This window comes from Magnolia sinica, chromosome 3 (genome assembly GCF_029962835.1).
Source record: "Magnolia sinica isolate HGM2019 chromosome 3, MsV1, whole genome shotgun sequence".
Classification (NCBI taxonomy): Eukaryota; Viridiplantae; Streptophyta; class Magnoliopsida; order Magnoliales; family Magnoliaceae; genus Magnolia; species Magnolia sinica.
The window spans coordinates 95,453,521-95,525,609 of NC_080575.1; the positions used below are offsets into that span (position 1 = coordinate 95,453,521).

Here is a 72,089-nt window from a genome sequence, read left to right on the forward strand (position 1 = left end):
TGTAGGTAAAAGTTAGTTTTACCAATGAAATATTTTATTGGTATAAGATATATTTACTGATGAAATATATTGTTTTCTCCTACCAAAAGAACATGTTTTGTTAATGATTTTTTTCCTCGGTAATTGTTTTACCATTGCCGATGAAGTAATATTTTGGCGGTAAAAGCCTTTAGCAACGATGTTATCGTGACGATCTTTCCGACGGCATATTTCGTCGGTGATAATTATTACTGATGAAAAATGATGAAATAACGATGAATTATATCATCAGTAAAAGTGTAATTTCCTGTAGTATTAGTATAAATACAATCCTGATTTATGTGAACATTCACACTCTGGCCTAAATCCTACCGTCGAGATGGTAGAGCAACTACGAGATTCGAGATCTACCGTCCAACTAAGATGTAGCGGAATGTAATTGCAGGAGTACTGATTGTCAGATCCAGAGCTATAGATCTACCTCAAAGTTGGATGGGTGGCCTATCTTAAGTTGATACCCTAATAATTTATTTTAAATGTGATGTGATTGTGTGTGTGTGTGTGTGTACACACACACTATAATACAATGTAATTTTATAATTATTCGTAATAATATGTTACTTGAATTATTCAAATTATGTATAATATTTAAACTATATATAAAATAAATTGTATGCCAACACATTATCATATAATTGATGTACATTGACTAATATTTACATTTTTTACTATATATTATTGTATTGTATTATATTATATTATATTTTATATATATATATATATATATATATATATATATATATATATATATATATATATATATATATAATGTACATTTATGCGGTGTGGTACATTGTCTTTGACTTGTCCTATTTTGTTTTTCTTTACGATATAAATAGTAATGGTTGTAACTAAATACTTATCTATAACTATTAATGTATTATGCTAAACAAACATGTAAATGTATTTTTATTGTATAATCTAAAATATTAATTACTAATATTTATTATAATGAATAGATAATAATATTGTATTAATTAGTTATAGTACACTTTGAATGATTTATATATGTGTGTGTGTGTGTGTGTAAAAATATATATAAATATATACATAATATTACAAATTAAATGACTTATTAATTGATAAATAATTATTAATATAAAATATGAAATAATACAATAAATGTATTATAAGTTGTGTATATATTTATAACATATACTATATTATATATTAATGTAATTGGTATTACATGATATATTTCTCTCCTTGCGCTGTTTGAAACAGCTGTTTTCATGCGTGGATCAGTGGCTCACCATCAGCGGACACTTAGCTGATCCAAACCGTTCATAAATTCCAGGACATTGGTCCTACCAATCCTCGTTAGTTTCAACCACTGGATCCCACACACACGATCACAAACGCCAGCGGAAGAAGGCTGTTTGTGCTTCTTCTCTTTCCAAAAATGGAAAACCTGGTTTTCTCTCCACGCTGGCGATCCGCGTGAGGAGAAATCGTCGAATCCTAGCCCTCTACATCGATTCATCTCAGCCACCCACTGTTGTTCATGCGGATTAGGGCAGTCAGTGCAAACCGACGCCGGTTTTGTTGCGCCAACAGTCTCTCCTTGCCACGGAATGAATCCAGGCCATTTAACTTCGATCTAATGGATCTGGAAGAGTTCAGGGCACGCTTAAACTAAGGAAGGATCGAGCAACAGTCGGTTTATCCGTTGCTCTTGACCTTTCAATGAAAACTCGTCCGTTTCTTTCAAAGCTCGAACCCACCGCAAAAACACTATTGGAGCTTCATTTTTTCTCTTCCACAAGCATCATGTGGAAGAACTAGACCCTCTAGAAACATCGTTTCGAAGGATTGTGGCCCGCATCCAAATCTGCCATGGACGTCGATCGTCTTCCCCGCCGCTTTAAACCCAGTTAGCTCAGTTCGGGCACGCCGTTCCTCTCGTTTTCAATGTCAGGTGATGTCCCTGGTGTGAAGAAAGAAAAGAGAGAGATGAGAAGTAGGAGAGAAAAGAGGAAGAAAGAAGAAGGGAATGAGGAGGTGCGGCTGTTGCACCGCACCCACTTAAACTCGACCAAGCCTGAGTAAGGCCAGGTTGCCAGCCTCTGCTGGGTGCTTCCAGTAGCAAGAGGGGAGAAGAATGATAAGAGAAAGGAAGAGGAGAAGAAGAATAAGAGAGAGAGAGAGAGAGAAGATCGTGAGAGAGGTGCGGCTGCACCAAGTTGCTGCCCGACCCAGTTGGGTCGCTGCTGGTCGGGTCCAGATGTTGTCTGGACCAGCAGAGGAAGAGGAAGAAAGGGAGGAAGAAAGGAAGAGAAAGGAAGAAGGAAGGAAGAAGAAAAAGGGAAGAAAAGTGAGAGAGAGGCAGCTTGGGGCTGTTGTTCAGCTGGAATCGAGTCGACTCGGTTTAAACTAGGTCTCACTGAGTGGAACCAGGCATGGGCGTGGTCCAGTTGGGTTCCCACCAAGAGAAAGAAGGAGTGAAAGGAAGAAGAAAAGAATGAAAGGGAGAAGGAAAGAATGAAAGAGGGTAAAGAAAAGAAGGGGAGTTTGGGAAGGCACTGTCCAGTCAACTCGGGTGAGTTGTCGGGCCGGCTCACCAAATGGAGCTAAGTTGAACAACAAAGTTAGTAGGGTCGAATCGACTCGAATCACTCGAATTAAGGTAATTCGATCTCCACAATGTTGAAATAGAACTTTATTTACATTTTTGAACTAATTAGAATTATACCTATTAAATTGAAAATTTTAGATTCTCTAACCGTCACTTAAAACTATTTGATCGGATTTTGTTTAGATTTGATCTACTCCTAATTAGAGTACTTATGGTCGTATAGGGTTAGCGTTCTCTCACCAGTTCATGGTTGAACTCGACACTGAGTTGGGTCAAATTAGGTGACTTATTTCCTGTGATTAGTAGGTAAAATCATTTCTTTTAGAGTGATGTTCAGTCTCAAATCACATTGGTTCAAGCGAAGTAAGATATTCAAAATCCTCAATTAGGACTTTGTTCAATTGAGTTGAAGCTAGGCCAAATCGCCCCTAGGGCAAGTTGAATCATAAATTAAGGTGATTTAGTCTTCAAGCTTCTAATAAGATTTCAGATTAGGGTTTAAGTTGGGTTTAATTAAGTCAAATTTTGACTAAAATGTAGGGATTTGGAGCTTTTCTCATTCTTGTTCATATTGGAGTCTATACTCGATTGAAGCTGCACTCTAAGGTGAGGACTCACCCTTTGAGTTTCACACTTAAGTTCATTAATCTAGACATATATGATGCCTTTATTCCTCCCAATGAAATATTCATCTTGTTATATAAATATACTGATGTAGAGCGGGTCGCGGACAGTTACATGGCCAAGATGGATCAGAAAAGGCCCAGTCGACGACAGAAGTGATCCAGACCATCGAGCCTTAAATCGGGCGTATCTTGCAATCCGAAATGAGTTATCTGATGTAAACTATATGATTTTGGGGTAGAACGAGCTACTGAAGCCAACCAACCCACTACGTCGGGTTGCGCAGCCCAGAATTGCGAAAAACCCCTGGATCGACGGTCGTTTCCTTGTTTTAATTACGTTTTTACTATAAATAGTAAGTTTTAGTTTGATTATAACTCTTCATCCGTTGGGCTTTAGGAGTTGCGCCCAACGTGAAAAGAGCTTAGAATAATTAGGAGAACAGTTTGGTGAAGCCAAATAGGACACTTAGTATTTTTGGCCGAAAACCTTGCCCACTAGTAGACATCATGACCGTCTATAAATAGTAAGTTTACTATTTATAGTAAGTCACGGATTTTAGGAGTTTGAGTTGTAGTTTGATTCTAATTTCTTTCCCATTGCTTGGTTCCCCTATTTAAAGGGTTGTGAACTCGTTTTTATTTATTAATTAATCAATTTCGAATTTCTTAGAATTTATTTCTATTTTCTGCTTTCTTTCCTCGTGGATTCGAGAAGTCTCTATGAGGAGTCCAGAGAAGCTCCGTGGATTCGGAGTAGTTATCCTCATCACGTTCATTCCTGTGTCATATACTAATTTGCTGCGCACATGATTCCTATGTTAGTTAATGAACATGTCATTCTAATTTTAGTAATCATAAATGATTGATGATAATATGCTTTCTTTAGTTGTGCACATGTTAGTTAATTGTATGAGCGTCATTTGCGATCATTGATGGATTGAATGGAACTTATTGTGATCTTACTACCTTGCGGTCCATATTTGAGTTATGTGGCTTGGATTGCACATCTGCCTTATATGGCTTGGACCACACGTTGCCTTACATGGCTTGTCTTACATGTTTGCCCTACATGGCTTGGATCGCATATTTGCCCTTGTAGCTTTGATGGGTTACTAGTGCCCTTCATAGTTTATTGGTTATATTTGCACATCTTATTGATTTTCGGGTCATTATGATTTCTGGGTGGAGCTGAAATTCTCTTATCGATTTTCTAGCCATCTTGCGGAGTTCATACGATTTTCGAATGAAGCTGAGGTTCGTATATTGGCACTCTCTTCATCTTACGGTGTTCAGTTATATGGTGATTTTCGGGTGGAGCGGAAGTTCGCTCATCGATTTTCTAGCCATCTTGCGGAGTTCACGTACAATGCGATTTTTGGGTGAAGTAGAGGCTTAAAGGTTGATTTTCTATTCACCTTATGGATCTCGCTGGTACCATGATTTTTAAGTAGAGCTGAAGTTCGTTTATCGATTTTCTAGCCATCTTGCGGAGTTCATGTACAATGCGATTTCGAGTGCAACAGAAAGTCATATGATTGATTATTTGACTATATAGATGTATTCTTTTATCTTGTGATTGCTATTACATTTTACTTATGATGAGATTCTATTGATTGGTTAATTTTTAAGTATATAAGTATGATTATGAAATGTCCTGTTTAATATGTCTAATTCCATGACTTGCAATCTATATTAGCTTATGTATGATGAGTGCGCAATCTTAGAAGGTGCTCCTCATTGTGATAGTCATTGACGCTATTAAACTGTAACAATTGATGCAGGTGTAGAGCGAGTCGATGTTGTTCACTGAGGTTGCTAGAACAGATCGGGTAGCTGAAGAGCTAGACGAGGTACCTGCGGCCCATATTGAGCTCCACCATTAGATGATAGGTTTCTGATTTTTGTTATCAATGAACTTTGTATTTGAGATTGTATAAGTCCTGTGTGGGCGTTACATTTAAAATTTGGTGAAGATCAGGATGTTTTCATTCAATGCATGGTTTATTCTAGCTTCGTAACTGTTAACTCTGATTAATGATAAGTGGTTCAAATTTACAATGAATTTTATACGCTAACACTCGAGTTTTTGGAGAACAAGTCATATACTCGGGTTCAAAAAACCGGGTCATTACATGTTCTTATTGAACTTTATTGATTTCTAGTTTGATATTAAAGGAACATTTTCAGTTTTCTATGATATATTGTGACTCAAATTACAATAGATGCTGTGATAGCTTTAACTATCTTCTTTTCCTGTTTTAATACTGTGAAATTGGTGAATCTCATTGTTCACCATCGTCTCCTGAGTATGGTAGGGTGATTCCTGTTTTGAGATAGTGAAATTGGTAAATCCCATTGTTCATCATCATCTCCTGAGTATGATAGGGTGATAGAATCCCTTCCAATCTTCACAATTAATTAAGGATATATATATATATGGGAAAAGGTACTATACGCTCGACCTTATGGTCGCACTCCGTAAGGTCGACTGGTGGCAGCACGTTGAACGTCGGATTTGAGTTTTTAAAACCAACGGTTGAGATGTAAGCGCGGATTGAAGGAAGAAAACCGGTGAAACCGATTATGGTAAGGTCGAGCACGTACACGGTTGCTTAAAAGGTTGTTTTACCCTATCCGTCCGGCCCTCTTTCTCTCCCTAAACTTCTGCAAGCAGCCCTCTCTCCCTCAATCCGTCAGCAGACGCCCCGTGTAGCCTCTCTCTCTCTCTCAATGCAACCCTGGCCGTGCAGCCCTCTCTCTCCCTCCTTCAATCCCTACCACCACAAGTAGGGACACCCTGCCCGCCGTCACTCCTCTCCCTCAATCGGTACCACCAGCCGCGACTGCCTCCACCCCTCTCTCCCTCATTGCCTACCACCACGCTGTGCAGCCTCTAATTGAGCGTTACAGGTTACTAGCTCTGTTTTTTGCTCTTTTTTTTTTCAGATTGAGATGCTTTTTTTTCTTTTTTTTTTCAGATTGAGATGCTCTGGATCAGGTTCTGGGTATGGGCATGGATCAGACTCTGGCTGATCTGGATCCAGGTTCTGGGTTTGGGCAGTGATTTGGGAAGATATCAAGCAGCAAGCCCAAAAGCCCCTGTTCAAATACTAGAATGATCAGCTAATAAAAAGGTGGGTCTCATATGGACATTTAATACTTATCATCTCTCACATGGGTTCTATACCGTAAATGCCCAATTGAAAACTCAATTCCAGTCCACAAAATAGGTGGGCCATTGTTTATGTGAACAGCCAATACAAATGAGAATTGGCATCCTTCAAGCACATGTACCACTATCTGTGGTACATAACTTTTTCAGCCATATAATAGGTAAGGGTGGAGTTAAAAAAGTAAAATTGTTTTGATGCATCTTATGACTAGAAAACAAATGTACTATAGTGGAGGCGAGCACAAATCATGTCCAACAGGGTGTTGGATGCACTTAAGCACCAATGAAAAAGCACTGTATATTTCTGTGGTTTGGACACCAGGCCAATATGGTTGCTATATGTCTGTTTTTTACTTTTTTGGTTTATTTATTTATTTATTTATTGTATCTGTATTTGTTTTTGTTTTCATTTTTGTTGTTCTTTTAGAAACAAAAACAAATACAAATGGGTTTGCAAGTGGGGCAATGTATGTTTGGGGGTAGCTTTTGTGTTTTAGTGCCGGATGACGGCTCATCATGCAGAATTTTCTTGATAAACTCTATGTTTATTGAATCCATTTAGCCATGGCCCACAGCGTTATGCTCTTTCTGATCAAGCAGTTGGGGAACTGATAGAAATGAATGGTGTAAGATCTAGAAGTCCAAATAGGTTGCCAAAACCAACCATAAATTAGTATTCAGTCATATATACTTCTGGCTGAGGTTCAGCTGCAGAAAAAGAATAGAGGGGTAACTTGTTTTTCTGTCAAGTGAAACAGAGTCAACTTGGTTACAGGCGCTTTGGTTCCATGTTCAAAAAAGAAAAAGTAAAAAAAAACAAAAGTCAACTTGGTTACAGGCGCTTTGGTTCCATGTTCAAAAAAGAAAAAGTAAAAAAAAAAACAAAAGTCAACTTGGTTACAGGAGCTTTGGTTCCATTTTCAAAACAATATAAGTAACAAACAAAAAAAAGTCCATATACATATGTCAGTCCCTTGAACTGTAAGGGAACTACAACACCTAAAAGCTGCTTTTATAGGGAATTTGATAACACCACCAGAAGCTACTTCTTGCAGCTTCTCTTACAGAGTAGAAGGTATTCTAAAGTATAGAATGGCTTCTACTTTGAAAAAAGAAGCTACCACCAAATGCACTTTTCTATCAGGAAGACACTTGCTACCAGCAACCTTAGTATGACTTTCATTTCTTATTTCAAAATTTTCAATACTTACATGATATGCAATTATTTAAAATATTCCTTAGTATTTCTAGAAGTTTTGATTTATATTTATTAACTATTGAGTCGAGTCATGTTGAGTCTTTGAGTCAACTTGACCCAGATGAATATGGAGTCAAGTTTTTGGGTGATTCTATCAACAATGGCTGACTTTGTTTTCCATTTCTCTATGATGATCCAGAATCCGAGCAAGGAATATTTGAACAGGTTTTGAATGGGGACCTTGACTTTTCATCCGATCCATGGCCTAGTATCTCTGAGAGTGCAAAAGATTTAGCATGGAGAATGCTTATTAGAGACCTAAAAAAGCGGCTGACCGCCCATCAAGTTCTGTGTGAGTATTTTTTTTTTTATATAGCTATATCATGTTTTATAATTTAGAGATCTTGAAAGTGGTGAAATATTTATGGTTTTGTTTATTAGTGCAGAAATACTTCTCAATTCTCGTTCTGTTATCTTCCAATGATGGACATGCTTCTCACTGTCCATAATCTAGAAAATTCAGTGCTCTTCAGAAATTTCCTTTAGTTGGCACACTATTTAAGGATAATGAAACCTTATAACTTATAAGCCGTGGTCATTATGCCTTAACAATGCAAACAGAAAATCATCATTACAATCTTGCAGCTACACTCGCAAACAGATAGGCGACGCGTGCTTCCATTTGACTGCCTTGAAATATTTCTCTATGGAAATTCATGTGGCCTCTCGTCCTTTTACAGAAATTATGGATAGTTATGTCATTTTGGGTAGATTGGAAATCATATCCTTCCTAGTAAACTGGATGGTCCTTTTCTTTTTTCTGCCTGTGCTTAATGTATAGTTGGTTTTCTTGCAGGCCATCCATGGGTTCAGGTTGATGGTATAGCTCCTGATAAGCCTCTTGATTCTGCAGTTCTAAGTCGCATGAAGCAATTCTCTGCTATGAACAAGATCAAGAAAATGGCCCTCAGAGTGACTCAAGTTGCTTGCTGAAATTTGTACTTTATCTACAACTAGTTGAAGGCGAACTTAACCTCAACCCATTTTTAGAAGCATTTTGCCCTTGAAAAGCGAATTAAGCAGCATAAGAAGAAATGAGTCCCATTTTTATTTTCTTTGATCAATCTGAATTTTATTAGAAAAGGAGTTGGTGATCTCCACTATCATAGCCTTGTTTCAGCTTTCATCTTTTTAGATCCTGCTTTTATAGATCTAAAAGGAAATATATTACAATAAATGTTATCTTGTTATTGTATGGATATGTCACTGTTATGTTTCCATAGTGAACATGTCTGACCGCATATTTATACAGATCTCTAGGGTCCTCTGTCTCTCTGGTGTTGGGTATGGTCTATCAGGTCATGTACTAGCAATGGTAAAAGCAATACTATTGTTTAAATTTTTAACGTTGACAATAGCTACGGATTTTAGCCATAGTTACTGATATTATAGCCGTAGCTCTAGTCCTAGTTTTAGCTGCAAATGTAACTATATCTTAGAAAACTATGGCTACGGTATTAATTGCTACGGATTATAACCGTAGTTATAGGTGAAAGTGAACTCATTCTAGGCCGGCCACCCAGAAGCATCTGTTTTATCATCCACACCATCCATCTTCTTGTTCTATCACACAACGAAGTGTGATCCAATGCTGAAATAGTGGAAATTCAAGCGGTCCATCATAGCTGCTCAGTTGCCAGGCAATATTGACAATGATATCAAGAACTACTGGAACACCAAGCTAAAGAAGAGATTGATTGGGACTCTTCCCTCTCAAAGAAAACCATAGCAGCAACCACCCTTCCCATCTCCTTATGAAAGAAAACCACAGCAGCAACCACCCTTCCATCTCCTTATGAAAGAAAACCACAGCAGCAAAAATTTATACATGCACATTAAGCATGCCCTACCTTACAGATTTATATATATTTATTGTACAACTTTATAATAAAAATTATATATATTTACAACAATAAGTTTACAATGGTCTGAATACATGAAAAACAAATAAATAAATCCTCTATGCTCCACTCCTTGTTTAAGCATGCATGATGCATGGCGCAAACCACAGAGCATGTCATGATGCATGACCAAGCAACAGAACTGGGATCTTTGGTGTGTTGAAAGAGGCAAAGCATTTTGCAAGTTTGGGGTTTCTTTGTTTGAATTACTTTGAGAGAGTCCACTCCCTATCTGCTCCAGAAAACCTGATGGAAGTGAACAAAATAAAATCTCATTATTTTGGTACCAAATAAATCTAGGCATCAAACTAAAATGCACAAATCACATTTTGCAGTATGAAACTTTAAATTGCAACAGTCAAGCATACCTGCAAAATCCATGAAATAGTTTAAAAGTGCCAAGTCTAACAGATTCTTGGAAAATTCGGTGACTCTCTTGTAGGCAAAGCAAAGTAGAAAACATAAATTAAAAACCCAACCAACCCATTTGGAAAGATCTCAGTTCCCTCTGAAGTGGTGTTTTCATCCCATCAAGAAGAACACAGAACCAGAAAGAAAAAGAAAAAAAATCCCAAATATGGGAAGGGCTCCTTGCCTTAAGTGGGTTGCTATGCTGTTTCTCATGATTTATCAACTAAACAGTACTGCTTTTAATCACAGCGGGTGGCCTTCGAAATGTTCTAGTAATTGGTGCTGATGCGCTTTCTTGATATGTAGATTGGAAAGATAGAGGTACTTGTATCCTCTTTGGTGATGCTGCTGGTGTAGTATTAGTACAGGTACCTGGCTCTTTAACACTAAAGATGCATTTGTATGCACGTGCAGTATTAGCACCGGTACCTGGCTCTTTAACATTTCTTCCATCAGATATTATTTACTTTGATTTTGTTTTTCATATCCTTATCTCATCCATGAAACTAGCTTCCAAAACTGGTAATAATAATAATAATAAAACTAAACTAAACTAAACAAGGTCTGAAACTTGAGTCAGGCCTGCTGCTACCATAAACATCCCTGAAATGACAGCTTTGTAATTGTTTCAGTTAGGATTAGGATCCCAAATCTGCCAATCTTCACCATCTGGGGGAATTTAAACTGGTGTAGTTTCGATTCATACATTTGATTTCTTCTTGAGTAGGTGTACCCAGAACCTGCAGACACAAGCAAAATGAACTTGTAATATTTCCTGAAGATAACAACATTCTCATCCAATAGAATTAGTTTTTTTCTTTTTTTTCTAGTGCATGGACTCATGGCTTTTATTTTAAAATGTGAGCAATTTGTCTATATGTGTGGACCTGATCAATACATAAACCTGCAATGTGTCATGTGGATGGGATGATAAACCTATCAATTCTCAGGAAATGAAAATAAAAAATAAAAAAAATCTCAACCTTATAACTAATTATTGCAATTCAGTTCATCTGTGCATTCAAACTTAACCTTATAAATTTCTCAATTCATTTCATAAGCGAGAAGGAAGTTATTAGAAAAAAGAAAATGTTATTCAAAATTTCAACAACCTTAAAATACCAATCAACAACAGTTGAATGTTTCACTGTCCTTGAAACATGCACACAAATATTTTTCTTAATTAGATGTGGCACGTACACAGTAGGGCACACCTGATTAACTGCCCAGAATCCAGGTGTCACACAAAACTGCAGCAAGAATAGGATTCAGAATCCTACTCATGGAAGCAGCAATCACCATTCTTTTCTTACAATCATGGTTGAAGATACAGTAGATAAGAAGGTGAATTCTCACAATCGTTGCAGAAGCAATGGCTGCAGTCCATTGTTGAAACCGCATATGGGGAAACATCCTCAATACAGATATTGCAAGTAATTGAAGATGATGACTGCGATGAGGAAAGCCCTTGCTGCTCCACAACCATTACGCCTGCCTCAGAAAATAACCTATCTCTTCCCTTCTTTATGAGTACTGTTAACAATCTCTCAACATCCCAACGGTGATGGATGAGTAGAGTCCGTGCATGTTGTTCACTCAATGTTAGCAAGTCAATTACCCTACGCAAGTCTTCTCTCTGCAAGAATTCATATCAGTATCAAACATGGGAAACTACACCAAGAGTCTGGAGATGAATTCACAGGGGGAAAACATGGAGTGGATTTATAACCTGCGCAGCCAAAAGCAATTCTTTTGTGATAACCTGCAAAATTCCAAGAAGATAACTAGAACATGTTAAAGTTCCTCAGAGACCACAAACTTAATTAGATGCAATTTATCATCTTATCAGTAAATACTATTAGCATTCGTCCAAGTCATTGTGGCCAAAATGGGAGATAAGTTTGTCAAAATCAGATCAATTATTCCACGGATCTTGTAGATATGAGCTTGCTAGGTGGGACCCAGTTTGGAGTGATCACATGAGTGTGAGAATGGGTTGGTGCTCTTGTATGTTTGACAATTTCATGTGGGAAGATATTCACAGCTATGTGGAGACCTGTTTGGGAAGGAATCTTTGAAGGGAAGGATAATGATCTTCCCTACTTTACTACTTCCCTGAATAGTATCCATCTCGACTAACTGTCTAGAGGAGAAAAGGCAAGGAAATTGTGAGGAGGACATACAGCAGGCCATCTCCATCAAGGGAAGGATTCAAGCAGTCCATTGCAATATGGTATTCATGGTCACCATCACAGGTACATACATGTTGATCATAGAGACACTGCTTCAATGAAAAAGTTGAGATGAGATTAGCTTCCGATTTTCTGCCTGTAAAGGCTAATGCCAAACGTTACAGATCTGGCTATCTGGAGGTGGAACAAAAGCATGGCTATGCATGGGTTCTGGGAGTAGTAACTGAAATTTTAATATATAACCATTCATCATGGGCCACACATCAGTTGAATGGGATGAAACATAGAAAGGTGGCTCACCAGCATGGTTGCGACAGAAATACCTACCATACCACTGACAGTTTTCCTTTTTTCCCCATTGAATGTGGACGGTTGTTTAAACTCTCTATTCACAGGCCCCAATAAAAGCAGTTAAGATCACCCGACAAAGGAAATTGCTGAACCATGTCCTATCCATCACAGGCTTCACCAGATGAACAGTCTGGATCAGCAAAAGGTGGGCCTATCTATAAAGTTACTGTGGGAGAAAGCACACAATTCATTCTGTTGAGCATCTTGTAATACTTCATAATATCCCATTCGTCAAACAGGTCGAAGAACATCCATGCAATTCAAAGGGCATATTTTCAATCGAACTATCTTCAATCAATAAAATCAAAATCCCCAAAAATGAATAAGATTCCATCACGTAACTAATTTTTCGCCTAAAATATGGAGCATATTTCAATCCTACTCATTCCAATTTGCAAATTTCACACCCAATCCAAGAAACAATCTTCTAAACAGAAATAATTTGCACGCATTACAACAGAAATCAATATTCCACTTCCGTCGATTCTCTCAATTTCCATAGGATTGGATCCGCCGCGTAGCAGCTGATAGTAAAAACAGAAAAGGCCTAAAAATCCATTTTTTGAGCAATCATCATCCACGATCTAAAGAATCAACCGACCAAACTAAAACTAACGATTGTGATTCAAAGCTAGGAAGAATCCAGATTTCAAATGTAAATCAATCTTCTCGAGAAGAATCCGATGCGGTTACAGACCTGACAAGAGGGCACGTTTGGAGAAGGCCAATCGCAATCGTCTTCATCGTCATTTTCGATTCCTTGGAGGGAGTCTCGATCGGATTAGTAATCCTGCTCATCGTCGCTGCTCATCGAATCCGCCATCGGAGAAAGAGGGAAGAGAGAGAGAGAGGCTACACGGGGCATTTGGTGACGGATTGAGGGAGAGAGGGCCGCTTGCAGCAGTTTAGGGAGAGAGAGAGAGCCAGACGGACAGGGTAAAACAACCTTTTAAGCGGCCGTGTACGTGCTCGACCTTACCATAACCGGTTTCACTAGTTTTCTTCCTTCAATCCGCGCTTACATCTCAACCGTTGGTTTCACAAACTCAAATCCGACGTTCAACGTGCTGACACCAGTCGACCTTACGGAGTGCTACCGTAAGATTGAGCGTATAGTACCTTTTCCCTATATATATATATATATTCATGCTACCTAGCTATATCATATGATATGATTGACGGGGACCCTTGTTTTTTAGACCTCGTGAATGTTCCGTACATCTTGTTCCGGGTGCATTAAAAAAGCTACCGGTGGTGTCCTACCATTCCGCCGAAAGAAAAATCCCACAGGCCTCACATGTCAAGGTCAGTGTACGCAGAAATATAAATAAATAAAAAGATAAAAGAAAACTCAGTGCAAACACATGGAAACAAGGAACCTGAGCACACTTAAAAAAACATAAAATGGTAAAACTGAGCTGGGTGCTATGTTGGTTACAGGATCTCTGTCCTAGCGGGGACTGTTAGTTTGAAATTCAGGGCTCATTTCTTTTTACCCTTCGGACGGTCCTTCATGTGTGAGTTGCATCTTTTATTTTCACTTTTTCTTTTTCTTTTTTTTAATTATTATTTTATATTTTATTTTATTTTAAGGCTACAATATTTAGCACGTTTCATTCATGTCGAGACCCACTAATGGATTGGTTGGTACCGGCTTGTGATGGGCAGTAGTTTTCACCGGCCAGATATTTATTATCTTCTCATGATTCAGAACGGACAAAAATGTAGCACCGGCCAGATTTTGTCAACTTCTCATGATCCATGCAGGACAAAAATCTGTGGAGCCCACCATGATCTAAGCCCGACAAATATTTGGGGCCGACCATGATGTGTACGGTCATCTACTCAGTCCGTCGTTTCTAACCAAGTGACCCAGAAATAAAAGAATCCAAACCTGAAGTGGGTCACACCATAGGAAACAAACAGTGGGGATTAAACACCCAAGGTCACGGAAGTTTAGGATCAAGCTAATATCTATGTTTGCCCTTTATCTGTGGACAAATGGCCTTAGGAACGGAAGCGGATTGCCTAGTAACTCACCACGCAATGCGTACGAGTATACTCTGTGAGGTTTACCAGGATTTATGTATTTTGTCCTCTTTGCCTATTCATTTTAACAGGTAATTTTAAGGCTTGAGACAAAAAATAAAGCACATACAATGTTCAATGGACCACACCACCAGAAACAGTTGCATTGACCCTTGAAAAATTCTTAGGGGCCATAGGAGTTTTGGATGAGCTCATATTTGGTTTTTTTCCTCCATCCATGTCAGTATGATCCTATGAACAGTTTGGATGTCAAATAAACATCACTGTGGGGCCTAGCAAAGTTTGGTGGAAATCATTTTCCTCACTGATTCATGTGGTATGTTCCACTTTATCTTTGGATATGCTTCAATTTTGAGTTGACCCCCTTAAATTAGATGGAAAACAAATGAACCGCATGGATGTTATACATACGTCATGATGGCCCCATGGAACTTGGTACTGCAGGAAACCCAGGGTGTTGCTGGCGATCCGCGTCCTGCACCTCATGAGGTGCTGCACATTTGTGGAAGCGCTTTGAGTGGTTCCAGTGGACTGTTGCCTATGAAATATTCAAGAATCCTTATGGAAAAATTCATTTTAATTTCGAAAATATATCCAAAAATTCCCCGTCCCCCGACATCAATCAATGAAATATCTCGGTGGAGAGAGCGGATTAGCTACTACACGGCGTGTCCGGAGCACGGGACAAGCAAGGGCTTTGAGGCCCAAGGTGATGTATGGGTTTTATCTATACGGTTCATCTATTTTGAAATATCATTTTAAAGGATAATTCAGAAAAACGGTGTATTAACACTGGAGTGGACCACACCATATGAAGCAGCAGTTATAATATTGTCCACCGTTGAAAGCTTGCTAGGGCCATCCTAATGTTTACTTTCCATCCAACTATTTCATGAGCTCACACAAAAATTGGATGAAAAGCTTACATAAACCTGGATGAAGGGAAAACAAAAATATCAGCTTACCTAAAACTTCTGTATGTCCTCAGGAAGTTTTCAACTGTAGGCATTTAATCACTAACATGTGGTCTACTTGAAGCTTTCATATGCCTCGTTTGGAAAAACTCAACTGAAATGATATGTAAAAATGGATGGACGGCAGGGATAAAATCATATATACGGTGTCCCCTCATAGATCCTGCCTGTGCCGAGGTCGGCACGGTGTAATAACGAGTCCGCGTCCGCTTCGGAGGAGGGAAGTTTTCTTTAAAAATGTAAAGAGAAATTTATCACTGTACGACCCATTTATTGCACATTTACCTTTATAGGCCCACTTCTTTTTACCTCACCAGAATAAGCCTCAGCTGTATGGACAGCTTTGTTAGGTCGACAATGCCCCTACATTTTCCTCCACGCGGATCAGCTGGTGCTCGAAGACGGGCGTTTCCGCTCTTCGATCTCCAAGCTGTGCTAACAGTTCAAAACTGATCAAAGTTACGTGATCCCTGCAGTTATTTTCTTTTTCCTACACACGTGCGCACACCCCTACACACTCACACTCGTGGAATTTCCCCACCTACATGACCCCGCAGTTATGTATTTATTATATCATTTTGAAACATTATAAAAAAAAAAAAATCATATCCAAACATCAACTGACCACACCACAAAGAGCAGTGAAAAATTGATTTTCACTGTTGAAACTTTTGTAGGGCCCGCCATAACATCTATTTTCCATCTAATTTATTCATAAGGTCACAAAGACATGGTGAATAGATTGGATAGAAAATAGATGTTATGGTGGGCCCTACAGAAGTTTCAAGGATGAAAATCAATTTTTCATTACTCTCTGTGGTGTGGTCCAGTTGATCTTTGGATATGATATATATTTTTTTTCTCATAATGCTTCGAAATATCTCAAAATATGGATGACCGTTGTGGATATAATAAATACATAACTGTGGGGCCATGTAACTTTGATGCCTTTTGAACGTTCGTACAACTCGGAGTTCAAGGAGCATCAGCACTCGTCTTTGAGCACCAGCCGATCCCCTTGAAGGAAAAAGCAGGGGCATTTTCGGCCTAGGAAAGTTATCCGTACATCTGGGGCTCATTCTGGTGAGGTAAAAAGAAGTCTGCTTCAAAAGGCAAATGAGCCATAAATGGATTGTACGGTATAAAATTCTCAAATGTAAAAGACCAGAGCCACTGTTACTCAGGTGCGTATGTGCATGTGCATGACATCCTTGCATGACATTCATCAAATTAGATGGAGGGGGTGGCACACTTGGGTTTTGGATCCACCTCATTTTCAATTGCATGTCTTACAATGACCTTGCAAAAAGGATGAACGGGATAGATTTCTAACAAACATCACAGTGGCGCCCGCGTGGAATCCCAGAGCTGAAACGTTATGCCAAAGCCTTAGGCAGGAAATCCGCGTCCCTTCCATTCATTCGCGATCGGCTTCAGTGAGACCCCGGCCTCACCCAAGGTGGTACGGCACTTACCATAGGCCCATATTGTTTCGTGTATGTTGTATCGACCCTGTCCATATATTTTTACAGATCATTTTAGCAAATTATCCCAAAAAAGAAGAAGATCTAATTATCAGGTGAACCATACTTTATGAAACAGTGGTGATTGAACACCATACCATTAAAAAATTCTTAGTGAGCACACTAATTTTTCCATGGTGTTTATATTCCATCCAATCTATTGATAAGGTCATATAAGCCTGAATGAATGATAAAAAAATAAAGATATATCAACTTGATCCAAAACTTTGTGGCCAATTAATGGTCAGTCACCACTTTTTCCCATAGCATGGTCTACATGACTATTGGATTTGCTTATTTTTTGGGATAATGCCGTGACATGATCTGAAAAAAAAACGAATGAATAAGGTTGAAACAGATAGGATGGAAATGTCTACCGTTGAAACCTTCTGAAACAGATAAAACAGAAACACAGTTGAAATCTTCCCATAGAGTATTATGAGGTTTATATGCCATCCAAATGGTGTTATTACCACTCAAACAAACCGTCGATACAATTATCATCCTAACATAAAATTTTTATGGATCACAAAATTTCCAATGATAGCCATTCAAAGAATATTTTTACACGGATGATAAAAGACAATTCTTGATCATGGTATTGTCCAAAGAAGCACCGTGAGCTTACAGGCTTCCCAAAGAACCAGTACATGGATAACACCTGTCACCTTAATGTACAAGCATGACATTGTCATGTTGATTGTGGAAGTTAACAGTTCTTTCTAAAGGGTAGCTTATCATAATACTTATGCTCATAAAGAATTTACCAAAGCCATGCTTATGGAGTTGGAAGAGCTAGATATTGTTCAATTGTAAGCTCTGGATATGCTGAAAGTGCATAAATTCAAAGTTGTCAAAGCTTACCATAAGAAGATAAAAGGGAAAAAGCTGTGGTGAAGGAGAGTTGATGTGGAAATCATAGTTTTGATTGGTGCATGCAAAGAATACTACAAGTATGGTAAATGGTCCCCCACATGGGAAGTATCACTAAAAATAAATGAGTTCTGCATGGAGGATTATATATGCTACAAGATATGAATGACCAGGAAAGCAGGAATCACATCAACGACGGATACGTAAAGAAATAATATCCAACATTATGCGAATCAATACAAATAAAAGAAGAATCAGCTATGGTTCTTGTCGATCAAAATGAAGGGTAAATCAGAGAGTACAAATCAGCCACTACAAAGTTCTGGGACGAAATGTAGGTTTTATTTATTTATTTATTTATTATGAGTATGTTTTTATAGAATAGAAAGAGAAATAAAATAAATGTCTCTGGCTGATTGAAAGTCCGATTTTATCTTTATTATTATAATAAAAATAGTGGCCAAGACCCAAGCTTCAGCCGCCACCCATAAAGAGAGTTAATTTTTAACTCTCTTTTCACTTCATGCATTAGAGGAGCGCGAAAAAAGACAAATTTAGTCACGGGACGAGAAACTAAAAATGGTTGTCATTATTATTCACGTTCGCATTAAAGGTAGGCAATCATGCCAGGCGAATTCCGAGCATTAATGCATATGTCGGTCAAGTAAGAACCCCATGCTGTCATGTGCCGTACGTTGGAGTGGCTTCCGAAAATAGAATGTGAAACGTCTCATCATATCTCCAATGTGGGCCAATAGGAGGTGGCCACATGTAGACGCTATTCTATAATGACAGAATTGTACTCATATCCCAAGATTTCTTTCATTGCCTTTTCTTCGGCAATACGTTGGCAAGGTTGTCTCTTATAATCCTTTCAAAATGGGTGATCATTCTGGATACATTCAGAACCCTCGCGGGGATTATAAAGATTCTAAATATTTGGAGATCAAAGCAATATCTGAGCATATTAGCAGAATAGAATTAACCAATATTGGAGTGGTTGAAAATCATAAGAATGGGAGAGCACGATCGGGTGAATCCAATCCCACCAGCTCCTTGAATATTTAAGGGCACAATAGGAGAAGGGTGGAGATGGCTCTGATCGAGCCAAATCTCGCTGCAATAGTATCCTTGAGATCTCTAATAAGGGAGCATCTACGTGAATGCGGGGATCTAAAAATAGATTCAAATTTATGGAAACTCCCTACAAAAATACTACAAGCAGTAAATGTAAAGGATCCTGGACCATCAAGGAAACCCAATAAGAGTTTTGTCACCTCGACAACCTATAAAATGACAATATGATGAAAAGCATAAGGCCCACACTAAACACAATTTATATATATATATATATATATATATATATATATATATATATATATATATATATATATATATATATATATATATATATTATTTTTATTTTTTTACATTTATCTTAGCATATCATAGTTTAGCCTTAATCTCAATATAGATCGCCATTGCCTAACACTATCGCTACAATATCATAAAGTAGATTTAACATTCACAACTTTAAATTGTTGGATCTCTATCAATCGATTTTTTGCTTGGGCGATCATCATTCTAGTCACATCTTGCTGATCAATTGCTTGTATTGTCTAATTATATAAATGAATTAGGTATTTATCTTTTTTCATTTTCTCAAGTTATTTTTTTACTTTTTTTTTTTTTAAATTGTAATAAGCCACATCTACATATTAATAAAAATCAATATTGTTTAAACCTTTTTAGTAAATATGTTCATCTTTATTCTTTTAAGAAAAATATTAGCTCTAATTATTGGTGAAAGGAAGTTATTAGCTGAAGTAAAAAATAATCCATCAAGGACTAATTTGTGCCCTTTTATAAATTGCCTTATTGGTCAATATCGGTCCATCTCAATGTGGAGGCACTAGGTTGAGTCAAATATTGAGTCAAGTATAACTTTACCATATTCATACTTCCTAATCATACATGCAAGCTAAATACTGGTTGGCCTTTCGCACTACAAGAAAGTAGGCCTTTAGCCTCAATTTTTTAGCCTCGGTTTAAAAAAAGGAGGCTAAATATGGTTTTTAGCCTCGGTTGTAAAGGAACTGACGTAAAAAATTCACTTTTTGCCTTGGTTGATGAGAAACTGAGGCCAAAACTCTTCCCTATTACCTCGGTTGGTGAGAAACTGAGGGTAAAAGTCTGCCCTTTTGCCTAGGTTGGTGAGCAACTCAGGCCAAAAGTCTGCCCTTTTGCCTCGGTTGTTGAGAACTGAGGCCAAAAGTCTATCCTTTTGCCTCGGTTAGTGAGCAACGGAGGCCAAAAGTCTACCCTTTTGCCTCGGTTGGTGAGCAACTGAGGCTAAAAGTCTGCCCCTTTGCCTCGGTTGTTGAGAACTGAGGCTAAAAGTTGCCTTTTTGCCTCGATTGTTGAGAAACTGAGACTAAAAGTCTGCCTTTTTGCATCGGTTGGTGAGAAACTGAGGCCAAAAGTCTACTCTTTTGCCTCGGTTGGTGAGCAACTGAGGCCAAAAGTCCGCCCTTTTGCCTCGGTTAGTGAAAACTGAGGCCAAAAGCCTATCTTTTTGCCTCAGTTATTGAAAACTGAGGCCAAAAGTCTACCCTTTTTTCTCGGTTGGTGAGCAACTGAGGCCAAAAGTCTACCCTTTTGCCTCGGTTATTGAAAGCCGAGGCCAAAAGTCTACCATTTTGCCTCGGTGAGAAACTAAGGCCAAAAGTTTATCCTTTTGTCTCAATTGGTGAGCAACCGAGGCTAAAAGTCTGTCCTTTTGCCTCGGTTGGTGAACAACTGAGGCCAAATGTCTACCCTTTTGCCTCGGTTGGTGAGTAACTGAGGCCAAAAGTCTGTCATTTTGCCTCGGTTGGTTAGTAACCAAGGCTAAAAGTCTGTCCATCATTTTCGAAAACTCATTTATGGAAGTGGGCCGAAAAATTATTTCTTGAAGACGTCTATCACTGAAGCCTTCTTGAAGCTACCGAAGTCATCACGGTGGGCCACGGTAAGATTTCAAAGGTAAATGGTCCCATTATCACTGATCTATGCATTATGGCCCATTGGAGCGTTGAATCAGCCTACTATTTTGGGTCTCATCCTAAAATAATATGTCATAAGAGATGGATGGAGCGGATGCCATGTCATGGTGGGCCCTACAGAGCTCTTTGCGTCATGGGCCGACCAGGCCTTTTTGCCTCGGTTATTGAAAACTAGGGCCAATATCATAAAGTAGCAAGGGTAATTTCGACTTTCTAAAGTTATAGTGGCGTTTTCGTTATTTCCAGTAAAGCCTTAAAAGCAAGCCACCCTTCTTCTCACTTAGAGGCTTTTCGGGCAAAAGGTCCCTCAGTGAGTCCAAGCAAGTCTCCCAAAACCCTCATTTCTCTCGATTTCTACTCGAAAATCGCCATTTCTTTCTTCAGTTCCAACCATTTCGTCGATTGATGACGAAAGGAGCTTCAGAATTCTCGTTTCTCAGACGTGCAGGTCGGTATTGCTCTTGTTCCCGCATTTTCTCGTTAAATCTCGTCGAAGATCGGATGTTCTAGCTCTCAATTTCGTTTTTCTTAATTTGTTTGGAATTTCTTTGCTATTTTTCTATTTTTTCTTGATTGAGAACCCTAGATCGTCTGGTTTAGAGAAGAATGCAGAGATTATTTATTTATTTATTTATTTTTTTGTGGAATTCTGTCGGATTCCCATAAAGAAGACTTATGCGATTTCCTTGTTTGCGGATTTTGATTCTTTTCGCATGTTTTCGAGCGCTAGAAGACCTTATCATTCAGATCCAGATCCAAATCCTTTCTCTCTCTCTCTCTCTCTCTCTCTCTCTCTCTCTCTCTCGATTGGAAGAAGGAGAGCTGCTAGAAGACCTCCTTATCATTCAGATCCAGATCCAAATCAGTTCAAGGTAAGCTCAATTCTTTTCATTTTGCTCCTTCCGCTCCTTTTCTCTCGATCTCAAATTTGATCAGATTAGGAGAATAGAGAAAGATCTGTTATGTATTATGTTTTTTAGGAGCATGCACTTCCTGCATCCCACTTCCCTCTGCTAGCAGAAACTAATCCTCATTGGAGATGGATGTGATTCATCTTCAATTTAGATAATTTTACATTTGGGAGCAGTTGTGGATAACTAGCTATAGCATGACAGGAGTGATCTATTTTTAATTAACCTTGTAGATCTTAGATTTATCTGTCTTCCCAACTATTTTTTTCCCCGGTTTTCTTCCTAGAGCTGTGCCAAATTTCTAGTTGTTGTGCTGCTCTGCAAATTGAAATCTTCCATTTCCTTACTGGTTTGACTCTATTTTTCGGTGATATGTTTTATTTTTGTATTATTTTTGTCTGTTTCTATATCTATCTATCTATACATACATACACACCTACCCAACTCATGCCATGCATAAATATACACGATACAGACACATTTTGGTGATGTGATTTATTTTTGTATTATTTGTCTAATCTTCAGAAAATTAGGACTGTCGAGCTCGATGGGAAGACAATCAAGCTGCAGATTGTGAGTAATTTGGGAATATCCATTTGAATTTCTGCTATTTGTATGATTTTATTTCACTCTTGAATGTTTAAGTTATTGGGTTTTCTTGATGCCAATATATTTTCTTTGATAAATCTAACTGAATTCCAATGGATGTTGTCCTTTTCGTCTTTCTTTTTTTTGTAAAAAATTTTAGTAGGTAAGTTGGGATTGAACTCTGGCTCCAAGAGTTGATCTTTATATTCATGTCTACGAGCATATCTTATCACTTCTTACTCATTGGTTGTTTGCTCTTAGCATTTTCGGTACTTTGTCCAAGATAGGATGCCGGTTCAAATTGCAGGTAAGGCTTCGTTTGGATGGAGTTTCTTAGAAAATTATCTGGGGGAACACATGGGGCCCACAGTGCCACATGAGAATCCCTTTGTTATGTAAATTATGGGAAATTCTAAGTACTTGGAAGCCTGCATGCTTAAGAAAATTTTCATGGGAATCTCCATCTATGTGAAACCTAATGCAAGTCTGCTGTCCATGCCAATAATTTGATTTTGTGTGATGGATTAGTTGATTGGCTGCCGATTTTTAATAAACATAACAGGCCTGTTTTGTTGGGTCACACGGTGTACATCTTTTCCCCTTCTTTTTGTATCGGACATATATTAGGAAAAATAAAATAAAAATTAGATGGCAAGCTGGCACATATACATGTAACTGCTGTAAGATATCCAATTGGTAATTGTTTTTGTGGTTTTAGAACTATATTTAGTTCATGTCACTTGATCGGAGGTGAATGAGGTTCGTATCAGCAGAAAGGAACCGAATATTAAGGATCCCACTGCTGGTTGAGCATCGCCCTAAGCACATTTGGCCATTCAAAGAACAAGATTTCCATTTCTTCCATACAACACCGACAATAGGTTGTGGTAGAAGTTACTTGGCAAGGAAAAGCATCCCCCTTAAGACTTTTGTCTACCCATCATTGTGCTTTCGTACCGGAAAAGATTGGCAAGAAGAGAACTACTGAATTATCCATTTGCAATGAAAGCCACCATATTGTGCTTCCTACCGCAGGGCTTCCTCATTACCTCTTTATTTATTCTCTTTTATTTGCTTAGTGGGACACTACAAGACAAGAGCGGTTCAGGACCATAACCAGCAGTAACTACAGAGGGGCACATGGAATCACAGTAAGCATATATTCTTCATCTAATGACTTTTCAAATTTGATTCATGCTGGTACTCTCAGTTCTTCACCAAATTAGTTTTAAGTTACTTGCTATGAATGGCTTTACTAATTATAAGCACAATGTTTTAGCTTTCGTTTTTTTTGAAGTTATTATAATTTTTGTTGTAGGCCAATGATAATAATGTTGATGATGATTTATATTGCTATGAAAATACCCATATCCAGATCCATAGGTCAAGTGGCAGACTGAGTGAAAATACCTCGTTTTCAACATTGAGGTCTTGGCTTCGATTCCTTGGTGGGGGTGGCTAATAGTGAAGTTTGAACTGACAATGTTGTGTGTACTAACAAGCTAACTGAAAAAAAAGAAAAAAAAAGTGCCTTGTAGTTGACTATCTCTTCAACATAGCTCACCTGCCACATGTACAATTTCAAAGCGTCCAAGTATCAACCATCATACTTGGCTAGAGTATTAAATAACTCCTATTTTAAACCGTTTCCCTACCCTCTTCCATTCAGTCCATATGCTATGCCTTCACCAAATGGCAACACCGAGGCTTCTGTTAGTTACATGCTTAAACCAACCTTTATTTATTTATTTGTGTTTTTTTTTTTTGGTTAGGCATGCTATGTGTGTGGTATGATAGATATGTGAAATGCTGTTTGTATAAATGGATCATGACACATTTTTCCGTAGGGCATGGAAATGGATGGTAAGTCATCTGAAGGTAAGGAAAAGGGACCCATGAAGAGATCAAACGGAAGTTTAGGCAGCTTGAATATGCTTATGGGCAAGGATAATAGTGAGCCGGGTAAAACATCTGGAGTATCTAGGAATGGATTTGTCTCCCAAAGGGATTATTGATACCCAGGAGATTATTTCCATCATCATAATTTATTTAAGATGTTTTGGCACCCATTCAATTGCATACTGACTACAGCTGATAATTGAAACAAAACCTGAAATCTGTAATTGTGACAATGCAAGTGAAGGTTCCAGTGAAGGAAGTGCATATATGGAAGTTTTCAACTTCAGTAAAAGATGAGTGCATATATGACTTTGTGAGTCCAATGCCTTTTTAGAAATGCAATTTTAGTTGGAGCATATGCATAAAGCATCATTGTCACTGTTTTGGATGTAAACACTACCAGCCCAGACATTTCGTATTCATAATTTCCACTCATCATGTGCAAGACACACAACAGAAGGCAAGCGGTGGGAAAGATTCTTTGGAAGGTAGATTTATCAAAAATGTTCCTCCCTGTCATTACATGGACATTTTTCAATATTGAGCAGGGTACCATAATCTATGAATTGCAGCTGAGGAGTCTAAGAATGGGATTTCCGTCCGTGGTCCTCAGAATGGTGTGGCTCGCAGTCCATCACAAACAATGTTGAATCAAACAATGCCTATCATGCCAATGGCAACACTTGTGTAAGTTGCGTTCTTGTATGGTTAAGCCTCGGTACGGAATTATTTACTGGCACTCTCATGCGGAAAACTTCATTCTTGTTATGCTTTTCTATATATGTTACTTGACTATCATAAGATAACTATATGTACAATTCTAGAGTTTGGGATTTTATGTTTGCCAGCAACAACTAGCAGTTTTGTATCATCTCAAGATGTTGGTGGGTATAACTGATTATGTTGCATGTTTCTCATGCCCTTGTAAACATGCTCTTCACTACAGTCCGGGATTCTTTAGGATTAACATATGATGTATCCTTTAAGCTAAGCCAGTTTGATAGGTTGAAAGTCAGGTGGTATGTGGTCTCAGTAATTTCAACTCCTGGCAAGGTAACATTAATCCAGTGTACATCCATGTGCTGACTTAAATTCTTGTATTCTCTAGTCTGTTTCTCTCTAATTCTTTCCTTTATCATACAGGTCTATAAAGCTGTTGTGTTGATGCATGTAAGAATGTTCTGAGAGGTTTACATGATAGCAAGATTGCCCGAAGAGAGCTGGATCGGGTTAGTATTTTCCCTTTGCTCACCTCACCTTATCCCTATTTTCTTGCAATACTACCACAATCTTTTGTTTAAGGCACCAATTGGAGCCTTTTAAAATCAACTAGATTCCTTTTGAAGCATAGGTTTCCTCTAAGCATGCATCGGGTTACTATACACAGATCTTAAAAGTGGAAATGATTATATGCAAGTAGGAGATTATTAAAAAAAACAATCCTCATAGGTTATTAACATCATTAATAGAATTAAGTAGGATTTTTAAAAAATAAAATAAAATAAAATCCTCATAGGTTATTAACATGATTAACAGAACCAAATAAATGGGTTCAAATCATTCATACAGGTTATGAGATTCAATAGCATTCTTGAGTATTTATCATCACCATTATGTTAGCTCAACTTACTTGCTTTTTCTACCTCAGCGCGCACAACGGCTGTCACAGTTGTAGAGATTCTGAAGAAAAAAGGGCTGGCTATTGAGAAGAGTATGCCCAACTGGGGTTGTTGCCTATCATGTTCCCTTGTCAACACTTGCAAATTACAAATAATAATAATCTGTTTTTCCATCATGAGCAGGGATTTTGATGTCTACAGCTGACATGAAGGATGAATCCAAGGGCCGTCTTATTCCAAAAGCGAAGGTTGGCACTGTTAATGCTAGTTTTTAATATTTGTCATGTCAAATTAATCATCCTTACTACCTTCTTCTTCTTCTTCTTTTCTTATTTGAAGTGATCAAATTCAAATACCCATGCTTTTTTAACCAGCATGGTTGATTATTTCTGCAGTTTTATCAAACCACCCCCCTCCGTTTCTTTCAGAAAGACACAAGCATATATAATTCTTCTCTTTGGCTACACTAGTTACTTGATTTCAACAACCAGACTCCTGTTTACTTTTTATTTTTGGGAGGTAGCTGTTTGCATACCATGATGTTTACAGTTGTAATGTTTTTGTTCTTACTTGTTATAGATTGAGGTATTGCTCGGGAAGACTGAGAAATTCGATGATCTGATTATTGCCATTGCTGCCAAAGGGAGGCAGTTGGAGACAATAAAGCATGATGGCAAACCATAGCTCTAGAGTTCCATCATATTCTGATTTTCATTTCTTTTTTCCTCCTGGTGTCCTGTTTAAGTGATAGAGGTTATCGAATTTTCAAGTAGAGCTGCTGCTGTCATTAACTGAAAAGAGCAGAGTTGAGAGAGGCCATTTTCTTTTCTCCTTTTATGGGAGTTGTTGATAATACAGACAATCTGTTGTTTGGTGGTCAGACTACTGTTGTATTGTTTGAGTCTTGTTTCAGCATCTTCCTTTGACTAATGCTGACTGATTGACAGCAAACAGTAAAAGCTTTGGTGATCTTCCATCTTTGTTGTTTCCAAAGGATATGGGGTAGACATTGCCTTAACTGGTATTGTCCATAATCTGAAAGTAGATCCTTCTTCTGAAGCCATTGATTCCAATGTGATATGTGGTTTTTTAGTGTTTTATAGTTTTGATTTTTCTTTAGTGATATACTTTCACTTTATATGGTGAACTAAATCTTTATCAGCTTTTGCTTTAGGCAGAATGATGTTAAAAATTGAATTTAGCCTCAGTTGATGCCAAAGAAGGCTAAATTTATCTTTAGTCTCAGTTTTGCCTCAGTTACCTAAACTGAGACTACAACTCCCGTGGCTAAAGGGTTTAGCCTCGGTTGTTGAAAACCGAGGTTAAAAATAGATTTAGCTTCGGTTGGAGGCAATTGAGGCTAAAATTTGGATTTAGTCTCAGTTGAAAACAATGGAGGTTAAAATTTTGATTTAGCCTCATTTCGAGAAAATTGAAGCTAAAAAGGTTTCTAGCCTCACTTGAAGAGCCGAGGCTATAAAAGTCATTTTAGCCTCGGTTGCTAGAACTGAGGCTAAAGCCTTTACCACAGGGGTGTCAACTTTGGTTTGTATAACTGAGGCAAAACTGGGCTAAAGGCTTTAGCCTCACTTTTTAACCTTTTTAGCCACAGTTTTGAACCGAGGCTAAAACCCCCTTTTCTTGTAGTGTCGTTTGATAGAATTGAGCAAACACTAGCCATTCAAACAGAGATTCAGTACCACGGACTAGACGCCGATTTCCTGTGAAAGGCTTTTGCAGGAATTTACTAGGCAAGGATTCTGGTGGGACCACCATGATCTACCAAACAAACTTTTTGTGTCCACATCTTGGTTTCTCCCCATCTAAACAGGCTAAAGATAAGCTCTATACACAATACCTTACAATTTGGATGCTCTGGATAACCATACATGAGAGTCACATGTGAGGAAGATGAAACATCACTATTTTCAAAATGGTGATGGATTATCATAAGAAGATATTCCTACAAAGATTATTCTGAATTTGCAAGCCATCTCTTCACCGTAGAGATGGATGGCAAAATGATAAAAATACTTTCATATCTTTTATTAGAAATGGAGTCCAGTTGTCCTGTCCAATAAGTGCAGCTCATCATGATGATCATAGCTTCAATAATCAAGTGGACCGCACATAAAATTGAAGTTTTTAAAAGATTTATTTTGAAAAAAATATCTAAAAAAAAGAAATTACTCCCAAATAAAATAAAAATCCTCAATACCATTTCATTTTGATTTCCTTGTCTAAGGAAATCGACAGTAGAAAAGAGCCAACTAGGGTTTTCTTTCAACAAATGAGTGGCCCATGTGAAGAGTAGAGCAGCTTGATTTTTTAAGCTACGTGCCATTCAGCTATGGCCCACTAAACCCATTCATACATTTTAAATACGGTGGATCCAAAACTCAAATGGGCCACACGAGATGAACTAGTGGGGATTTAGTGACCACCGTTGAAACATTTATATGGCCACATAAATTTTGTATCAGTCTAAAGTTTTTGATGTTTTCACTTCATCTCGGTGAAAATGACCTTATAAATGGTTTGGATGGCATATAAACATCAAGGTGGAGCCTAGGAAGGTTTCAATGGTAGGCAATTCTTTTTCTTACTGTTTCATCTCCTGTGCCCACTTGAGTTTTGGATACTCCTCATTTTTGCTGCATGTCCTAAACGTGAAAATGAGCTCTAAAAGTGAATGAACGGGTTGGATTTCTCATAAACATTACAGTATATCTTACCTTGCATCCTTGCACAGGAACTTCATGCAAAAGTCTTTGGCAGGAAATCTGTGCGAGGAAGCAAATTGGCCAGGGATCTGGCTGGTGTATCGACATCACCAAGTTTTGTGGGTATCATAACGAGGTATGCATTATATCCAAACCGTCCATTCATTTAGAGAGCTCGTCGTAAGTCTTGATCAAAAAATAAGATAGATACAAAGATCAAGTGGACCACAATGCAAAAAGCAGTGGGAGAATGAACATCTACACCCTGATCCATGGCTTAAGTGGTAGATTGAGTGAAAGATACCTCATTTCAACACTGGGGTCTTAGTATCGATCCCTAGTGGGGGTGGCTAACAGTGAAGTGTCAACTGACAGTGGGGTGTACTAACAAGCTAACAAAAAAAAAAAAGCAGTGGGAGAATGAACATCTACTATTGATACCTTTTGAGGGTCACCAGAAGCTGTGGATCAATATAATATTTGTTTTTCTTCTTCAACCATGTCTGCCTGACATTATGAACGGACTGGATGGAAAGTAAATGTTATATTTGGCCTACAAATGTTTTAACAGTGAGAATCATATATTCTCCCCCACTAATACTTTTTGTGTGGTCCAATTGAGATTTTAACACCACTCTTTTTTATCATAGTGCTCTAAAATGATCTCTCCAAATGGATGACCGGTGTGAATATAATAAATGGGGCCATGTAACTTTGATCTCCTTTGAACCGTTCGTACAACTCGGAGCTGGAGGAGCGTCAGAGCTCGTCTTCCCACGACACAAGCCAATCCGTTTTCTACTCGTACCAGCCCGATGGCTAGTGTGTGGTACACCAGCCAAAGATGTCCAGAGAAAGCCTTTAGCAGGAAGTTCCTGCTATGGGAACCCAGGTGGGGCCACTGTCATATTTGTGAGAAATCCTCTCCGTCAGTCCGTTTTTTGAATTCATTTTAGGTTATAAGGCCAAAAATGAACAGTATCCAATGCTCAAGTGGGCGGAAAATGTGATAATTGAACGTCTAGTTGAAACATTCATGGGCCAAAAAAGTTTTGAATCATGCTATTATCTGTGTTTTCAGTTCATTCAGTACAAATGACGTTATTAACTGTACGGATGGCATGCAAACATCAATGTCCAACCTAGGGAGGTTTCAACCGTAGAAATTTCTCTAATCACCTTTTCCTTTAGTACGGCCCACTTGAATCTTATACCCTGCTCAATTAATTTTGGTTTCGCCTCCTAAAATGAGCTTACAAAATGGATGGACGGAATGGATTTCTGAAAAACATCACGGTGGACCCACCTAAGTTTCAAGCGCAGGAACTTGCGTCCCTATCCACGGTCGGTAAGTCACGTTCCCAAGATCTCAATTAATCCTAATCTCCAAAATCGTGGACACTTTTATACCACGTGATCAATTTCTAACTGCCGCTTAACATCCATCACACTCTGCCAGAGTATCAAAGTATTTCTCACACTATAAATGAGCAAGATAGAGCCTGATAAGGCACAAATGAGGATTTCCGGTGCAATGCCTGCCATGTTCTCTTGGTGGACTACTGTTCTCTTTGTAGCGGTAGCAGTTGTAGTTTGTGGGGTTTGGTCATTTTCGTATCTCCTTCATGCATCGAAAGATCAGAAGAAACGATTGCCACCAGGCCCTACTGGGCTACCAATCATCGGAAATCTACACATGCTGGGCCATCTCCCTCATCGTACGCTCCATAGTTTAGCTCAAAAATATGGGCCGATCATGTACATGCGACTCGGCATGGTTCCAACAGTGATCGTATCATCCCCGCAGGCTGCCCAACAAATCCTCAAGACCCACGATGCCATTTTTGCCAGCAGGCCGTACACTGAGGCCGGCAAGTATCTATCCTACAATCGGAAAGGAGTCGCATTCGCTGAGCACGGCCAGTATTGGCGCGACATTCGCAAATTGTGCATGCTGGAGTTGCTTAGCAATGCGAAGATCGACTCTTTCCGGTCAATGAGGAGAGAGGAACTGGGCCGCCTCATCCGATCACTCAAGGATACATCTGATGCCTGCGCCGTGGTTGATCTCACTGATAAGGTGGGGTCCCTTTCCGCAGGCATGACATGTCGGATGGTGTTTGGAAAGAAGTCTATGGATGAGGATTATGATGGAAGGGGCATCATAGCACGGATCCATGAAGGTATGATGCTGGCTGGGGCTTTTAACATAGCTGATTACATCCCCTACACTGGACTACTCGATGTTCAAGGGCTAACTCGCCGGATGAAAGCATTTACAAGGTTCTTTGATGACCTCTTTGAGAGGGTCGTCGATGATCACATACGGACCAGAGAGGTGGGCCATCAGAGGGACTTCATCGATGTTATGCTGGCACTCATGGCATCCAACCACATGGAGATTAATATTGACCGAACCAATTGCAAAGCAATCGTCATGGTAAGGAAAACCAAACTCAAACATGCTTTCATGGGTAAAAAAGATGGGTACCGTAAATGGGCCAATGACTGAAAGCCACTGACTTGGACCGACTCGTTCGGTCCTCAGTTGAGTCAGGGGTGATTAGGGGGTAACTCACGGTAACGAACCGGATGGAGTGCTACCAGTCCCATAGACTGGTCCAAGTCTTAAAACAATGCATGAATCTCATACACAGCCGAATTATTTACTAATAACCGCCTGACTTTTCAGCTATTTTTGGATGCAGGGTTGTTTTTAAAATAATTGAAGTATTTTGTACCGTTATTGATATAACCGTCTACCGTCGTATATTTTGTACATAAAGTTTTAGACCGGCGGCTGGTGGTTGGTGATCTTTGGCCCCACCATGATGTATTTGTTTCATCCATTCCGGTCATACATTTTTATAGATAATTTTAGTGTCTAATCCTAAAAATAAGGTGGATATAAATGTCAGGTGGACCACACCACAGGAAAACAATAATGATTGGATATCCACCATTAAAATCCTCTTTAGGCCCATTGTACTGTTTATTTGACATTCAATCTGTTGATTAGATCATATAGACCCAGATGAAGGGAAAAAACAAAGATCAGCTTGATCCAAAACTTTCATGGCCCTCAAAAAGTTTTTAATGGTCTACATTCATTCAACACTATCTCCTGTGACGGTGGTCCACTTTAGATTGTTATATACCTCATTTTTAGTCTCATACCATAAAATGATCTATAACAATAGATGGACGGCATAGATGAAACACATACATCATGGTGGGGCCCACACAGCGCAGACCATCAGCCATTGGGTGGCAGCAAGAGTAGCCAATCCGTTTCCGTCACCACCCTATCAGGGGACGCGGACTGCGTCCTACCCCAGCCGGGACGGTAATCCGTCCGGGCAGGGATCTGTGGGGCCACCGTGATGTAAATATGTTATCCACGCCCTTCATCGCTTTTCTCATATCATTTTAAGGTACTACCTTAAAATTGAAGCAGGTCCACAGCTCCAGTTAACCACACCAAAGGAAGCTGCAATGATAATGACACCAGCCGCTGTAACCTTTCTATGGACCACCGTGATTTATTTTTTTTTCTTACCATCCAACCTATTCATAGGGTCATATAGACGTGGACGAAGTGAAAAAACAAATATCAGCTTGATCAGAAACTTTCCTGCGGTGCAGCCCACCCTGATGTTTGTCAGGAATCCACTCCCTACATCCATTTTTTGAGATCATTTTAGAACACGACAACAAAATTGAGCAGGATCCAAGGCGTAAGTTGTCCATATTAAAGGAAAAGGTAGTTAGGGAAATTCCTAAATATTAGTATAATTCAAAACTTCTATGCCCCACTAATATTTCAACGCTGGACATTCGATTATTACGTTTTTTGGCCCACTTGAGCATTGGATACTGTTCATTTTTAGCCTCATGTCCTAAAACGGATGGACAGAGAGGATTTTTCACAAATATAGCAGTAGGTCCCACATGGGTTCCCAGAAATCCGCGTCCGGCAAAGATGGAAGAGTGGATTAGATGCGGCCCGTACTCATCTAGCACGGTGCGTCCCTGACCGTGGGGCCCACCTTGATGTACATATTGTATATCTACACGGTCCATCTGTTTTCATAGATCATTTTAAGGCATGGCCCAAGGATGAAGTTATCTAAATCTTAGGTTCGCCAAAACGGTGATGATTTACTATAAAAACTTCTTGTAGGCCACAAAATTTGGACCATTTCGATATTTATTTTCCCCTTCATCTAGGTCTCATGACCTTATCAAAAGATGGTTGGTATGGATATACAAGACATACGTCAAGGCGAGCCCCTCTGTCGGCACCGTGTTTGGTGTGGCCAGGGGTTGCCCATACTCCGCTCCCCACGTCGATAGACTGTTAGTGACCCTGGGTAGTGTTTGTAAAATATCCATGCTGTCCATCTGTCTTACTAGATCATTTTAGGGCATGACTCCTACAATGAGGCAGATCTAGCGCTCACGTGGGCCACACAAAGGAAAACGAATGGTCTAGATAGCATATAAATAAGGTGACGAGCCTGTAAAGGTTTGAACGGTAGGAAGCCCGTTTCTTCTAGATTGACGTGGTTCTACTGGATACAAAGGAGAATCGCAAGAGGTGCATTTTATGGATGAATTAAAAGTGATGCACACACCCATGGTTCCTACCACGCGGCCGGATCGGATTGGGTGAGACCCAGGGCCGCCTCACCCAAGACGGGTGCGGCCCTAACCATGGCCCCCCATGTATCCACATTGTCTATCCATTTTTATTTTTTCATGTCATTTTAAGGCTTGATCCAAAAATGAAGAAGAACGAAATCTCAAGTGGACCATACTCTAGGTACAGTCATGATCCAACACACTACCATTAAAAATTTACATTACCAACTATTTGCATTACTGATTCCTACTGAGGCGACCGGAGGGAGAACTCTTACCTGCTATAGAAGCCTCAGGAGTAACTACAAACTCCAATTTCTACTGTAGAGGAATTATTCTCATGTTCCTAACCATTGTCTCCTCCTTGAACCTAGATAAAGCTGGAGTCTTCTCTGCTTTCGGTTTTATCCATTCCAGCAATTCACGTCGCTGACGGCTCCCTCCTCTAATTAACTAGATAGTCTTGGTCCTGTGATGTGGTCATTGAATAGTTGAAATTGTCATCCCTGCTTTCAGTGCATTGCACGCTGTCCATAGACCTGTTCCATGGCTGAATCAGCCTGCTTCTCTCTTACTGAATTCTGGCGCTAGATCAATCCTCTCTCCCGATACCGGATGGGAGGATTTTACTGCTGGCTGGCTCTTTGATTGTTAAATGGGCCAGCCCGCTGAAAGGTAATGGGCTTCTAGCCTCATTCCTTCCTATGTTATTCTGCTTTCCTCCCAGTCAGATGTGCAGTGGATATATTTAGAAGAAAGATAGATCCCAACTCTTTGGACAATCGCATCAAGGGGAGACCAATCCATTCAAGACCTTACACCCAAAAATTGACATCTTTAGGGGATCTTGCTTTTTCCAAACCCATTTTGACCAAGCTTTCTTACTTTACCTAATTCGAATTTACTCCCAGACCAGTTTCATGGTAAACTTTCTCGACGGAGAAGAGGAAAAAATAAGGCGGTACTTGTGATTGCTTGTTTTAACATCGCTTGCCCTAATCCGGTTGAGCAACTCATTTGAGGCATTCCTTTCGAGCTTCTCCAAGTTCCATTCACCTTGTTAATTAGTTAATGATCTGGTTCATGTTAGTTCCCTAGTGTACATGAGCAATGGAATTGTGTGCCAAAACAATTTGATCAAGGGACTCATCTTAAGATACCCTAATTGTAGTGATATAAGATTTCTAAACAATAATAACATATGAATGGTTATGATCATACGTAGACATGAAGTGTGTTATCACTTGAATCTAATCGATCCCATAACTCTTATAAGTCACTAGATACTTCCACTATGGAAAAATAATGAACATTAGGGGCACCGGTTGTGGCTGGGAACCTTCCGATGCCTAAGTTGGGTATATGGACCTAAAGTAGGTGTGACTGGAGTTAGGATTTTTGGTACATACCTCTCCTCTAGAATAGGATGGTCTATATATAGGACTTTGTATATCTTAATAGATTTGCTAGATATGTTGTATGCACTGGAGGAGCCGTATCGAAATCTACTCGAGAATTTCTCCGATTTTGCCTTGATCAGCGTGATTTTTAGCTAAGGCCTCATCGAATTGATCGTATTTTAATATGTCACGAGATTTTCACCAAATCTTTATGTTCCGAGCTCGAGGACAATTCTCGAGGTCTAAGTCGGTAATCGAGATCCAGGTTGGTATTCGAGGTCAAGGTCAGTCGATGAATCTTAGTACCGAGCTTAATTGACTAGTTTGGCTCGGCCATCGGGTTTTTTTGCTCAACTCAGCTTCTCTAGTAGCGGATACCTTGGTAGTTCGGGGAATATGATCTGATCGTTCTATGCCACGTGTCTCATAGGCTAGGTGATCAGCTTGATTTTTCCCATAACAAAGTGTGTAAAGATAATGTCCTTAATGTGAATCCAACGATACTGATCTTCTAAACTAGGGAATTTCTCTCCGAGCTATCGCAGAGGAAGAAGCCTGATGAGAGAAAATGTAGAGAGAAGTATAATAATGTAGATTGAGTGGATTTCTTTCGATCACTTTTCCATGACAAACTCTAGATGTCGTCCAAGCTCTCTCTCTAGTATAATAATGTAGATTGAGTGGATTTCTTTCGATCACTTTTCCATGACAAACTCTAGATGTCGTCCAAGCTCTCTCTCTCTCTCTCTCTCTCTCTCTCTCTCTCTCTCTCTCATGGGTATTCCCTTTGCAATAGGATTTACAAAGAAGGGTTAGCATTTCAGAAGATGCACTCAATATAGTATTCGTCCACCTTACGGATTTCGGTATAACCTAATGTGAATGAAGTTTTTCAATTTTCCTCTATCATGCACATAACCATGATATAATCCCTCCACTATTAAGGCTATCCACCATTGATTTAGATCCTATGACAATCATGAAGTGGACCATCAAATTTGGGCTATTAGATTATAATTAAGTCGATTAAAGCAATTTTAACACTTAAAAAAAAAAAAACTTTAACGGTTAAAAACTTTTTAAAAGCTAATTAAAACCTTTCAAGTGTTATGCCCAGAAAAAAATCACTCGGATCGATTTTTGTTGAAATTTGATAGATGTCTTGCATTAATGCAGCTTATCCATAGTGACTTTTCTTAGAGAAGAGAAGCATACATTCGATCTTAATCTTTTCATGACTTCTCTTAGGCACCTAGCTCTGAATCCATCTTACTTGGTTGGAATGCATAATCTAAACCACTTGATCTAATTTATTTTGTTCCTAAAAGCAATCCGGAAAGGCCTTCTCAATTTTGTTACATATAAAGACTAGGTGGCTAATGGTTGACATGGTATGGATTAGATAGCTAGTAAGAACATGCTTGATCAATATCCGTCCCCCATCTAGAGAGAGAAGCTTTGCTTTCCATCTTGCTACTTTGCCCAACACTTTTTGAATGAGGTTGTTGATAATGGATAATTCTTACCTACTTCTTGTTCACGGCAACCCTAGATAGATTAATGAAAGCTTGGCATGCTTAAAGCCGAACAACTAATCTACTCTAAGCACTCTAGTTGAAGCCTTTTTCGAGGTTGTAAGTATGGTGATGGTGCTGTTCGGAAATTGATCGACCTTTTAGATACGCTGCCCATAAGCCCTCTCATAATCCTGTAGAAAGGGCACATTTTTCTTCTAATCGAAACTTACCTGCCATTTAGAAACATTGTTTTGTCATCAGTGAATACAAGGTGAAAAATATTTGGCCATGAATGGAGCAAGTGGAATGGATGCATTCACCACTTCTTACAAGCCAATCTATACCCCTAAGCACTTTCGCAGTTAGGATAACAATTGCTAGTGAGGGTGGGTCTCCTTGACAATGCTTGTCGATGGCTCGAAAAACCTAAACGATCTTCGATTAAGCAAGATAGAGAACCAACAACTATCCTAACACGTTCCAGTAGGCCAATCCATAGAGTCAAGAAGCCGAATTTCTTTAGAACTTGAGACATGAATCCCCAATCTATCCTATCATAAGCCTTTTTCTTGTCTGGCTTGAAGATTACACTTCCACCCCGCATTTCCAATTTATCTCATTATTCATTTCATTGGCAAGAGCAATATTTTCCGGTGCACATCGATCTTGGACAAAAGGCCATGGAGGAGCTTGGCAAGGCAAAGGGCTAAGAGTTTTGATAGGATCTTGTAAATACAGTTGTATAGGCTCATGGGTTTGAAATCCACCATTCTCTCTAGTTCAAATTCTTGGGGATCATGCAAGATAAGGTGCTTACAATTCAGAGTGGGTCTGAATTGAAAAACTTTTTGCTTAATATTTTACAAAAAAGGGCCCCAATTTTGGTTGCTTTTTTATCCCTTCCAAGTATTTTTATTAGCCACTTCTCCCCCCTTCGTCTCTAAATCCTACCACCAGCACCACCATTCAAAGGGGATTGCTCATCGCCAACCGGAGGACATATCCTCTCTCTCTCTCTCTCTCTCTCTCTCTCTCTCTCTCTCAATATCTACCATACAACAAGCGTATGGCTGTCCATGGCAACCTATGACCATACAACCGTCCGATTGCTGGAAATTATATATTGATGATTAAATTCTCTCCACCATCTCTACCTTACAATTGTCCAAAATTAATAGATTGTGTTCACCCAACCTGGTAATTTTTATTTTTTTTTCTAAAGAACGAAACAATTATTTTTTGTTTCGTCTTGTTCCTACCTCTTACATAATTGTTCCTGTATGTATCCCAAAAGTGAATATAGAAAAGGTTTATATACCAAGGTTTAATGTATTTTATTGCAATAAACGAAGTATTTTAAAATTGACATGAAAAAAGGGACCTAATTAGTATTTTATTATGAACTTCAATTAAAATAAAATAATAACAAACAATTAGCTTTGAAATTTTAAAACGAATTCAAATGAAATAATATATTCATATTTATAAATGGTAAGTCAATCAATAAATAAGAAATTAATACTAAAAGAAGGAGAGGGAGTGATGAAAAAGAACTCTCTTCGATTTTGTTAGTCCAATATATGAAAGCAAGGCATATGAAAAATGTAACCGATTCTTTTGGTTCTTTGGTCAGATTAATTGATTGTCCCTTATTCTTGGGAGTACAGCACTAGTTTTTCTTTCTTTTAATCCTTTTGGTTATGATCTATCCCTTTTTCGCTAAAGAAACTATTGGGTTTTGGCTTAGAACGAAATAGCAAACTCACTGCTAGTCACCTGCCTTCAGATCACATCTTAGAGATTGTCCTACCCTCTCCTTTGATTGAATGAATGAGAGAAACTTAAACCCCATTTCCTTCAAAGCAAGACCGACTTCATTGAATGATCTGCTAAGGTGCATTCTTGAAAACAAACCACTTTCAAAGAACAACCCCTTGAAACACAACGAGGTTGAGCTAACAGAGCACAACCACCTTCTCTCAATTTTCCCGGTGGCGGACAAGTACATCATCCCATTTGCGATAAATTCTTTACAGCGTGTGCATGATGTCTATGCTTTTTATGCAATTAAATTCCATTCGCATTGCATGAGGGAGGAATGCAATGCATATTCCGTTACTATACATTGCTATATGTATGAGGTCGGATCCACTAAAAAGCTTTGTAGTTTAAGCTTAACCTACAACATGATGTGTGGGGCCCAGTGTGAATTGTTCATGACACTCAATTCATCCATCATGTGTGTCCCCTCATGTTCTCCTTGGCATCCACAATCAGGCCGATCTAAAACTCAGGTGGCCGAAAGTATAGGGAACAATTGCAATAGGGACATCCGCCTTTAAACGTGCTGTCTTGAGCCTGACCCAACCTGGCATGAACATGGACCATTGCCACATAGTACATGAGGCACGAATGCCTATTTTGGTTTGGTTGATATCTTTGTCTCAGTGGTCCCAGCTCGCATGGACTATTTTATTATTGTTTTTCCATTCCTTCTGCATGGTTTGATTGTCTGAATTTTTGAACTTTTTTTGGTAGCATCCAATAGCTCTCACACATAATTTTTCAATCTCTAGGATATGCTCACAGGTGCAGCGGACACATCATCAGCCGTGATTGAGTGGGCTCTCTCTGAGCTTTTCAGGCATCCACTTGTAATGAAAAAGGCCCAAGAAGAGTTGGAGGCTGTGGTCGGCATGGATCGAATAGTGGACGAGTCAGATCTGGTGAAACTGGAGTATTTAGAAATGGTGGTTAAGGAAACCTTGAGGCTGCACCCGGTGGCCCCATTGCTGGTTCCCCACGAGGCTGTGGAGGATTGTGTCATCGATGGCTTCAACATACCCAAAAAATGCCGTGTCATTATAAATGCGTGGGCCATCGCCCGCAACCCAATTGCGTGGTCCAATGCTGAAGAATTCTACCCTGAAAGGTTCGATGGTTTAGACATAGATGTCCGTGGGCGCCATTTCCAACTTATCCCTTTTGGGTCTGGGCGGCGAGGTTGCCCTGGAATTCAGCTGGGCCTTACTGTGTTCCGATTGGTGCTGGCCCAATTGGTGCATTGCTTTGATTGGGAGCTTCCAAATGGTATGGGTCCCACTGATTTGGACATGACTGAGAAGTTCAGCCTCGTTGTGCCTAGAGCTAACCATCTACTGGCTATTCCAAAGTATCGCCTTAGGGATGGCTGCTTGTAAAAAGGATCATATCGATGGTATGGGAGTGGCCATAGTATCCAAGTAGTCGTATCAGGCACTTAAGTATTATGTGTTGTATCAATGTTTAAACCCCCGACCCAACTGGGCTCTGGGCCGGTTTGGACGGTATCATCTATAAGATTAAAAAAAAAAAAAAAAAGAAAGAAAGAAAAAAGAGCTTTGCTAGGTGCACATGCATCCACAATATATAAAACTCATGTGCACGCCACACATTTGACAGCATGGCATAGGTGCGAGATCCCATCCATCCATCAGGTTAGTCCGGTCTCGTACATTATTTCCCAAAATTAAATCTAGTCCAATGAGCCTGTTAGGCCCTAATAATAAAAACAGGACGATGGTTTAGAAAACTTCAACTAAGTTTTTCAGAGGCATAGATTTGTCTTGCTAATTGCAGCCCATCTGATGAGTGGACCAACCTGATTCTTGGGACGGGGCATAAACAAAGTGGGGCCCTTTCGATGGATGGATTTGAAAGCTTTGAAGTTATTTTCTTGGGCTGTTATGGTTCAACCGATTGGACTTAAAACCGTCTCTCTAAACAGTGAGACATAGTAAAGATAAATAATTTTGATGCATTTCTTTGCTTCCAAGTCACAAACGTATTTAAGATCTGATACATCTATTAGGTAGGATACATTGTGTCAGTGTTGCTGCCTAAAATCAACTCAATCTGCCGGTCAACATGGCCATGGTTTTGGAACAAAAGGTTCACCGTCCATCTTTTTCAAAATCTTTTGCTCCGTATGACCTTGAAACCTCTGTCATGAGGACTGTGTTGTTGCTGTAGTCGCAACAGTGAAAATTATGTGTCAATCTAATGCTAACTTCGTTAGTAAGATACGGCCCATCGAATCCACTACCTAAATTATGTATCTTATGTTGGGAGAACAAGGAAATCACACAGAGATGAATCTAGGATAGCAATCCAAAAAACACCAAGCAAAAGAAAAGAGAACACAATAATTTAATGTAGAAAACCCTTTCAGGGAAAAACTACGGCACAAAGTGATAGAAATTCACTATGAAAGCATAAATTACAAAGAGAGAAGACTTACCCAATTCAAACAACCTCGAATCTCACCCTTGCTTCACTCCTTTAAAACCCTAAAATTATTTAGAAACCCTTGGAATGCCTCCTAATCCCGTTTATAGCCTTGGAAAGAATCCCAAATGAAATTGGAAACAAATTCCACAAATTCACAGTTTTACAAAAAATCTGCCCCCGAATCTAATTAAATTTAAGACATCAAATAGAACAATCTCTACCATGTCTTCAATCTTCAAACGTGTAGCTTATTGTCCTCTTCTCTTATCTCTGCCTCCCATCATATCTTCATCAATGCTTCTCATGCACATTTTGTCCAAACCCAGAGAAGTTGCACAAAACTTGAATTTCTCCGTAAGAATAACCTTGGTAAGCATGTCTGCCGGATTCACGTTGGTGTGAATCTTCTCCAGAGTTACGCCTCTTTCTTCAAGCACCTGTAAAATAAAGTGGTGACGAACATCAATGTGTCTCGCACGAGAGTGATAAACAGAATTTTTAACTAAATTTATAGCACTTTTGCTGTCACAATTAACTGGCACGGCTTACTGTTGAAGCCCTAATTGATTTATCATGCCTCTCAACCAAACATCTTCCTTAAATGCTTTTTTCACTGCATATACTCTGTTTCGGTCGTGGAAAGAGCCACTACGGACTGAAGCTTCGACATCCAATTGATTGCTCCACCCGCTAGTACAAACGAGTAACTTGAAGTCGATTTTCTGGAATACACACTGCCTGCATAATCTGAATCCACATAGACTACCAACTTTGCCCATCTTCTTAAAAGTTAAGACGAAGTCTTTTGTACCTCGAATGTATCAAAGTAGTCATTTCATCGCTTCCTAATGTTATTTGCTGAGGTTTCACATGTATCTGCTCACAACACTAACTGCCTTTAAAATATATAGTCTTGTATAAACCATGACATACATATTAAACTGCCAACCATATTCAAATAAGGCACATAAGACATAACCTACTTTTCCTCATTTGATTTAGGACATTGTTCTGAGAAAAGATTGAAGTGAGCCGCGTAAGGAACGCTCACCGGCTTTGCCTGGTCCATCCCATACTTGATCAACACCTTTTTAAGGTATTCTGCATGTGATAACCAAAGCCTGCTCCTCTTTCTGTTTTTATGAATATCTATGCCGAGAAACCTCTTTGCGGCCCACAGATCTTTCATCTCGAATGTCTCTGATAACTGAGTCTTCAGTATGTTGATTTCAGACATATCATGACTGATGATCAATATATCATCAACATATAATACTAGGATAATGAATTTATCATCACTCAGTGTCTTGTAATAGACACAATGATCGTATTCACTCCTAGTAAATTTCTGATTCAACATGAAAGAATCAAATTTTTTATACCATTGCCTAAAGGACTATTTCAGGCCGTACAATAACCTCATTAACCTATAAACCTTGTTCTCTGCCCCTTTAACTTCGTAGCCCTCTTTTTGTTTCATGTAAATTTACTTTTCTAACTCCTCGTACAGGAATGCAGTCTTGACATCCATCTGTTCTATCTCGAGATTGTATTGTGCAACCAGCGCCAGCACGAATCTGATAGATACTTGCTTAAACATCGGCGCAAATATCTCTGTGAAGTCGATTCCTCCTCTTTAAGCGTATCCCTTCGCTACCAGCTTCGTTTTGTATCTATTCTGCTTCTTTTTTAATAACCACTTGCATCTGATTACTTTTCAGCTTACTAGAAGTTCCACCAGCTCCCATGTGTTGTTTTTATGCAACGAATCTATCTCATCATCCATAGCCGCCTTTTACTTTTCTACATCAAGCTTATTAAAAGCCTCTTGAACAGTAGATGGGTCCCCCTCATCTGTAATGAGGGATTACAATATTAGAGTTGTCCCTATATCCTAATAGTAACCTGCGATCATGCGGTGGGCTTTTCCTCACGGGTGACTGCTCCACCTTCTCCTGTACCTCTGTCTGTGTATTTGTCTCTGCTTGAGTATCATCTGTGTCAATCTGAACATTTACAATCAACCTTTCTAGTTTCTTTTGCTCCTCTTGATCATTATTGTGGAATAGGGTTTTTCATCAAATCTGACGTCACGACTAGTGATGACCTTGCGTGTGACCTGTCGAATAACCTGTAACATTTTATACTAGCACCATATCCAACAAAGACATACATTTTGGTTCTACGGTCTAGCTTATCTCTCTTAACTGACGGTATATGAAAGTAAGCCTCACAACCAAATATGCGCAAATTTGAGTAGTCTATCTTATTACCACTCTATCCTTCCTCTGATATTTTACATTCTATTGCCATAGAAGGAGACCGGTTCACCAAATAGCATGCCGTGTTGATGACCTCTGTCCATAGGTCATTGCCCAATGCCGCATTACTTAACATGCATCGAGCCCTCTCCAAGAGAGTTCGATTCATCCACTCAACCATACCGTTTTGTTCGAGCATGTGACGCACTATGTTGTGCCTAATGATTCCGATATCCTTGCAATATTCATTAAACTCAGTGGAAGTAAATTCTCCACCATTGTCAATCCTTAAAACCTTTATTTTTCGCCCTGACTGTTTCTCCAGCATTGCCTTTCATTGTTTGAATATGGTGAAAACTTTGAATTTATGTTTCTTGAAGTAAACCCAAACTTTTCGGGGGTAGTCGTCAATGAATGAAACAAACTATGATGACCCCCCAACGGAACCATCTAGAGATGACCCCCATACGTCAGAATGCACATAATCAAACACTCCCATACATTATTTTTTTAGATTTTAAAGATAATCTAAATTGTTTACCATATATACAATGCTCGCATATACCTAAATTGGAATTCTTAAAAGCTGGAATTAAGCAACAATTAGATAGTACATTCATGCCCCACTCGCTCATGTTGGCCAGACGGGCATGCCACATATGTGCAGACGTGGAATCTACAACACCCACTACCGCTCCACCTACTGAAGTACTCCCGATCAACCTGTAAAGGTGTAATACTGTGGTTTCCGAAACCCGAGTGCACTACTTGTTTTTAGAAAACCCGAGTATTAACCTTTAACGGTGGCTCAAATTTCACGTATATTTTTTTCTTTATCAGAGTTAGTAATATAGCGGAATAGAAACAATTAAGTATAAGAGGGAGTCCAAATAAACAAAACCAAATATTTCAAGCGGTTACCAAAAACTTATACAAACCAATGTCTTAACGTTTTACAAAACATGACAGTACAAATTTAATACAAATGAAGTCAGGAATAGAGAGTCGCAAGATCATCTGTCTCCTTCTATTCCATATGAACACAAGCATGCACGTCATCTACGTTTCATGCACACTAAGTATAGTTTAATAGCGTCAATGGCTATCCTAGTGAGGTATTACCCCTAAGATTTATCATATCATCAAGATAATTATGCATAGTTATCAAGAATAGTGTAAGACAAATATTTCACAATGATTATCATAGTAATCAAATAAGGTTCATTAGATATACATTCATTAAATAAATTCCACAGAGATAATCTTGTTTAAATGCATGGATGCATGCACATGCTCACAGACTTGGGGATGCACATCCGGCTGGTAAAAAGTCGCTCAAGGTGAACTAGACACCTAGAAAACTACTTAAAGGTATGCCTTAAGGAGAACTTGCCACCTGGAAAAGACCATGCAAAAAGGACCTAGCTTCCTGAAAAAGTACTATATGTATGCTCAAGGAAAACTAGACACCCAAAAAAGCTCATGCGAGAAGGATAACCCATGATAGTCGAATGCACGCAATGAAAACTTAGGATCTTTAGGTAAATACTTTACAATACAGTCAGTAGTGACCTAAGAAAACTCCGCGTCTTGTATCGACCACCCAATAAAACCCACATGCCATGAAATGTATGATTAGCCCAACCACTATTATTCTAGTTGCAACCAGGCAATTTATGGGCCACTATAAGAGTTTGACATCTAGTATAAGCTAACAACTCAGTGGGATCTAACAAGTATGATGTTTCAAAGGGAATCTCTCTAATTAGTGGTCAATCATTGTCCAAAAAGTGGAACTTACTATCACAAAGATGAAAAAAAAAATGTTCCATCAAAGCTACATGGGCAAATATCCCATCAAAACTGTAAGGGCAAATAATCCGTCCCAAGGACGCAATAAAAATGGAATTATCCCCAAAAAGCCTAAAGGCACCAAGGACCCACAAGATGGTAAGTCCATGACAAGGAAATTCCATTTAATCTACTTTGCAGAAAGGCCACTAGTTCAAGGACTTCCACAAACACCATTACATAACCGTAAGTGGCAAAACAAGCCAAGTACAACGTCAATAGTATTTACACATGTAAAGTGGGATATTTGAGATCCATCCAATGTTCATATTTGAATGTAAATCTAACCATCAATCATTACGAAGAATTACTCAAATAGAAACTAACATTTATCATTAATTAGTATATTAGGCAATAGATGAAATGAATGAGCTACGCTAACTATCAAGATGTAGAAAAGCTTGAAGGGTGATCCTCACCTCGAAGTGTGGATTCTCTTCTTGTTGGATTAGAGGTCTCTAAGGGGTTAAAAGCACTCGGTCTATCCTAAAATACCAGACATGGATGGTTAGGATTGAATAGATTCAAATATTCCTAACCAGTTATAGATCCAAATGGGGAAAATTGGGAAAAGAACCAATTTCCTATATTCCTATATGCAAATCTACATTAATTGACTAATGTTAAGTTTAAAAGAATGGGTTAAGAGATCAATTGACCTCACTAGCATGAACTGATTCAATTCAACTCTTAATTGAGTCCAAACTCGGGTTCAACACATTGAGCTTAAATATGTCACGATGCTTCTGATTTGGACCCGATGGATTCGACTTGGCCCAACTAACTCGATCAACCCACTCCAAACGAGTCTAGAATCCATAGAACAATAATTTCATGCTGGGCAAATGATCAGATTTAGGATTTAAATCAAAATCAAATCTCAGCAAAATACTCACTTCGTTAGTAAAGATGCGTCATCCTTCAAATCCACTCGACTTTAAACCGAGTTTTCTTCAATTCTTGCATAATCTGCAGCAACGGCTTCACTCCTTACAAAACAGAATTCATCCAGCCGAGCAAGGATGCACCAGCAATGGGCCAGATTCAACCAACTCAGTGGATCACTGAGTCAACCCGGTAATCTCGAAACTGCGAGAACCCCTTGCTTTCTCACTCCTTCCTCCCTTCTTCATCTTTCTTTCTGTTTCATCTTCTTTCTCCTGAAAGGGTCTGGACTCACCTTGAACTGCCACGAAACTCAGTTAGACTAGGACCGAGTCAAATAGTGTAGTGTAGTACTTCTGTCACTTGTTGTTCTTCCTTTCTCAACTCATCATCATCATCTTCTTCTTCTTCTTTTTTTCTTCCTATTGGAAACATCCAACAACGTATGCTCGAGTTGGCCTGACTCAGTTCCAGTCGAGCTAAGTTGACCTCGTGTGGCACGGTGCTGCATTATAGACTCGACTCGATTTCATCAAGTCGGATTGACTTGGCAGCAATCAGGTCTCTCTCTCTCTCTCTCTCTCTCTCTCTCTCTCTCTCTCTCTCTCTCTCTCTCTCTCTCTCTCTGTATCTTCTTCCTTTCTTTTCTTTCTACTCCTACTTTCCTTCTTCAGCTTCTCTTCTTCTACTTTGGACGACAGTGAAAACGAGACTCAAACCAACGTTTGGACGAACTCAGACTCGGATTGAGTTGGATGGCGAGTCACAAAATGGCTGCGGGGATGATCAGTGAAGGGAGACTTCTCTGTCTCACCCTCTCGGTCTTTCTCCCTATCTTCTTCTTCTTTCTATTTTCTTCACTCTCCTTGGATAAGGGGAGAATCTTGACTCAATCAGGACTCGACGTTCGGGCAAGTCAACTTAGTGCAGCATCACAATGGCGCCCTTTCTTAACCTTTTCCGACTTTCTATTTTCGGCCATGGTCACCCTAAAAGGTAGGCTTATAAGATATTCGTTATTCCTATTCTAGATGCTTCGAAAAGAGAAACTAATCCATGGGATTAGTTACGCCTAAGTGCGGTTTAACCCAAGAACAACTAACCGATTTCTCTCCTCAAATTGACCGGGATGGATGCATGGCACTAATCTAATGCTACATCTGTTTTCTAACATCATGGTCCTCCAGATGGACGACCGTGATCAGGAAATGGGACCCATCACTAGATGATCAGTTTCTCGCATGAACGGAGGACATGAAGTCACTGCTCATGGTAGATTTTTGCCAACAACCTATCATGGTGATCCCAACCATTTGGATGGACCAGATCGGTCCACTGGCTGCTGTGGGGTCCACCATCCATCACCACATTCCTCACACGAGCGTCACACATGATATGTTCGACCGAAGCTAGAATCTCATGCGAAGGTTTTTTCTCGCTGAGGTATTTTCTCCCACGGAATGAGATTCTCCTAGTCCTAACATGAATGCTCTAGATGTGTCTGGGGAAACTTTCAGAGGCCCTCGAGTGTCAAGGATTGAGCCTTGCCTGAATCGTAAAGATTCTCCGTGCTTTTTCTCAAGCTAGCAAGGACTTCCCTTTTCAGCGGCAAACGGAGGGCCAAGATCTTAGCTCATCGTGCGGATGAGATCAAAAGTAGTTTGTTGCTTCGGATTTCCAGTGAGGCAATGCAACAACTCATCCGTTATCAGAGGCTTACTGCACGAAGACCTCCATTGCACTGGAATTTGTGCTCGCATACATGTGCTTCCACCGTGGTTTTTTATAGGGTTTTGGTCAGACTTCCCGTTCGAAGCAGATGGACAGTTTGGATCGGGTGGGTCAATCACGAGGGTGGGCCACAGATCATGTCATTAACAGAACATTTTCATTTTCGAAAACCATCTCACACACCAAGATTTGCGATTGAGATTGTGAGCCTATACGTGCATGGACACCATTGAAAACACCAGTATGGTTGAAATTCTCTACTGCATGTAATGGATGGTTTAGATCTTCCACCTGATCTAAGATGGTGGGCCACAGTTGACATGCACGGACGGTGTTCGTTTGAATCAGGTTTGGCGGGGAGACTTCTCTCCTTTTTCGGATTGCTATCGGGTCAGCCCTGTTTGACCGGGCTGATTCGTTCGATGTGGCACGAGTACACACCCGATTACATGCACACACTCCCAAATGTGGGGTCCACAATGATTCTTAGTGGAATCCACTCCATTCATTTGCCTTGACTAGGTTTGTTGGGCCATCCTACCAAAGGTGAGGTGGATCAAATGTTTAGTGGGTCACATCAAGTGATCTTGGTTCAATTTGTTGATAATCATTATTCCAACGGTTAGTTTGTTTCCTGACTTGATCATTAACCATTTATAGGTTCCCAAGGCCTATTTAAGTGAGTTCCAACAGTATATTCAATCATAAAAAGTTGGGATGAGGGTAGTCAAGTAGTGGGTTGTTAACTTAGGCATTGTAGGCCTAATGATCGGTAGGTCTGGCAAGTTGGATCCCATTTAAAGAAGACTTAAGGTTAGGGCCTTCCATTGTCCACATTGAACATTTTAAACAGTTTCCAGGGTCATCTAATTACAACCTAAAGTTTAATTTTTATAATCGATGGTTGAATTAGGGAAATCAAGTGTTAGCTCGATCAACAGAACGTTGAGGATCCAGCGAGTAGTGGATCTCGTGATTCAGACTTTTAGATCTAAGGTGAATGATTATGTTTACCTATTCAGGAGATGGCAATATGAAAATAGGTTTCGCTATTAATGTAAGGGTCCATCTTAAAAATCAATCGGTTGAATGACTAGACCTATGGGTGAAAAGTGCCCTAAACAATTTGATTGATGTATAATTGTGTTCATAAACTAATCTCGACATTTAAGGGTCCATTGTCGTCATGGTCCAGATCAATTGGTCAAGATGGACGGATTTTGAATTGTTGAGTGGTGACATGTAATGTATGCTATGTGTGTTCCCACACAAGCTCGTGCTAGATTTAATATAAATGGTAATACTCGAGTATTGAAAAGTACGGGGTGTTACAATCTACCCCCCTTAAAGAAAAATCTCGCCCTCGAGATTTGATAACGTATATCCCAATTATTATTATTACAAGTGGAAAAATCATCCAATGGTATACTTTTTCTCAATCTTTTTAGATGTGTATTTACAAACTAGATTCTTAAGAATTATAATGAAATCTTCTAATTTCATAATAAGAACACTCAAGTCTATGTGAACATGCCCAAGTGTCCATCATTCTTTCACTACACACCTTGATTGTCTAACGCTCTACCTGAAAATTCAGGACCTAGAGTTCCACATGAAAATTCGAGTTTGAAATTTGCCAAATTCATGTAAATTTTCAAATCCATGTTTAGTCTAGGGTTCAAAATTTATCCAAATTTTTTCAAATTTACTTCTAACACTTCCAAATACTGGAAATCATGGGAAACATGTCATCTAGCTACAGAGATGTATTAGGCAACTTCAAATTACAATTCCTAGTATGATTCCTTAAGTTTGGGGAATGCTTATCTCTGATGTAACGTACAATAGGGATGTTAGAAATTTCCTACGATACCTAATTTCTCTTCATTTATTGAAGGTCGAGATGATCTCGTTTCTAACTAAAGGAAAATTTTAGAAAAATTCAAACTAGATTTCTAAAAGTCGTTTCTTAGGAGCTAAGTCTAGGGAATGTTCTTATTTGGTCTATTTGGAGTATAGTGGGTATTTGTCCTCCCACGGTTATAAGGGAATCTAAGTTTTTGTTTCTATGTTCAAATGGCTCATCCTAGAATTTCAAAGGAGCCTAATGTTTAAGTTTCTATGTTCTCAATTCCTTTTAATCCTAAGGAATTTCTATACAAGGTTGAGTGGCTAACCTAATAAATTTTGACGGGGACCTAAGTTTAGGTCTCTACATTCTTGAAAATTCTCTAAAGTCTAGAGGAATTTACCTAGGTTCAAATCTCTAATTCTAACATATCAATTTAAGACATTAAAGGTTGGTATAAGTTTATTTTCCAAAGGCAAGGTTTGTCTAGACTCTCTCTGATACCATCTTGTAACACCCCGATTCCTGAAACCCGAGTACACTACTCGTTTTCCAAAAATTCGAGTATTAACCTTTAATGGTGGCTCAAATTTCACGTATATTTTTTTTCTTTATCAAAGTTAGTAATATAGCGAAATAGAAACAATTAAGTATAAGAGAGAGTCCAAATATACAAAACTAAATATTTCAAGCAGTTACCTGAAAACTTATACAAACCAATGTCTTATTGTTTTACAAAACATGACAGTACAAATGTAATACAAATGAAGTTAGGAATAGAGAGTCACAAGATCATTTGGCTCCTTCTATTCCATATGAACGCCAGCATGCGCATCATCTGCATCTCCTGCACACTTAGTACGGTTTGATAGTTCAATGGCTATCCGAGTGAGGTATAACCCCCAAGATTTATCGTATCATCAATATAATTATGCATAATTATCAAGAATAGTGCAAGAGAAATATTTCACAATGATTATCATAGTAATCAAATAAGGTTCATCAGATACACATTCATTAAATAAATTCTACAGAGATAATCTTGTTTAAATGCATTGATGCATGCACATGCTCACAGACCTGGGGATGCACATCCAGCTGGTAAAAATTCACCTACGGAGAACTAGACACCCAAAAAAGTAGTAAAAGGTACACCTTAAGAAGGACTAGCCACCCAGAAAAGACCATGCAAAAAGGACACCCAAGGTGGCCTAGTGTAACAGCTCATACTTTTCAGTACTCATGTGTTACCATGAGGACCTAGCTTAGAATAAACAAAAACTCAATTTGTCCGAACGCTCACCTTTATTCTAGCTTGAGTTGGTAGTTGGGGGCAAAGTCAAGCCATTCAACCATCTATTTTCAAAATAGACCTTCACATCAACTAAGAAGCCTATCTTTAAGAGTTCATTCTCTTTAAATATATAGGATATTGAAAAGGCCAAGCTATTAAGTCCCGAATTAAAAATTAATAGTGGAATTTAAACAAATATAAATACTGATAGCACTAAACAATCTCACAATGCTGAAATTAAATACAGCCTCAATTGTACGAGTATTGAGAAATTGATATAGATGTTGTTCTAAGTACAACCTTATACCAAAAACCAAAGGTTTATGGTAAAACAACCTGATTCCTAAAAAGGTCTGTGTAGCAAAAACTCAAACTGATATAAAGGAATAAAGAAATAAATAGCAAGGAAAGAAATCTAAGCTATTACAATATTTTCACACTTGCATAAAAGAAATTACAACATTCTCCACAAATGCTAAAAGGGAAATTACAAACACCCACAAAAAGAAATAAACAATCAATCCACAAAACTAGAAATTATAGTGGTTCACTTGTATGTACACCAACTGTTTAGAAAAACAGCCACACAACTACTCCACTCCTAATATCCTCACATAGTGGATATTAGTGATTACTATGAAAATAGATTTTTCAAGGTTCACCAAAAACCCTCACAATTGTGTCTTTCAAGTGGGCTTACACAATTCAAAAACCCCACACTCTGAGTTTTCTGGATTACCTCAGACAAACTAAAACAGAGAGACTTTTCTGGCACAATCTCAATGAAACCAAAAGATAGAAATTTACAATAATGTAAAATACTTGGATATCCTCCTTTAGATGCAGCCCGGAAGAACTAAATCGGAGTAGAAGTTCAATGTAGAAGTTCAATGTCCACACTCACTTATGAAATGGTTCTAAGGTCTAGATTGATTTAATTAAATCACCTTGGGCTAGCTTGATTTGATTTTGATTCCAAGAAATGAGAATACTTCAATTCCTCTTTCAAATAAAATTGAAATGTAGAATACAAAATCAAATGCAAAGAAAGCTAATTAAAGAGAATATAAAATGAGCACTAAATGGCTTAAGAATATCACTAACTTATCTCTCAGAGTGATGTATTGATTTAGCTTGAATCGAATATAAAATTCTAAAATTCGTGCTCTATTTATAGTTGCAGAAATCGCACTCTCGACTGGTCCTCAGGTCGACACGACTGGTCATAAGACCGACAGATTTTTAAAATTTTGAGCATGATAGGATAAAGACTTTCCACGACTAGTCGTAGGCTCTGCTCGACTGGTTGAGTATCCTCCATGACCAGTCAATTCCTGTCCACGACTGGTCGTGTGGAACCATTTTTATTTGCTGGATTTTGAGTCGAGGCTACAGGACTGGTCGAGCATTGTTCACACAACCGGTCGAGCAGTCTCTAGGACTGGTCGAGGCTTTAACAAAAATTCTCGAAAATCAGTAACAACCTTAGGACTGGTCGAGGAATTCTTAGACTGTTCGAAAAAAGTCCAAGACTAGTCGAGAAACAGTCTATGCACTTATAAAGTGATCCAATTTGAATTATGTATACAAAATGACCTACCCTATGGTCAATCTAGGGTCATTCATACCTTATCCATGATGTATGAATATTGAAACTTCTTTTCCTTCGATAGATAGATGTTCTTTGAAGTTCACGACGCTTGAGATCTTGTCATTCGTAGAAGCTTGAACTTGAGACTTCTGAAGCTTGAATTTGTGACATATTAAAGCTTGAGCTTGAGGATCAAAGTGTAGAAACTTTTTCTTAACTTGCACAAAACCTTGAAAAACTTGAACTTTTGAAGCGTGAAAGCTTGAATTCACACTTGATGATGTTCTTGAACATGAACAAGTAATCTTACATTTAAAGATCTTGAAGTAAAGACCATTGTCCTTGTACATGAGATGCACTATCTTGAATATATCGATGTGCTACACAAGACACAGATTTCAAGAGGTTTTGGCACTACAAAATTTAACAATCATAGGAATTAGAAACCATAGCACTTACAATCTGCCCCTTTGTCAAATTTGTGACAAAACACACTTCATAATTACATAAGCATTATATGCATAAAGAATCATGCACCAGTTATCAATATAAACCAGTCAACCTGGTTAAAGAATCATGCACCAGTTATAAACTGGTCAAAACAAAGCATTAATTAATTCGCATCAATGCCTCCAACAATACTCCCCCTTACTTACTCCTCCCCCTTACACAAAGAAGGCTACATGTCCACAATCCACATGCCATATATCACACACACCATATATCAAGCATGACAAAATTCTTCCCCCTTTTGTCACAATATGACAAAGGAAGAAACCAATACATGAAATCGGACATACATAAATAAGGAAGAATAAGACGAGCAATGAGGAATAATGGATCAAGATAGTCAAGATATTAAATTCATAAGCAAGTAATGTTCAAGCATAATCAACTAATATCAATAGAGTTCAACCAAATTCAATCCCACAAACCGAAAGAAAGCTAAGTATCATAAGAGTTATTACAAGCCATATGAGAAAACACTAATCAGATCCTGAAAAAGGAGAAGGTATGATAGGATCAAGTTTATGAAGTCCCTTGTTCAAGCGCCTAAGATATTTTCGCATATATTTGAACAAAAAATCATGGAACACATTCATATTCTCTACCTTCTCTTCAAGTGAGCGCAACCATGCATCAAAGTCAGATGGCTGATAATCAGGATCATCTGCTGAGTAAGATTCGATCTCATCAAAAATATCATCCATGTTAATGTCGTCTGGAGGTAAATCACTTTCTTTTTCATTCACCGCATCAGCTTTACTAACACCCACATTGACTTGGCCTGCGGCTAACCTCAAATTCATTTTGTTTATATTGGAGTTATTAAAGATTAGATGTTGAATGAGAGCCTCTCCAACAAGCATAGCAACTAATAAATGGGTGGTTAATACAGTCATCAGATAAACAAAAGGGATATCACTGTGTCCAGGATGGAGACACAATTATATGATGCAATGATAGATTAAAGAAGGAAGACATACAGAAGTACCAGAGATGATGGAATGAAGAATCCGAACCATGAAAGTAGTGAGTTCGATTTTGTTACCAGAACGAGGATAAACATTAGAAATGAATATCCTATGAAGAACTCTGAATCTAGGTAACAAATACTTTGAAGCAAGCGCATTTCCATTAGTACTCCATTGCGTATCTATATTGCACAATTCTCTAGTAAGTAAACGTTTTTCTGATTCAAATGGTTTAACAACTAAAGTGCTAATGAGAATACTTTCGTCATTAATATGTATGTCCATTAGACTAGAGATCAAATGTCAGTCTATTTCAACAGGACCTTCTCGAGTAACAATAATAAATGTTAGATTTTCAATTGAAAAATCAGAAATACTTGCATACATAGCTTGTGCAATGGACCGGTATGCCGACCCATCCCAATGTAGAATGTTATCTCATCCTATAGATCGGAGAAGAGAAAGGATTTCAAAAGGAGCTAGATGTTCAACATGAACAGGTCGTTCAACTATAACATTGCGCAACCTAATATCCCGCACATAGGAGGGATTTTCTTCAGGTGACCGAAGGTGGCACACTGTGATAAGTGTCGATCTAAAAGAAGAAAGACCACGAGAACTTTTCTTTTTACCTCTACCTTTCATTTGCAACTAGGAAATCAAGGAATCAAGTGGTTGCAAAAGAAGTAGAGTGGGTTTTCTCAAGATCAGCTTTTGGAGAAGAAAACTCCAAAAACCTCAATGAAACAAGAAATAAATCACACCAAAGATGGAAAAGGAGTGTTATGAACTTGAATCTATAAGAAAAATGAAAATATATCACTAACCTTGAAGAACTAGGAGATGTGTTCGACCAGTCGACGTAGGACTCGTTGGAGAAGAAATCCAAAATGAAAAAAAAATGAATTTTTCCCCCAAATAAAGCACCAACCCGCACTACACGACTGGTCGAGTACATGCTCGACCGGTCGTGTTTGGTCGAGCATGTACTCAATTAGTCGTGCACAGCCAAAATTATACAATTTTCATATAATTTAAAATTTTAAACATATAAAATAATAAATATATATACATTATAATACAAAAATGCATGAATAATCAATTCAAATTACACATACTAAGATCAAATTTTAATTTAGAAAACTTGCTTTTGTTGAGCGATTTTGTGAATGTTTGCAAGTTGAGTCTCAGTCGGTATCTATTCCAAAGAAATTGTCTTTTCTTCCACTAATTCACGAATGTAGTGATATCTAATGTCAATATGCTTAGTTGGTGAATGCTGAATTGGATTTTTAGATATATTAGTTGCATTGGAATTATCACAATATAAAACCATAGAGTCCTATGCAATTCCGTAATCGCTTAACATTCTTTTCATCCATACAAGATGAGTACATGCATTACCAGCCGCAATGAATTTAGCTTTAGCAGTTGAAAGCGATACGGAACTTTATTTCTTACTTTGCCAAGAAACTAAACAGTTCCCAACATAGAAACAATCACCACTGGTTAATTTCCTATCATTAATGTTACCAACCCAATCAGCATCAATGTAACCAGGTAATTGAACACTAGTATCATGTGGATACCAAAGACCCAGATTAGCAGAGCTTGCGACATATCGCAAATTCGCTTAACAACAGTTATATGTGACTCTTTAGGGTCAGATTGATATCTAGCACAAATTCCTATGCTAAATGCAATATCAGGTCTACTTCCAATTAAATAAAGCAAACTTTTAATCATACTTCGATATAGTTTAGGATCCACCCTCTTACCTATAGAGTCCTTTGAGAGTTTCAAAGTAGTACTCATAGGAGTATCAAAATTTTTCTCATTCTTAAATTCGAACTTTTTAACTAAGTTTATAGCATATTTGGTTTGAGAAATAAATAAACCATCAGGTTGTTATTTAACTTACAACCCTAGGAAATAATTTAATTCTCCAATCATGCTCATTTCAAACTTAGATTTCATAAGATTTGTAAACTCAACAGTCATGTTAGCACAGGTAAATCCATAAATTATATCATCAACATAAATTTGCACTATTAAAATGTGATCATTATGTTTCTTAACAAATATAGTCTTATCAACACTTCCCATTAGAAAATTATGACTGAGCAAAAACTTAGTCAACTTTTCATACCATGCCTTAGGAACTTGTTTTAAACTGTAGAGAGCCTTTTTTAGGCGATAAACATGATCAGCATTCTTAGGGTCTTCAAAACCCGTTGGTTATTCAACATACACTTCTTCGTGCAAATGTCATTTAAGAAAGCAATCTTTACATCCATTTGGTATATTTTGAACTTTCTAAAGCATGCAATGGATATAAATAGTCTGATTGATTCAAGACGAGCTATTGGGGCAAAGGTCTCATCATAATCGATGCCTTCAATTTGAGTATACCCTTGTACAACCAGTTTAGCCTTGTTTCTAATTATATTACCAAGTTCATCAGACTTATTTTTAAAAATTCATTTAGTTCCGATAATATGTTTATCTTTCGGTTTAGGAACTAAGTACCAAACATCATTTCTAACAAATTGATTAAGCTCTTCTTGCATCGCAACTATCCAGTTTTCGTCAGTAAGAGCTTCTTTTACATTAATTGGCTCTATCTGAGATGTAAAGCACACTTAATTACACAAATCTTTTAGTTGTCTACAAGTGCGCACACTAGTGAGAGGATTTCTAAGAATCTGATTAGTTGGATGATCTTTAACAGTCCTTAGTTCAGAGTTATTTTGACTTGATAAAGAAACTGGTTTATCAATTAGAAGTACCTAATCATTTTCTGAACATGAGACAGGTGTATTCAAGTGATCGTCAATAACCACATTAATAGAATCTTGAATAACACCGGTCCTCTTATTAAGAACCCGATACACTCGACTATTCAGAGCATACCCTAAAAATATTCCTTCATCACTTCTGGTGTCAAACTTACCCAGATTTTCTCGGTCACATAAAATGTAGCACTTGCTGCCAAAAACTCGAAAGTATTTGATAGTAGGCTTCTTATTAAACCACATTTCATAAGCCATTTTACTATTTGATTTTTTAGTATAAACGCGGTTAATTATATAAGACGCAGTATTTACGGCTTCGCCCATAGATTTTTAGGGAGCTTCACACTATTTAACATTATAATTGTCATTTCTTGAAGCACTCTATTTTTTTCTTTCTACTATACCATTTTGTTGAGGTGTTTTGGGCGCAGAGAATTCATATGATATTCCCTGATCACTGCAAAACTTTTCAAAATTGCTATTCTCAAATTCTGATCCATGATCGCTATGAATCTTACAGACTTGAGACTCTTTTTCAGTTTGGATACATCTACCCTTTTTACTTCATCGAGAGTTTTTGTTTTGTCCTTTAAGAAGACTACCCACGTATATCTGGTTAAAGTCATCAACAATTACTAGAATGTACTTCATGCCACCTCGACTCTCTGTTCTAGTTGGTCCAATAAGATTCATATGGAGGAGTTCGAGCGGTTTAGATGTGGCATTGGAGTCCACCTTTTTGTAAGTACTCCTAGTTTGTTTGCCAATCTGGTAATTGCCACATATTTTATCTATTTTCTGTATTTTGAGTAAGCCTCTTACTAACTCTCTTTTGCTCAATTTATTCAACTTGCAATAGTGTACATGTCCGAGGCGTTTATGCCATAACTCGGTCTCATCGGTATGGACAATGTAACACGATAGATTAGATGAGCTAGAATCACTTACAATGTAACAGTTTTTAGAAGTTCTGCGACCAGTTAATATTACAGAACCATTTTTATTTAAAATTTCACACCCTAGGTTAATAAATTTTACGCTATGATTATTATCGCATATTTGAGAGATGCTTAATAAGTTGTGTTATAACCCTTCTCATATAAAACATTTTCAAATAAAGGGAGGTTAAAAAGTTGAACCGTACCTTGGCCAACAATCCTGCAGTTGCTACCATCACCGAATGTGACTGAACCATCAGTCATGTCTTTAAGATTGGTCAATAGACGTTTGTCACCTGTCATGTGTCTAGAGCAACCACTGTCTAGGTACCACTTTAACTGGCTTGAAGCTTTAAAAGGGGTGTGGGCAACCAAGCAAGTAACCTTAGGAACCCATTTTATTACAATCTTGGGTTTAAGAGTATAGTTGGACTTTTTATTTTTGTAGTTGTTATAAGACCGACCCACTGAGTTAGATTTTAACAGCTCCTTAAGTAAATCAATAATTTTTTCAGCTAAAGGATTATGATTCTGATTTTCATAGTTGATATGGTTGTTTTTAGGTTTTAAGGATTGAAAAGTTTTAGCATTTTCGGATAATTTTGATTTAGGCTTTTCCCTTTTGAGTTTGAAGACTCTCCTTTCATAAACTTAGGAGGAGTATTCTTATATTTGGGAGGAATACTTTTGTCGTAGCCCAATCCAGATCGGTCACCACATTTTTTGGATCTGGATAATAGTTTTTCTAACTTTGGATCACCTTGGGCATACTTCCATGTGTCCTTTAAACTTAAAAGTGAAGAGATTTCAAGTTTTAACATTTCGTTTTCAGATTTTAAGTTTTCAACTTGGGAGTTTTTGATATCTAAGTTGCACTTAGTTTTTTCAAACAATCTGAACTGTGAGATTTTTCTAAAATAAGAGAATCAAAATTTTCTTTAAGTTTTGAAAACTTCTCTTTCTGAAGTTTAAGTTTAACAATTTTACAACTCTCCTTGTAAAGGGCATTATAAGCATCTTGAAGATTTTCTTCATTTTCATGATCACTATTTAGATTTTCTTCACTAGTTGAATCATCATAATCTGAAAAAGTGAACTTGGCTAGAGTCATAAGGGCTTTGACTTCATTACCCAACTCGCTCTTAGAATCTTCTGATTCAGAAGAGACTTCAGAGCTAGAAGATTCATCCCAAGTAGCCAACATACCTTTCTTTTTAGGTTTGTCCTTTTTAGGACACTTGTTTGTTAGGTGCCCATATTCATGGCAGTTGTAACATAGACTATCTTTTAAAGATTTTCAGGTTTTAGATTTTGATCTTTTCTTTTCATTAGGTTTTTGAAAATCAACCCTCTTTTTTACTTTTGAAAATCTTATAAAACTTTTTAGCTAAAAGGGCCATATCATCTTTAGAATTTTCTAAATCAGAATTACATTTATTTTCTTGAGAAACATTTAGAAGATTTAAGAGTGATAGATTTACCTTTAGGAGCTTTAAAAGTTAACTCATAGGTTTGTAATGACCCAACTAATTCTTCTACCCTCATATTATCTGAATCACGAAATTCCTGGATCACAGTCACCTTTGAATTGAACCGTTCAGGTAGTGAGCGTAATATCTTTGTACAAACTTTACTTTCTGGAATTTTATCACCGAGACCCCGCATAGAGTTGACAATGTCATTCAATCTAGTATAAAAGTCCATGAAAGTTTCACTTTCCTCCATACGTATTTCCTTAAATTTGGTTGTGAGGTTTTGAACTTTAGATTTCTTGACAATTGTTGTTCTCTCGTGTGTCATTTCTAAAATATCCCAAGCTTGCTTTCCAGTATCACAGGATATAATTTTTTTGAATTCATCCGGTGATAGTGCGCAAGTGATTGCATTAGTGCTTTTGCATTGGCACTACTCTTACTTTTCTGAAGAGTGGTCAAAGAGAAATAAGGTGTGACTCTTATATTTTTGGATCCGTCGATACCAGTCACTTCATTGGTAGGAGGGGTCCAATCAGTCAATGTGGCTTGCCACGCACTCTCATCCATGAATTTTAAGAAAATCCTCATTCTGGCTTTCCAATAGGCATAATTGGACCCATCAAATGGTGGAGGCCTAATGACTGAAAGGCTATCAAAATTTGACATCTTACAAAGCTCAGATCGATTAGCTCAGGAAATTAATCCAAAAGAAATAACAATTAAAACGAGCTATTAGGCTCTGATACCACTTGAAAAGGTCGAGCTATTAAGTCCTAGAGGAAGAGGGGGGGGGGGGGGGTTGTGAATAGGACTATGCCAAATTAAAAATTAATACCGAAATTTAAACAAATATAAATACTGATAGCAATAAACAATTTCACAATGCTAAAATTAAATACAACATCAAATGTATGAGTATTGAGAAATTGATACAGATGTTGTTCTAAGGACAATCTTACACCAAAAACCAAAGGTTTATGGTCAGACAACCTGATTCCTAGAAAGGTCTGTGTATTAAAAACTTGAACTGATACAGAGGAATAAAGAAATAAATAGAAAAGAAAGAAATCTAAGCTATTACAACATTCCCACCCTTGCATAAAAGAAATTACAATATTTTCCACAAATACAAAAAAGAAAATTACAAATATCCACAAAATGAAATAAACAATCAAACCACAAGACCAGAAATTATAGTGGTTCGCTTGTGTGTACACAAACTATTTAGAAAAACAGCCACATAACTACTCCATTCCTAATATCCTCACACAGTGGAAATTAGCGTTCACTATGAAAATAAGTTTTTCAAGATTCACCTAAAACCCTCATAATTGTGTCTTTTAAGTGGGCTTACACAATTCAAAAACTCCAGACTCTGTGTTTTCTAGACTACCTTAGACAAACCAAAACAGAGAGATTTTTCTAGCACAATCTCAATGAAACCAAAAGATAGAAATTTACAATAATGTAAAATACCTGGATATTCTCCTTTAGATGGAGCCCGAAAAAACCAAATCGGAGTAGAAGTTCAACGTAGAAGTTCAATGTCCACACTCACTTATGAAATAGTTCTAAGGTCTAGATTGATTTTAATTAAATCACCTTGGGCTAGCTTAATTTGATTTTAATTCCAAGAAATGGGAATACTTCAATTCCTCTTTTAAATAAAATTGGAATGCAGAATACAAAATCAAATGCAAAGAAAGCTAATTAAAAAGAATATAAAATAAGCACTAAATAGCTTTAAAATATCACTAACTTATCTCTCAGAGTGACGTATTGATTTATCTTGAATTGAATATAAAACTCTAAAATTCGTGCTCTATTTATATTTGCAGAAATCGCACTCTCGACTGGTCTTGAGGTCGGCACGACTGGTCGTATGATTAACAGATTTTTGAAATTTTGAGTGCGATAGGATAAAGCTGTTCCACGATTGGTCGTAGGCTCTACTCTACCGGTCGAGTGGCTTCCAAGATCGGTCGAGTCTTGTCCACGACTAGTCATGTGGAACCATTTTTAGTTGCTGGACTTTGAGTCGAGGCTGCAGGACTGGTCGAGCACAGGTCGAACACTGTTCACACGACCGGTCGAGCAGTCTCAAGGACTAGTCGAGTCCTTAACAAAAATTTTCGAAAATCAGTAATAACCTTAGGACTGATCGAGGAATTCTTGGACTGGTCGAGCCAGTGCTAGGACTAGTTGAAAAAAGTCCAAGACTAGTCAAGAAACAGTTTATACACTTATAAAGTGATCCAATTTAAATTATGTATATAAAATGACCTACCCTATGGTCAATCTAGGGTCATTCATACCTTATACATGATGTATGAACATTGAAACTTCTTTTTCTTCGATTGATAAATGTTCTTTGAAGTTCACGACGCTTAAGATCTTGTCATTCGTAGAAGCTTGAACTCGAGACTTCTGAAGCTTGAATTTGTGACCTATTGAAGCTTGAGCTTGAGGATCAAAGTGTAGAAACTTTTTCTTAACTTGTACGAAGCCTTGAAAAAATTGAACTTTTGAAGCTTAAAAGGTTGAATTCACACTTGATGATGTACTTGAACATGAACAAGTAATCTTTCATTTGAAGATCTTGAAGTAAAGATCATTATCCTTATACATGAGATGCACTGTCTTGAATATATCGATGTGCTACACAAGACACAGATTTCAAGAGGTTTTGGCACTACAAAATTTGACAATCATAGGAGCTAGAAACCATAGCACTTACAGATATAACCTTACACCTTAAACTAGAAGTCGTGACTACGAGGTCCATTGTTTATTAGCTTCATACTTGAAGGGAGAAGAAAACACCACTAGAATATGAAGGGGCACCTATTTTAGGATTTCAATCACTCTAATATGCAAATCAAACTGTTCATTTTAATAACAGGACTTAGATCATCCGATCCTCCATCTATCGAGTTCATAACACCCCGTATGTTTAAGTCCTCGAGTGTTACCATAAATTTAGCCTATTATGTACACGTGTAAAATTTAGTCAACCTAACCCTACATCCATCCTCTAACATGAATCTGACCGATTAAGAATGATCTTCATCCATAAATCAAGTTATCTGACCACTGATCATGGGTCTAATATATGTACCTTCCCTTGAATGAATCGGTGAATAACTCTTTATCCATAATGATTTAGATGTAAGTTCTTTTGTAAGAATTTTTTAGAAATGGTCATAGGACCATGTAGAGCCATTAGATTTTACAAAACTTTTAGATCAGCAATAATTACGAAAATGCTACTAACAAAGACCCCTGAATTCTAGATCACATAGTTCCCATGATCTGTTTCATATGAAATTTTATACCATGCCTATGTATCATAAATTAACCAGACATGTCGAATTTCAGCCCTTATATCATTGTGAAAGTGACCTAATCGACAAATCAGCCCCTTAACCATTGATTTTGGTGTCCATTGAGTGAAGAAACCTCATGGGTAGTTGTAGTTAGATATTTTCCTTCGTAAGAACGACTTGAATTGCCCATCACATGGACTAAGGGTGAAGTATGTGGACCCCACCTTGGTAGTGTCATACCCTAAACTCAAAAAACAGGCTCACAAAATTCCTGATCACCGAATCCAGCACCGACAGCCTCCATAATACCCCATTCTCGGCTCCCGGCACTCATATGTCAGATTTCGATCTTGGAATCTTACAAGGAGGATTTTTAGTATGATTTTTTTTGTAATGGAGGACAACCACAAGCATAACCAAGTCACAAAATAACATCACCACATATCCACTATATCAAAATCTTCAAGTACAATGCAGAAAGGGAAATACAAGCTGATCAAAAGGCTCCAAAATAATCTAATGCGCGCTCCTACTTTAGCGCTACTGTGATCCAACGTCACCTACACGCAACGGTCGTGCATAAGCTTACAAAAGCTTAGAGGGTGGTGTAAGTGCGTGCGTAAGTCAAGTGTTAAGTATACAATATCAGAGTAATGCGAAAATATGCGAGTAAATTCATGAATGCTATCAGCTATACCAAAGCTGTGTGATGCAAGGCGTGAATGCTATCGACCATACTAAGGCCATGTGATGGGAGGCCTATGTAACCAAATGTCATATGCGAGATGCAATGCAAGCATGCAGTACAATTCCTCTCTGGGATATCACCGAGGTTTAGTACACTATACACTGACTGTCGCCTCCCTAATCGTACAGCCCAGTGAGTGAAAGAGACCACACTATTCACCTGACCAGTAGTCTGCCAATACCTACCTAACTCGTCGATGGTGAACTCATTTGCGAGTTAGTCCAACTCATCCTAACTCACAACCCCCCTCACTTAGGCGGATAAGGCCACACCCCCTTCCAATCGACCAAACATAATGGGAGACACGGCCTACTGCTATTCGGCACTCTTACGCTCCTGTCTCCACTTGGTTTAGACGTTGGAGTATCTCCTAGTACTAAAAGGGTTCTAGGACTTTTACCCAAGGACATCCTATGTGCCCACAGTACTAAAGCCAATATTTTTGGTATTCAATCTGGCCATCCACGATATGCCTGTGAAGGCCACGACCCTGATGTCGCTAGGGTATACAATAACCATGCCACACATATGTGAGATGCATAAGTCACACCGTCCAGTCATGTAGTAATCCTACGCGTACCGCGCACTCATGTGAATAACTCCTATCAGTGAGTCCCATAAATAGTCTACCCAATGGCATATGCTATGATTAGTCACTACTCATATCAAGCATACATATGATGCATATGGCATAAGTCATGGAATTATACTAAGCATGTTATAAAGTGATGAACTATCCTCACAACGAAGATGGGCCTAGACGGCCTACACACAACGAGTATGGACCTATCAATGGGACCTAGGGAGAGTCATAATGCAGACATTTAACCAACATTATTCTCACAATGTGGACGTCAAACCATCATTGCTCCCAAGGCACGGCCCGTCATAAACATCATTACACTAACAATGGTGGAATCACATATTGCAATGGACCTTATACACATCCTATTGGGCCTCAACCCATGAGCCTCAGATACATTAAATGAGCCGCATCACATGGGCCTCATGTATATTAAGGTGGGTCTCAACAACAGGCCTCATACACACATCAAAGTGAGCCTCAACAACAGGCAACATATATCACATCAGGCCTAATCAAATGGGCCGAATCAATGGGCCAAATTAAATGGGCCAAGTTGAATGAGCCAATTCAAATTCATCTATTTTTAGAAATTAATATCACTACCAAAAAAAGGGGCAAAGGCTACGGACCAAATCCGTAGCCATAGAGCTATGGCTACAGTTTTTGTTCGTCGCTCATCCATTGCACGACCGTCGTCGTAGGTCCGTAACAATAGGTTTGGAACTTATGGCTACGGATTTAATCCGTAGCTATAGGTTACAACAGCTACAGATATAATCCGTAGCAATTATATCTGTAGCAAAAACTTGAAACAGCTACAGATATTATTTGTAGCTAAAAGTTCATAGCAATATGCCAAAATTGAAAAGGCTACACCTGTCTGATTTAGTGGCTACGGTCAATATCTGTAGCTATTTTGTACATTAAAAAATTAAATCATTTGTTCATTCAATTACCACCTGTACAATCATTCATTCATTCAATTACAATCCTTCATTCAATCAATTACATCATTCATTCATTCAATTACAATCCTTCATTCAATCAATTACAATTACAATCCTTCATTCAATCAATTACAATTACAATCAATTACAATCTAATTCATTCAATCAATTACAGTTACAATTACAATAATGCTGAAAATACAAATCTTTAGCTTCATTAGAGAAATATGCTCGAGTTCACCCTGAAATTTCAACAGCTTCGTACATTCCATCATCCTACAAACAGTCATGTCATTCATAAATTAGAATGCCCATTGAGGAAAAGAAAGACAATGAAAAAAGTGCATCACGTATAACCACTTTTTCTTTCTTAATGAATTAAAAAAAAAACTCAAAGAGGAATGAAATTGACACAAAAGAAATGATCTCACCATATGATCATAGGTTTTAGTTTAGGTTTAGGTTATAGGTTTAAGTTAAGGTTAGGCTATAGGTTATAATTAAGTTTAGGTTATAGGTTAAGGTTTGATGTTATAGGTTTTGGTTTAGGTTTAGGTTTAGGTTAAGGTTTAGGTTTAGGTTTAGGTTATAGCTTTTGAAAACTTGATTATAGGTTAAGGTTTAGGTTTAGGAAATCGGGTTCGGGTTCGGGATCGGGTTTAGGTTTGGGTTTTCAAGTTTAGGTTTAGGTTAAGGAGTTAAGATTAGGATTAGGTGTAGGTTTGGGTTTAAGAATTTGAGAATACATTTAGATTTTAAGTTTAGGTTTAAGTTAAAGGTTTAAGGAAAGGTTATAAGTTTAAGTTAGGTTTAGGTTTAGGTTATAGGTTATAACTTTAGGGAATTGAAAATGGGTTATGGTTTAGGTTTAGGAAATTGGGTTCAGGTTCGGGATTGGGTTTAAGTTTGGGTTTTCAAGTTTAGGTTTAGGTTTAGGTTAGGGAGTTGAGATTAGGATTAGGTGTAGGTTTAGGTTTAGGGAATTGAGTTTAGGTTATAGGTTTAGGGAGAGGTTAGGTTTAGGTTATAGGTTTTGGAATTTGGGAATAGTTTTAGGTTATAAGTATAGGTTTAGGTTAGGTTATAGGTTAAGGTTTAGGGATTTGAGTTTAGGCTATAGGATTAGGTTACGGTTTAGGTTTAGGTTATAGGTTTTGGGATTTGAGAATGGGTTCGGGTTTAGGTTATAGGTTTTGGTTTTTGTTTAAGTTATAGGTTTTGGTTTAGGTTATAGGTTTTTGGATTTAAGAATGGGTTCGGATTTAGGTTATAGGTTTTGGTTTTGGTTTAGGTTATAGGTTTTGATTTAGGTTATAGGTTATAGGTTTGTGTTAAGGTTTAGGTTTAGGTTATAGGTTTTAGGATTTGAGAATGAGTTCAAGTTTAGGTTATAGGTTTTGGTTTTGGTTTAGGTTATAGGTTTTAGTTTAGGTTATAGGTTTAGGTTTAGGTTTAGGTTATAGGTTTTGGGATTTGAGAATGGGTTCGGGCTTAGGTTATAGGTTTTGGTTTTGGTTCATGTTATAGGTTTTGGTTTAGGTTATAGGTTATAGGTTTAGGTTGAGGTTTAGGTTTACATTATAGGTTTAGGGATTTAAGAATGGGTTCGGGTTTAGGTTATAGGTTTTGGTTTTGGTTTAGGTTATAGGTTTTGGGATTTGAGAATGGGTTCGGGTTTAGATTATAAGTTTTGGCTTTGGTTTTGGTTTAGGTTATAGGTTTTTGGATTTGAGAATGTGTTATGGTTTAGGTTTAGGAAATCGGGTTCAGGTTCGGGATTGGGTTTAAGTTTGGGTTTTCAAGTTTAGGTTTAGGTTTAGGTTACGGATTTGAGATTAGGATTAGATGTAGGTTTAGCTTTAGGGAATTAAGTTTAGGTTATAGGTTTAGGGAAAGGTTGGGTTTAGGTTATAGGTTTTGGGATTTGGGAATAGTTTTTGGTTATAAGTATAGGTTTAGGTTAGGTGATAGGTTAAAGTTTAGGGAATTGAGTTTAGGCTATAGGTTTAGGTTTAGGTCTAGGTTTAGGTCTAGGTTTAGGTTTAGGAAATTGAGTTTAGGTTATAGGTTTAGGGAAAGGTTAGGTTTAGGTTGTAGGTTTTGGGATTTGAGAATAGTTTTAGGTTATAAGTATAGGCTTAGGTTAGGTTATAAGTTAAGGTTTAGGGATTTGAGTTTAGGTTATAGGTTTGGGTTTAGGTTTTAGGTTTAGGTTTAGGTTTAGGTTTAGGTTTGGGTTTTGAGATTTGAGAATGGGTTCGGGTTTATGTAATAGGTTTTTATTTTGGTTTAGGTTATATGTTTTGGAATTTGATAATGGGTTCGGGTTTAGGTTATAGGTTTTGGTTTTGATTATAGATTTTAATTTAGGTTATAGGTTAACGGTTTAAGTTAAGGTGTAGGTTTAGGTTATAGGTTTTTGGATTTGAGAATGGGTTCAGGTTTAGGCTATAGGTTTTGGCTTTGGTTTAGGTTATAGGTTTTGGTTTATGTTATAGGTTTTAGGTTTAGTTTTAGGTTTAGGTTGTAGAATTTGAGAATGGGTTCGGGTTTATGATATAGGTTTTGGTTTTGGTTTTGGTTATATGTTTTGATTTAGGTTATAGGTTATAGGTTTGGGTTTTAAGTTTTGGTTTTGGTTTTGATTTAGGTTATAGGTTATAGGTTTAGGTTAAGGTTTAGGGAAAGGTAATAGGTTTTGATTTAGGTTATAGGTTATAGGTTTAGGTTTTAGGTTTAGGTTTTAGTTTTGATTTAGGTTATAGGTTATAGGTTTAGGTTAAGGTTTAGGTTTAGGTTTAGGTTTAGGTTATAGGTTTTGGGATTTGAGAATGAGTTCAAGTTTAGGTTATAGGTTTTGGTTATAGGTTATAGGTTAAGGTTAAGGTTTAGGTTTAGTTTATAGGTTTTGGGATTTGAGAATGGGTTCGGGCTTAGGTTATAGGTTTTGGTTATAGATTATAGGTTTAGGTTAAGGTTTAGGCTTAGGTTATAGGTTTTGGGATTTAAGAATGGGTTCAGGTTTAGGTTATAAGTTTTGGTTTTGGTTTTGGTTTAGGTTATAGGTTTTTGGATTTGAGAATGGGTTATGGTTTAGGTTTAAAAAATCGGGTTCAGGTTCAAGATTGGGTTTAAGTTTGGGTTTTCAAGTTTAGGTTTAGGTTTAGGTTAGGGAGTTGAGATTAGGATTAGATGTAGGTTTAGCTTTAGGGAATTGAGTTTAGGTTATAGGTATAGGGAAAGGTTAGGTTTAGGTTATAGGTTTTGGGATTTGGGAAGAGTTTTAGGTAATAAGTATAGGTTTAGGTTAGGTTATAGGTTAAGGTTTAGGGAATTAGGTTTAGGCTCTAGGTTTAGGTTTAGGTTTAGGTCTAGGTTTAGGTTTAGAGAATTGAGTTTAGGTTATAGGTTTAGGGAAAGGTTAGGTTTAGGTTATAGGTTTTCGGATTTGAGAATAGTTTTAGGTTATAAGTATAGGTTTTAGTTAGGTTATAAGTTAAGGTTTAGGGATTTGAGTTTGGGTTATAGAATTAGGTTTAGGTTTAGGTTTAGGGATTTGAGTTTAGGTTATAGGTTTAGGATTAGGTTTTAGGTTTAGGTTTAGGTTTAGGTTTGGGTTTTGGGATTTGAGAATAGGTTCGGGTTTAGGTTATAGGTTTTGGTTTTGGTTTAGGTTATAGGTTTTGGGATTTGATAATGGGTTCGAGTTTAGGTTATAAGTTTTGGTTTTGGTTTAAATTATAGGTTTTGATTTAGGTTATTGGTTAACGGTTTAGGTTAAGGTTTAGGTTTAGGTTATAGGTTTTTGGATTTGAAAATGGATTCGGGTTTAGGCTATAGGTTTTGGCTTTGGTTTAGGTTATAGGCTTTGGTTTAAGTTATAGGTTTTAGGTTTAGGTTTAGGTTTAGGTTTAGATTATAGGTTTTGAGAATGGGTTCGGGTTTAGGATATAGGTTTTGGTTTTGGTTTTGGTTATATGTTTTGATTTAGGTTATAGGTTATAGGTTTAGGTTTTGGGTTTTGGTTTTGGTTTTAATTTAGGTTATAAGTTATAGGTTTAGGTTAAGGTTTAGGGAAAGGTAATAGGTTTTGATTTAGGTTATAGGTTATAGGTTTAGGTTTTAGGTTTTGATTTTGGTTTTGATTTTGGTTATAGGTTTTAGGTTTAGGTTAAGGTTTAGGTTTAGGTTTAGGTTTAGGTTATAGGTTTTGGGATTTGAGAATGGGTCCGGTTTAGGTTATAGGTTTTGGTTATTGGTTATAGGTTTTGGGATTTGAGAATGGGTCCGGTTTAGGTTATAGGTTTTGGTTATTGGTTATAGGTTTAGGTTTAGGTTATAAGTTTTGGGATTTGAGAATGGGTTCGGGTTTAGGTTATAGGTTTTGGTTATAGGTTATAGGTTTAGGTTAAGGTTTAGGTTTAGGTTATAGGTTTTAAGATTTGAGAATGGGTTCGGGTTTAGGTTATAGGTTTTGGTTTTTGTTTAGGTTATAGGTTTTAATTTAGGTTATAGGTTAACGGTTTAGGTTAAGGTTTAGGTTTAGGTTATGGGTTTTTGGATTTGAGAATGGGTTCGGGTTTAGGCCATAGGTTTTGGTTTTGGTTTAGGTTAGAGGTTTTGGTTTAGGTTATAGGTTTTAGGTTTAGGTTTAAGTTTAGGTTTAGGTTTAGGTTTAGGTTATAGGTTATAGGATTTGAGAATGCGTTCGGGTTTAGGATATAGGTTTTGGTTTTGGTTTTGGTTATATGTTTTGATTTAGGTTATAGGTTATAGGTTTAGGTTTTAGGTTTTGGTTTTGGTTATATGTTTTGATTTAGATTATAAGTTTAGGTTATAGATTTTAAGTTAAGGTTTTAGGTCATAGGTTTAGGTTAAGGTTTAAGTTTAGGTTTCAGTTAAGGTTTAGGCTTAGGTTATAAGCTTTAGGGTTATAGGAATTGAGAATAGGTTAAGGTTTAGGTTTAGGAAATCGGGTTCAGGTTCGGGATTGGGTTTAAGTTTGGGTTTTCAAGTTTAGGTTAGGGAGTTGAGATTAGGATTAGATGTAGGTTTAGCTTTAGGGAATTGAGTTTAGGTTATACGTTTAGAGAAAGGTTAGGTTTAGGTTATAGGTTTTGGGATTTGAAAATAGTTTTAGGTTATAAGTATAGGTTTAGGTTGGGTTATAGATTAAGGTTTAGGGATTTTAGTTTAGGCTATAAGTTTAGGTTTATGTCCAGGTTTAGGTTTAGGGAATTGAGTTTAGGTTATAGGTTTAGGGAAATATTAGGTTTAGGTTATAGGCTTTGGGATTTGAGAATAGTTTTAGGTTATAAGTATAGGTTTAGGTTAGGTTATAAGTTAAGGTTTAGGGATTTGAGTTTAGGTTATAGGACTAGGTTTAGGTTTAGGTTAGGGATTTGAGTTTAGGTTATAGGTTTAGGTTTAGGTTTTAGCTTTAGCTTTAGGTTTGGGTTTGGGTTTTGGGATTTGAGAATGGGTTTGGGTTTAGGTTATAGGTTTTGGTTTTGGTTTAAGTTATAGGTTTTGAGATTTGATAATGGGTTCGGGTTTAGGTTATAGGTTTTGGTTTTGTTTTAAGTTATAGGTTTTGATTTAGGTTATAGGTTAACGGTTTAAGTTAAGGTTTAGGCTTAGGTTATAGATTTTTAGATTTGAGAATGAGTTCGGGTTTAGGCTATAGGTTTTGACTTTGGTTTAGGTTATAGGTTTTGGTTTAGGTTATAGGTTTTAGGTTTAGTTTTAGGTTTGGTTATAGGATTTGAGAATGGGTTCGGGTTTAGGATATAAGTTTTGGTTTTGGTTTTGGTTATATGTTTTGATTTAGGTTATAGGTTATACGTTTAGGTTTAAGTTTTGGTTTTGGTTTTGATTTAGATTATAGGTTATAGGTTTAGGTTAAGGTTTAGGGAAAGGTAATAGGTTTTGATTTAGGTTATAGGTTATAGGTTTAGGTTTTAGGTTTAGGTTTTGGTTTTGATTTACGTTATAGGTTATAGGTTTAAGTTAAGGTTTAGGTTTAGGTTTAGGTTATAGGTTTTGGGATTTGAGAATGAGTTCGGGTTTAGGTTATAGGTTTTGGTTATAGGTTAAGGTTTAGGATTAGGTTATAGGTTGAGAATGGGTTCGGGTTTAGGTTTAGGTTTAGGTTTTAGGTTTAGGTTTAAGTTTAGGTTTGGGTTTTGGGATTTGAGAATGGGTTCAGGTTTAGGTTATAGGTTTTGGTTTTGGTTTAGATTAAAGGTTTTGGGATTTGATAATGGGTTCGGGTTTAGGTTATAGGTTTTGGTTTTGGTTTAGGTTATAGGGTTTAGGTTTAGGTTTAGGTTTAGGTTATAAGTTTTTGAATTTGAGAATGGGTTCGGGTTTATATAGGTTTTAGCTTTGGTTTAGGTATAGGTTTTGGTTTAGGTTATAGGTTATAGGTTTAGGTTTAGGTTTAAGTTTAGGTTATAGGATTTGAGAATGGGTTCGGGTTTAGGATATAGGTTTTGGTTTTGGTTTAGGTTATATGTTTTGATTTAGGTTATAGGTTATAGGTTTAGGTTTTAGGTTTAAGTTTTGATTTTGATTTAGATTATAGGTTATAAGTTTAGGTTAAGGTTTAGGGAAAGGTAATAGGTTTTGATTTAGGTTATGGGTTATAAGTTTAGATTTTAGGTTTAGGTTTTGGTTTTAATTTATGTTATAGGTTATTGGTTTAGGTTAAGGTTTAGGTTTAGGTTTAGGTTTAGGTTATAAGTTTTAGGATTTGAGAATGGGTTCGGGTTTAGGTTATAGGTTTTGTATATAGGTTATAGGTTTAGGTTAAGGTTTAGGATTAGGTTATAGGTTTTGAGATTTGAGAATGGGTTCGGGTTTAAGTTATAGTTTAGGTTTAGGTTTTAGGTTTAGGTTTGGATTTTGGGATTTGAGAATGGGTTCGGGTTTAGGTTATAGGTTTTGGTTTTGGTTTAGGTTATAGGTTTTGGGATTTGATAATGGGTTCGGGTTTAAGTTATAGGTTTTGGTTTTGGTTTTGGTTTAGGTTATAGGTTTTTGGATTTGAGAATGGGTTCGGGTTTAGGCTATAGGTTTTGGCTTTGGTTTAGGTTATAGGTTTTGGTTTTGGTTATAGGTTTTAGGTTTAGGTTATAGGATTTGAGAATGGGTTCGGGTTTAGGATATAGGTTTTGGTTTTGGTTTAGGTTATATGTTTTAATTTAAGTTATAGGTTATAGGTTTTGGTTTTGGTTTTGATTTAGATTATAGGTTATAGGTTTAGGTTAAGGTTTAGGGAAATGTAATCGGTTTTGATTTAGGTTATAGGTTATAGGTTTACGTTTTAAGTTTAGGTTTTGGTTTTGATTTAGGTTATAGGTTATAGGTTTAGGTTAAGGTTTAGGTTTAGGTTATAGGTTTTGGAATTTATGAATGAGTTTGAGTTTAGGTTATAAGTTTTGGTTATAGGTTATAGGTTTAGGTTATAGGTTTTGGGATTTGAGAATGGGTTCGGGTTTAGGTTATAGGTTTTGGTTATAGGTTATAGGTTTAGGTTAAGGTTTAGGTTTAGGTTATAGGTTTTGAGATTTGAGAATGGGTTTGGGTTTAGGTTTTAGGTTTTGGTTTAGGTTTAGGTTACAGGTTTTGATTTAGGTTATAGGTTAACGGTTTAGGTTAAAGTTTAGGTTTAGGTTATAGGTTTTTGGATTTGAGAATGGGTTCGGGTTTAGGCTATAAGTTTTGGTTTTGGTTTAGGTTATAGGTTTTGGTTTAAGTTATAGGTTTCAGGTTTAG

At 37.7% G+C, this 72,089-nt stretch overlaps 2 protein-coding genes and 2 long non-coding RNA genes across 7 annotated transcripts; 3 read left to right on the forward strand and 1 right to left on the reverse strand.

Moving 5' to 3' along the window:
• The first annotated feature begins 7,296 nt into the window (after nt 1-7,296).
• LOC131240303 (uncharacterized) lies at nt 7,297-9,016 on the forward strand. The gene is made up of 2 exons (XR_009168701.1): nt 7,297-7,962; nt 8,467-9,016. It is a non-coding gene; the product is annotated as an uncharacterized LOC131240303 (long non-coding RNA).
• A 319-nt stretch (nt 9,017-9,335) lies between these two features.
• On the reverse strand, nt 9,336-13,643 carry LOC131238638 (uncharacterized). 4 transcript variants are annotated; one of them, XM_058236269.1, is made up of 4 exons: nt 13,223-13,643; nt 11,712-11,744; nt 9,940-10,004; nt 9,336-9,817 (listed from the first exon to the last, which is right to left on the reverse strand). In XM_058236269.1, the coding sequence occupies exons 1-4, from the start codon at nt 13,321-13,323 to the stop codon at nt 9,540-9,542; spliced, it is 477 nt and encodes a 158-aa protein (XP_058092252.1). In that variant the 5' UTR covers nt 13,324-13,643; the 3' UTR covers nt 9,336-9,539. The 4 variants fall into 4 exon arrangements, 1 of the variants encoding a protein (XP_058092252.1); XR_009167999.1 differs by lacking the exon at nt 9,940-10,004 and having other exon boundaries at nt 13,223-13,638; XR_009168000.1 differs by lacking the exons at nt 9,336-9,817; nt 9,940-10,004 and adding an exon at nt 11,357-11,618 and having other exon boundaries at nt 13,223-13,640.
• An 11,184-nt stretch (nt 13,644-24,827) lies between these two features.
• Nucleotides 24,828-26,985, forward strand: LOC131240305 (uncharacterized). The gene is made up of 5 exons (XR_009168702.1): nt 24,828-24,874; nt 24,959-25,439; nt 25,530-25,615; nt 26,035-26,097; nt 26,189-26,985. It is a non-coding gene; the product is annotated as an uncharacterized LOC131240305 (long non-coding RNA).
• A 3,214-nt stretch (nt 26,986-30,199) lies between these two features.
• On the forward strand, nt 30,200-39,866 carry LOC131240304 (cytochrome P450 71AU50-like). The gene is made up of 2 exons (XM_058238440.1): nt 30,200-31,168; nt 38,866-39,866. Exons 1-2 carry the CDS (start codon nt 30,215-30,217, stop codon nt 39,487-39,489), a joined length of 1,578 nt encoding a protein of 525 aa, XP_058094423.1. The 5' UTR covers nt 30,200-30,214; the 3' UTR covers nt 39,490-39,866.
• Nucleotides 39,867-72,089: the final 32,223 nt, after the last annotated feature.

Bases quoted from the DNA above. Each gene is read 5' to 3' on its own strand.
- LOC131238638 (XM_058236269.1), bottom strand. From the start codon at position 13,323: ATGAGCAGGATTACTAATCCGATCGAGACTCCCTCCAAGGAATCGAAA. The intron at 11,745-13,222 runs GTCTGTAACCGC...GGAATTTTGCAG, and splicing joins CAAACGTGCCCTCTTGTCAG to GTTATCACAAAAGAATTGCT. The intron at 9,818-9,939 runs GTATGCTTGACT...CACTTCCATCAG, and splicing joins CTATTTCATGGATTTTGCAG to GTTTTCTGGAGCAGATAGGG.
- LOC131240304 (XM_058238440.1), top strand. From the start codon at position 30,215: ATGAGCAAGATAGAGCCTGATAAGGCACAAATGAGGATTTCCGGTGCA. The intron at 31,169-38,865 runs GTAAGGAAAACC...TTCAATCTCTAG, and splicing joins ATTGCAAAGCAATCGTCATG to GATATGCTCACAGGTGCAGC.